Genomic DNA, 72,089 nt, shown 5'->3' with positions numbered 1-72,089 from the left:
TTTCTGTAGCCTCCCACATTTTTCTTTGTTGGCCTTCACCCCTGTTGCGTCCTCAGCCTTTACCTTTTGATGTCTCGGGATCCAAATCTAACAACTGCATCTCTTACAGGAGGGTGGTTCTGGTTCTACTGTCTGAAAAAGTCTTCACCTTTACTCTGATCCGTGTCTGATTCACTACCCTCTCCTGAAGGCAGAAGTATTTTGAACTTAGAGTCTGCAGAGTATTGTTTTTTAATGCATCAAATCTTCTTGTAAACGTGTATAATGCCGTTTTGATAATCTTGTTCGTTCCTTATATATTTCCTCTGTTTTCTCAGTTCTATGTCAGATTCATGTTTTTCCAACCTCAATTCCATCTTTTTCCCAAGCTTTTCACCTTTTTCTTTTTCAGTACATTTTGAAATCTGTTCCTCAATTGTTTAATTGATTTAGTTAGTTCCTCTGCATTCATTTTGGCATATTTGATAATAATCAAAATCATATTTTTAGAATAGGCCATGTTATTTTCACTCCAGTCCATCAAAATGTGGGGCTTAATTTCCGGATGGTTAGGCATAGTAAGTATGTGGATCCCCCTTAGCACTCTGTCCATTGTGGTATGTTTCTCTAATGCAATTATTTCCCAACTCTTGGTGATTTCTTTGCAATACAATTTTTCTAACTGTGAAAACAAAGCATGTAAACTCTGAGTTTTTCTATCCATCCTAGTTATAGTATTTGCCCTCTCCAATGTCTCCCCTGACTGTTTAGCCGAAAATAATGTTTCTGCCCTTAGGGGACATTTGATTGCTCTTTTCCCCATTATAAAGGTCTGTTGAACACTTTCACAGAAAAGATCCACCATACATTTGCTCAAATTTCAAAGTATTAATTACTTTGCTGCTGAAGATTGACCCACTAATTAGTTCTCTTGAGTTATATTGATACATATAAAAATACTCTAAATACAGGCTCTCCCCGGGGGAGACTCGAGGCTCTACGGCGCCCTCCAACCCCTTATGTCTCCCATATGCTTCTACATTTAGTGAATTCAGACTTCAGTCTCAGGATTGTTTCAGGATCCGGTGTACTTTCTCATACCGGTAAATCAGACTATGGCCCTCATTCTGACCCTGGCGGTCGGCGGAGAGGCGGCGGTCGGACCGCGAACAGACCGGCGGTATTAAAAATGGCATTCTGACCCTGGCGGGAACCGCCAACACAGCCCGCCAACTTAACACTCCGACCGCCACAGCGGTACAAACAAACAGCGCGGCGGTTCCCGCCAACAGCCCGGCGGCAGACAAAGTACCGCCCACCCTATTACGACCCACCAATCTGCCACCTTTTCCGGGGCGGGAGCACCGCCGATAAGAACACGGCGGAAACAGACTACGAACGGGAAAACGCTCACCTCTACGCACTCCACGGGAGATTCCGGCAGTATGGAGCCAGAGTTGCAGGTCATCCCCGCACTCCTATTCCTCCTCATATACCAGGAGCACGCCCGGCGGCGCGGAAGACATCGGTGAGTACTGCACCTACGACACAGGGGAGGGAAAAGATTACCGGCACACACCCACCCACCCACACCCACTACAACACACACATCAATGCATTCCCACAGATCACTGTCACAACCCACAAACCACCCCCCTCCGAAATAATGCAAAGACCAAAAGAAGAGATCAGAAACGGGCAGATATATTGAAATAAACTATGTACAAAATATATACAGCTACTAAATGTAGTCCAACCACTGTCCGTGGATCACAGGGGTCCTGTGCAAAGGGGCAAGGCCCAGTCCCACGACAAGAACTCCACGGAGAGAACACTGCAGGGGCATCAGAAAGAAAATAGGACAGGCACCTCAGGGGGAAGGGAAGGGGGGGCACCTCAGCCACTTGAGTACACGACGCCAGATCCACGAGGGGACTCCATGACCACTGGGCCATCCTGGGGAGAGCAAAGCCACAGTCCATACAGTCCATACAGTGGGTGGCCTGCCCACTGGGCCATCCTGTGGAGAGCAAAGCCACAGTCCAAACAGTCCATACAGTGGGTGGCCTGCCCACTGGGCCATCCTGGGGAGAGCAAAGCCACAGTCCATACAGTCCATACAGTGGGTGGCCTGCCCACTGGGCCATCCTGGGGAGAGCAAAGCCACAGTCCAAACAGTCCATACAGTGGGTGGCCTGCCCACTGGGCCATCCTGGGGAGAGCAAAGCCACAGTCCAAACAGTCCATACAGTGGGTGGCCTGCCCACTGGGCCATCCTGGGGAGAGCAAAGCCACAGTCCATACAGTCCATACAGTGGGTGGCCTGCCCACTGGGCCATCCTGGGGAGAGCAAAGCCACAGTCCAAACAGTCCATACAGTGGGTGGCCTGCCCACTGGGCCATCCTGGGGAGAGCAAAGCCACAGTCCATACAGTCCATACAGTGGGTGGCCTGCCCACTGGGCCATCCTGGGGAGAGCAAAGCCACAGTCCAAACAGTCCATACAGTGGGTGGCCTGCCCACTGGGCCATCCTGGGGAGAGCAAAGCCACAGTCCAAACAGTCCATACAGTGGGTGGCCTGCCCACTGGGCCATCCTGGGGAGAGCAAAGCCACAGTCCATACAGTCCATACAGTGGGTGGCCTGCCCACTGGGCCATCCTGGGGAGAGCAAAGCCACAGTCCAAACAGTCCATACAGTGGGTGGCCTGCCCACTGGGCCATCCTGGGGAGAGCAAAGCCACAGTCCATACAGTCCATACAGTGGGTGGCCTGCCCACTGGGCCATCCTGGGGAGAGCAAAGCCACAGTCCAAACAGTCCATAACAGACCCCACTGCCACTGGAGGAGGCAAGTTGGCCAGAGGACATCCTGCAGCCCTGCGCAAGATAGATCCTGCCCTGCCACGTCTGCCAAAGGGCCAGCGGTTCTTGCCTTGAAGGGCCCAGTCCAGCGGTTCTTGAGACGGCGGGGCCCAGTTCAGCGGTTCTTGCCTTGAAGGGCCCAGTTCAGCGGTTCTTGAGACGGCGGGGCCCAGTTCAGCGGTTCTTGCCTTGAAGGGCCCAGTTCAGCGGTTCTTGCCTTGAAGGGCCCAGGTCAGCGGTTCTTGAGACGGCGGGGCCCAGTTCAGCGGTTCTTGCCTTGAAGGGCCCAGTTCAGCGGTTCTTGAGACGGCGGGGCCCAGTTCAGCGGTTCTTGCCTTGAAGGGCCCAGTTCAGCGGTTCTTGCCTTGAAGGGCCCAGGTCAGCGGTTCTTGCCTTGAAGGGCCCAGGTCAGCGGTTCTTGAGACGGCGGGGCCCAGTTCAGCGGTTCTTGCCTTGAAGGGCCCAGTTCAGCGGTTCTTGAGACGGCGGGGCCCAGTTCAGCGGTTCTTGCCTTGAAGGGCCCAGTTCAGCGGTTCTTGCCTTGAAGGGCCCAGGTCAGCGGTTCTTGAGACGGCGGGGCCCAGTTCAGCGGTTCTTGCCTTGAAGGGCCCAGTTCAGCGGTTCTTGAGACGGCGGGGCCCAGTTCAGCGGTTCTTGCCTTGAAGGGCCCAGTTCAGCGGTTCTTGAGACGGCGGGGCCCAGTTCAGCGGTTCTTGCCTTGAAGGGCCCAGTTCAGCGGTTCTTGCCTTGAAGGGCCCAGGTCAGCGGTTCTTGCCTTGAAGGGCCCAGGTCAGCGGTTCTTGAGACGGCGGGGCCCAGTTCAGCGGTTCTTGCCTTGAAGGGCCCAGTCCAGCGGTTCTTGAGACGGCGGGGCCCAGTTCAGCGGTTCTTGCCTTGAAGGGCCCAGTTCAGCGGTTCTTGAGACGGCGGGGCCCAGTTCAGCGGTTCTTGCCTTCAAGGGCCCAGTTCAGCGGTTCTTGCCTTGAAGGGCCCAGGTCAGCGGTTCTTGAGACGGCGGGGCCCAGTTCAGCGGTTCTTGCCTTGAAGGGCCCAGTTCAGCGGTTCTTGAGACGGCGGGGCCCAGTTCAGCGGTTCTTGCCTTGAAGGGCCCAGTTCAGCGGTTCTTGCCTTGAAGGGCCCAGGTCAGCGGTTCTTGCCTTGAAGGGCCCAGGTCAGCGGTTCTTGAGACGGCGGGGCCCAGTTCAGCGGTTCTTGCCTTGAAGGGCCCAGGTCAGCGGTTCTTGAGACGGCGGGGCCCAGTTCAGCGGTTCTTGCCTTGAAGGGCCCAGTTCAGCGGTTCTTGCCTTGAAGGGCCCAGGTCAGCGGTTCTTGAGACAGCGGGGCCCAGTTCAGCGGTTCTTGAGACGGCGGACGGTCTATGGCCAACTGCTAATTGCATGGTGGTGCCCTCCTGGGCAGCGGGGATGGTGCTCCTTCACTGCCCACCTGGGCTGTGGGTGGTGGGGCCCTCCTGGCCAGCTGGGCTGGGTCCTCCCTGGGCAGCGGCTATGGGGGTGGTGGGCTCTCCCGGGGCAGCGGCTATGGGGGTTGTGGGCTCCTCCTGGGCAGCAGGCCTGCTGCCTGACCTCTCCAACTTGCTGCCCTTGCCCTCCTTAGTCGTCGGCCTGTGGCCCTTGCCTCCCTTTGGAGCTGTGGCTGGTGACTGTCTCTGGGTGGTGTCCGGGGGGGATGTAGAAGGCGGGCTCCTGCGGCGCCCCTTCCGCCTTCTGCTCCTCTTCCCAGGGGGTGGGCTGGCTGTCCCCTTGCTGCTGGGTGAAGATCCAGACATGCGGGCTGGCGGGCTCCAATACCCCTGCACCCTTGTCAAGGGGGCTGCAGGGCTGGTGGTGGCTGAGGTGCTCTTCTTACCCCGACGAGAAGGAGGGGGGGGCTCAGGGTCAGGAAAGAAGTTAGTAGTGGCGAGGAAGAGCTTCTTGGGACAATGGAGAGTGGTAGGTACAGTGGGAATGGGAGTGGAGGGAGAGGATGTGGTTGTAGGTGAGTCACGTTTGCTGTCTTTGGGTGCAGGTGCAGGAGGGATAGGCTGTCGTGAGGTGGATGGCTGTTGGGTGGGTGGGTGGCTGCGTTTGTGTGGTGTGGAAGAGGGGGTGACAGACACAGTGGGAGAGGACACAGGGGACGTGTAAATGGCAGTGGGGGTGGTGACTGCACGTGTGCGGACTGGAGTGGAGGGTGTGCTGGTGATGGAAACACTGGCTGATGGTGAGGTGTATGGAGGTGTGAGTGTAGACGTCACAGGGAGGGAGGAGGGAGACGAGGAGGTGGGGGTCACAGAGGTGGTAGTGACTGTTGGCATGTCTGCATCGGAATGTTGCGTGTGTGAATGTCTGGGTGATCTGTGGTGCTTATGTTTGGATGAGCTTCTCTTGGGTGTTGAGGTGTGTGCAGGCTGGTCTGATGGTGTGGGTGGGACAGGCAGAGGAACAGGAGACTGGGAGGAGGGAGTTAGTAGAGGCAGGCAGGAGACAGGGACAATGGCTGCCGTCAGTGCTGAGGCCAGAGCCTGGAACGATCGCTGATGGGCAGCCTGACCCGAATGAATGCCCTCCAGGTACGCATTGCTGCGATGAACCTCCCTCTCCACCCCCTGGATGGCATTCAAAAGGGTAGTCTGCCCAACAATGAGCGTTCGGAGGAGGTCAATGACCTCCTCACTGAGGGCAGCGGGGGTAACAGGGGCAGGGCCTGAGGTGCCTGGGGCGAAGGAGATGCCCGGCTTCCTGGCAGAGCGGGCACGGGGCGAACGCGGAGGGGCTGCTGGGAGGGCGGAGATGGTGCGCTGGGTGGCGGCTGTACCTGTAATGGCGGGGGGCACGGATGGTGCCACCCCCGCAAGGGAGCCCCCTTCCGAGGACGTGTCCGTGTCGCTGCAGGCTCCAGTCGTCCCCGTCGTGGAGCTCCCCTCGCCCTCCGTCTCACTGGTCCAGTCTGACTCTGTGGCATGGCCCTCCTGGGCCATGTGAGATGCAGCTCCCTCCTGCCCCGATGCCACTTCTCCTCCGCCTGATGATGCTGATGCACACAAGCACAGAAAGACAAACAAAAAGGGGGGGGGAGAGAGAAATAAAGGGATATTGAGTACATGGATCTCCGGTACAGTTAGCGGACATGACAGACACAGATGCCCCCTGCACTAAGTTGCGCACTTGTGGTCCGCTACGCATTCCGTGGAACATGCCCTACACGCCTAGAGTTGTCAACTGCACCCATGGATGACACGGCCCAGGGATGGCTGTACTGACACACTACTGAGGGTGGTGGCTGGGGACACAGGGGCTTACGGGGGTGCCCAGCCTACAGATATCGCCCTGGCCTAGGGGGACCCACAGCCCTCCTCCCCCACCCAGACACCTCCACTGCACGACAACAGAGTAGATGATGCTTGTACTCACCCCCTTGTGTCTGCTGTGCTGCCCTCACGCGCCCATCCAAATCAGGGTAGGCCACCGCCAGGATCCGGAACATCAGGGGGCTCAGTTGACGGCAGGCACCCCGCCTACGTTGGGAGGCCATCCCCAGCAGAGACTCGGCGGTCTTCTTTGTCCCGCGGCGGATGTCCTCCCACCTCTTGCGGCAGTGGGTGCCCCGTCGATGGTGGACCCCCAGGCCCCGGACTTCATTGGCGATGGCACGCCAAATCCCAATCTTCTCATGGGCGCGGACCTATGTGACACGTACAGGGAGGGAGAAATACCACGTTCAAGTTACTCAGCATTTTCCTTTCCAGTGGCCCAACGCCCCCCATCCCCGCCAGGCCCCCCGCCAGGCCCAACATGCACCCCATCCCCGCCAGGCCCCCCGCCATGCCCAACATGCCCCCCATCCCCGCCAGGCCCCCCGCCAGGCCCCCCGCCATGCCCAACATGCCCCCCATCCCCGCCAGGCCCCCGCCAGGCCCCCCGCCATGCCCAACATGCCCCCCATCCCCGCCAGGCCCCCCGCCAGGCCCCCCGCCATGCCCAACATGCCCCCCATCCCCGCCAGGCCCCCCGCCAGCCCCAACATGCCCCCCATCCCCGCCAGGCCCCCCGCCATGCCCAACTTGCACCCCATCCCCGCCAGGCCCCCCGCCAGGCCCCCCGCCATGCCCAACATGCCCCCCATCCCCGCCAGGCCCCCCGCCAGGCCCCCCGCCATGCCCAACATGCACCCCATCCCCGCCAGGCCCCCCGCCATGCCCAACATGCCCCCCATCCCCGCCAGGCCCCCCGCCATGCCCAACATGCCCCCCATCCCCGCCAGGCCCCCCGCCAGGCCCCCCGCCATGCCCAACATGCCCCCCATCCCCGCCAGGCCCCCGCCAGGCCCCCCGCCATGCCCAACATGCCCCCCATCCCCGCCAGGCCCCCCGCCAGGCCCCCCGCCATGCCCAACATGCCCCCCATCCCCGCCAGGCCCCCCGCCAGCCCCAACATGCCCCCCATCCCCGCCAGGCCCCCCGCCATGCCCAACTTGCACCCCATCCCCGCCAGGCCCCCGCCAGGCCCAACATGCACCCCATCCCCGCCAGGCCCCCAAGCCAGCCAGTGGCCCCAAATCCAGATAGAATTACACTCACTTGTTGGTCTGGAGGACCGTAGAGTAGCGCATACTGGGGGAGGACCCCATCCACAAGTTTCTCCAACTCCTCGCCAGTGAAGGCAGGGGCCCTTTCCCCAGTCGCAGCAGCCATTGTCCCTTCCAGACCGAGGTCACAGCAACACTTGCAGTATAGGTCCTCTCCTGTGAAAGTTCAAGTCGCAAGTGGATAAGTAGATAGAAAATGGCGGTCACGTCCGCGGCGGTGCGTACCGCGGCGGTGCGTCCCGCCACCGCCGGCGCCCTTCGCCATTGGCTCCTGAAACCCATAGGCTTCAATGTTAACCAATGCGGCTTCGCGCCGCGGTCTTGGCCCGCCGCCCGCCGCGGTGTGCCACGCCAGCGCATTGACCTCACATCCCATTGTCACACTTCACAGGTCAGGCAGCCGCCATTTCCAGGGCCCACATGGCTCAATTTCAACTGCGTCACACAGGCCTAGGCCTTGCATAGCCACTCATACACGCCATTCACTGCATAGAGAATCGTATACTGTGCTAGCTGTGAGTACGTACCTGTGGGTTGCCTGACTGTGTGCTCCATGTTGTCCTTCCTAGGCACCGTCCGCTGGGTTGGGCGAGGAGACGGATGAATCCTCCCGTGTACCGACCGCTGGTGGACCTGTCGACAATGGAAGAACGCCACATTATCCTGACCTACCGTCTTAACCGTGCCACTATCCATGAACTGTGTGCCCGGCTGGAGCCCGACCTGATGTCCCCCATCCGCCAACCCACAGGGATTCCCCCTCTGGTGCAGGTCATGTCAGTACTCCATTTCTTGGCAAGTGGGTCATTTCAGACAACAGTGGGAATTGCTTCTGGGATGTCTCAGCCCATGTTTTCAAAGGTGTTATCCAGAGTGTTGTCTGCCCTGATGAAATCCGTGAGGAACTACATCATTTTCCCTGAGGTGGGCGAACTGGCTACAGTGAAGGGTGATTTCTACGCCCTTGGACATATTCCCAACGTAATTGGTGCCATTGATGGGACCCATGTGGCTTTGGTTCCCCCAAGAGACAGGGAGCAGGTGTACAGGAACAGAAAAAGTTACCATTCAATGAACATCCAGGTGGTGTGTTTGGCTGACCAGTACATCTCGCATGTAAATGCCAAATTCCCAGGGTCAGTGCATGACGCCTACATCATGCGGAATAGCAGCATCCCTTACGTGATGGAACAGCTACAGAGACACCGTGTATGGCTAGTGGGGGACTCTGGGTACCCCAACCTGTCGTGGCTACTGACCCCAGTAAGGAATCCCCGGACCAGGGCAGAGGAACGGTACAATGAGGCCCATGGGCGTACTAGGAGGGTGATCGAACGCACCTTTGGCCTCCTAAAGGCCAGGTTTCGCTGCCTGCATATGACCGGGGGATCCCTAATGTACTCACCTAAGAAGGTGTGTCACATCATCGTGGCCTGCTGCATGCTTCACAACCTGGCTTTGCGCCGCCAGGTGCCTTTCCTGCAGGAGGATGGTCGAGACGGTGGTGTTGTGGCAGCGGTGGAACCTGAGGAGAGTGACGAGGAGGAAGACGACGGGGCTGAAACAGACAACAGGGACAGAATCATTGAACAGTACTTCCAATAGGACACAGGTAACATTTCAAAGATAATTTAGTAAAAGTTAACTACTCTGCAGCATCTCTGCTGCCTGTCTATTTGCCCCAGTGTATGATGACTGAGTTTTGGCTTTTCCCTCCCTATTTCAGATCTGGGGTCCCCACTACGAGTCCTGTGCTTCGTTTCCCCATGGACTACAGCTTTGTGGCAGCTGTTTGTTGACTTCACCATGTACAAGGACATATTTGCACTGTCATGTCAATTACAATCTATTGAAATCACAGCCAGACTCCTGATATTTTGGTGCAAAATAGGTGTTTATTGAAGTGCTCAAAATGGGATGGGTGGTTTCAAGTGGGTGGGGGCTATGGTGAAGGAATGTCCATGGCAGAGTCCAGAGTAACAGTCACACAGGTGCATTGTCCAGAGGCCTGTGGAGAGATGGAGCATGGGCAGTTCGAGGATGGACAGGGTGACAATGTGGGACAGTGGGATGACATCAGGTGGTATCCATTGCTGGCGGGGGTCTTGACATCCTACTCTGTCTTGCGAGATCTCAGGGCCCTCTTGCGGGGTGGTTCTTCTCCTGCAGGAGGTGGGGGTCTGGTGGGCTGCTGCTGTGCGGGGGCCTCCTGTCCACTAGCGCCGGCGGAGGTGGATGGCTGTTCTTGGTCCCGGCTAGTGGCAGGGGCCCTTGGGTGTTGTTCAGTGTCCGCCCTGCTGTTTACGAGGTCCTGCAGCAGCCCTACCATGGTAACCAGGGTGGTGTTGATGGCTCGGATGTCCTCCCTGTACCCCCGATAGTGTTCCTCCTGCAGCACCTGGATCTCCTGGAACCGGGCCAGTACCGTCGCCATCGTCTCCTGGGAGCGGTTGTATGCTCCCATGATGGTGGTGAGGACCTCGTGGAGAGTGGGTTCCCTGGGCCTCTCCTCCCCCCCCTGTCGCACAGCTGCCCGCCGAGTTGGCCTGTTTCCCTGGGCCTCTGCCCCCTGGCCGGTGTGCCCACTACCACTGCCCCCAGGTCCCTGTTGTTGTTGGGGTGGTGGGTTATCCTGGGTGCCCTGTAGTGGTAGACACACCGCAGATTGACGCGCCCTGGAGACAGAGGCATGGGCCCGCTGGGTGGGAGCTGTGCTGGTGTTCCCAGAGGGGTTAGGGTCTATAGTGGCCTGTGCCTGTGTGAGGGGAACCGACTGTCCAGAGGTCCCCGATGGTCCGGGCTGGTCATCGGTGTCCAGATCGACAGAGCTGCTGTCATCGCTGACGGCCTCTTGGGTGGGGGGTGTGGATAATTCTGGCCCCTCCGCCGCGGTGTGTTGAAGGTCGGGTCCTGCAGGGGTATAGAGGTATGGTTATAGTTTCAATGTGTGGCATATGGGTGTATCTGTGGGTTCCTGTGTCCCCAAGTGCTGGCATTCGTGTGTGGGGGCTTTGGTGAGGGTGGCTTGTGGGGGGGATGTGTATATGCATTGGGCATGCTTTGGTGATGGGTGTCCATGCTTAGTGGACGCATGCAGGCCTAGGTTTTGGGATGTGTGGGTTGTGATGGTGAGACATTGGCGGGGAATAGGTGTGCTGGGGGTGGGGGTGAGGATGGTGGTGGGGGTGAGGATGGTGGTGGGGGTGAGGGTGGGGGTGAGGATGGGGGTGGGGGTGAGGGTGGGGTTCGAGGATGGGGGTGAGGGTTGGGGTCTGATTTGGCATGCAGGTGGGGGGGAAGCAGTATTGAACCTTCAACTTACCAGTATCCATTCCTCCGCCGACTCCTGCGAGGCCGTCAGGATGCAGGATGTTCAAGACTTCCTCCTCCCATGATGTGAATTGTGGGGGTTGAGGTGGGGGTCCTCCGCCAGTCTTCTGCACGGCGATGTTGTGCCTGGATACCATGGAACGCACCTTCCCCCGTAGGTCGTTCCATCGCTTCCTGATGTCTTCCCGATTTCTGGGGTGCTGTCCCACTGCGTTCACCCTGTCGACAATCCTCTGCCATAGCTCCGTCCTCCGGGCAATGCTGGTGTATTGGACCTGTGTGCCGAACAGCTGGGGCTCTACACGAACGATTTCCTCCACCATAACCCTGAGTTCTTCGTCTGTGAAGCGGGGTTGTCTTTGGGGTGCCATGGGGTGGTGTGTATGATGTGTGGGGTGGAGTATGTGTATTTAAGTGAGTTGAGTGTGGTGGTGTGTGTTGTTTTGTGTGTGGATAGTGTGTGGGTGATGGTGTTGAGTGGCTGTGGCTGTTATGTTTTGGATCCTGGTGTCTCTCTCTTGCCTTCTTTACGATTTTGTAAGCGTAGGGGTTTGTGGGTGATGTGGGTGGGTGTTTTATATTGTATTGTGTGTGTGGGAGTGGTGTGTGTATGTGTATCAGGTGTGTGGGATTCAAATCGTCCAATGTGGGTGAGTTTTGTTCGTTGGTGGGTATTCTGACCGCGCCGGTGTGTCCCGCCAATGGAATACCGCGTTTGAATGACCGCCGCGTGGATTCGTGGGTCGTAATGGGATGGGCGTATTTCTGTTGGCGTGGCGGTGGAGGTTTGGTCACCTCCACCTTTCCGCCGACCGCTGGTCTGGCGGTCTGTTGTGGCGGTCGGATTTTCGGAGGTTTGCCTTCTGCGGGTCAGAATGACCGTGGCGGGTTTCCGCGACCGCGGCGGGATTATGGAGGATTTCTGACCGGCGGTAGGCGCCTTTTACCGCCGAGGTCAGAATGACCACCTATGTCTTGGGCTCATTTGTGTATGCAAGGTTAATATGAACCGCAGGTATAGACAAGATGAGTTAGCTCCAATCTTGTCAATATGACATTATCGAGGTTATAATTTTGCGCTTGTTCATTTTAGGCAGTGCCGAAGTTCCAGAGCCTATGGCCGCCATTTCTTGCCACCTTCCTCAGTAAAGCATTTCTTTATCCCGCTGAAACAAACTACATTGCGGAAATATCACAGTACTGCAGAATTTGTCTTGCGTTCTTCTTGGTCATTGCAAATGAATCAAAGTGTCATGCAATCATTTATTATTTGCAAATAATGGTGTTCTATAAGCAGATTTTGATTGCGTGCTCAAGTAGACATCACTGATAAGTTTCAAGATTTAATTTCTGTCCTTGTTTCATCTTGTCAAACCAAACAAGCAACTTCAAATGTTCCGGGTATGCAGAGTGCATTCTTCATCCCACCATTCTGCTATAATTCATCCGTAGGTTTGCTTGTAAGTTTCCTCGAGAAAACAAGAATACAAGCCCATTCAATGATCCATTGCCATCTTTCACCAAAATAAGGAGATTCCTTGTGGGCTTCCAGCATTTGTTGTCAATCGTAGTGCAACCGTGTATCAAATTCTTGAATGCAAAGTAGTCTTCACGGTATTTTAGCAGCGCACTCAACTATTGATGCACGTAGAGGGGAAAGATCGATATCCCCAATATATTGCTTTCAAGGTAGACAAACGAAACGTCACAGCAGCACTCCATGGATAATGAAGGTTGGAGTGAGGCTGTGATGTTTGTCTACCTTGAAAGCAATATATATATATATATATAGATATATATATATAACCTACTGGCGCTTGCCAGTAGGTAGTTATAGTTTGGACCTTGTATCCATAGATAAAGCATTTTTTGATTTGCCTATGTCTTTGGCACCATTTGACGGATCCACACAAATCCCAGTCATTCTTGTTGCACACTGAAAGTATGATCCGTCATGTGGGGCCTGAGAAAAAGGGATAGTCAAAAAAGTTGTGTTTCTAAAGTTAATTCCAATAGGACTGTTAGACTTGACTGCAGCCTAAACTACTGGACTGAATTTGGCAGAAAGCTAGCCTTCGGTATGTAAATTAGGCTTTTGCTTATTTGGTGAAAATCCATCCAGTACTTTAGGAGATATTAAAAGGAAAACAAATTTGTATATCTGTGTTTGTGACGATTTCGCGATGATCACGGCGTATTTGCAAATGCAAGCGACAACAGAGGTCCTGTGATTAGCTGGCTTGAGCTCTCTAGAAAGTTGCAGCTGCCATCTTAGACAATGAGTTACGGTCCCCGGGGCTGAAATTTGAGATGAAAAGTGGTATAAGGGCTTAGGGGGGAGTGACCCTGAACTCAGGGCTGTTATATAAGATACTATGGTGGTCTAATTATGACCTTCAAATAATTGTTTTGTCAGGTTTTGTGATAATTGTGAATCTATTGTTACGCTCAGCATGGCCACTGTGTAACATCGCGATGCCTTCATAAATATTAGTAACAGAAAAAAAATACAGTCATCCATTCAGACAGTGATGCACCCACTCACAGACCCACTGAGACTCTTATGCACCCACTCACAGACCCACTCAGACACTGACACAGCCAGTCACAGACCCACTCAACCACTGATGCACCCACTCACAAATCCACTCAGACCCTCACGCACCCACTCACAGACCCACTCAGAAACTCATGCATCTAATCATAGACACACCCACTAAGACACTGATGCACCCATACACACACCCTGTGGGAGCTGGCACTGCTCCCACAAGCAGGGGGTTGCTTTTATACCAATTTGGATTTTCATGAATTTTTCTAAACTACAGAATGGATTTGCACCAAATAACAAAAAGGTGTATTTCAGGACCAAGAGCTACCGTTCTGCCGAATTTAGTGTAATTCCATCCAGTGGTTTTGGTGCTATCGCTGTTCAAAATCCCTGTGGAAAAATAAATGGGGAAAACACATTTTGGGATCCCCTGTTTTTCTTGACCGCTGCTTGACAGATCACCACAAAACTTTCCAGACAGCAGCTGAAGTGACCACCATTGTTTTTTGGAAAAGTTTGTGAAGATTCTTCAAACTGTGCCAAAGGTATTAGCAAAGCTGTGCCCTGCTAATTTCCCCATATAATACATCACTCATGACATCTTCTGTGACATAATTGATAATATCACTGTAAGATTTGCAGTAAAATTATTGATGAGAAAACTGTGCAAGGGATGGTATGAGTTTTAGTTACCTTAGACCATGAGTTATAGTAACTTGAAATAACTATAACAGCTGAATTTCCATGGTTTTGTGTGTGTAAATTTCTAGGTTTTTGTAATGTTAAGTAAGATGCCCATCACAATGCACAGTGGTGGGGTTGGACCCAGGGACTGGTCTGGCACTGTGCTGCCCTCACCCAAGCTTGCTGCTCCAGCCTCCTTCCTCCTTGCCCTCCATTGTCCAAGTCCATATCCCTGCTCCCTCATTGCAGCCCTGTGTGGCTGTTGTTGTGCCACTGCCACTCCTGCCTACCCTGAACAGTTAGCTTGCTGCCATACTCACCTCCTTCCTACCCTCTGTTGTCTGAGTCCATGTACAAGCCCCCCTTCTACCATGCATGGTTCAATTTGCTGCCACTGCCCTCCATTTAGCTTGATGTCCCTGCCCAGTACTCCTGCCCTCTGTTCCCCATTTCTATGCTTTATCAATGCCCTCCTGCTTAGCCTCTGTGCTCAGTTTTCTGCCCCTACCATCCTTCTATCTGACCTCCAATGTCTGTCTGCCTGTCCATGCTCCCTCCTTTTGGTCCTTCATGTTCCATGGACCTGCCACTGCCCTTTCTATCTACTCTGAGTGTTCTTTTGAAATGCCACTTCCCCTTCGACCTGCCCAGCATGGTCCAATTGCTTCTGCCTGTTCCTGCCTCCTCTTGTTGTGCATGTAAAGTTTTGTGGTGATCCGTCAAGCAGGGGCTTTGGGAAAAATGGGGGTAAAAAAAGTGCCTTTCCTATGTTAATTTTCTTAGTGATTTTAGACATGACTAGAGCCCAAACTGCTGGACTGAATTATACTAAATTTGGCAGAAACTTAACTCTTGGCCCAGAAAGCTCCCTTTTTCTTATCTGATGTAAATCCATTCAGTAGTTTTTGAGATATTAATGGAAAATCAAATTTGTTTAGCTAGAGGCACAAAAGCTTCACGAATTCTCCGGATCTCATGCAGAGATCTGACCGGCTGCCAATAGTTCAACCAGGAAGTGTTGGCAGCCATTTTGAGACTCAGCTTCAGGCGATTCTCGAAAACAAACAAAAACAAATAAAGAAAGAGGGGCAGGGAACATTTACCCTAAGCCCCTAACCTTGGTCCAGGGGTCCCCAAGGGACCCCCCAGGGCTTAAATGCATATTTGTGAATTTCGCCATGAAATTAAACAAATAAACAAGCGTGGTCTCCCTCGCTTGCTTTTAATATTTCCCCTGCGTGGGACAGGTCCTGGGGGAGCATATCGTGGACCTTCTCTTGGAATCGTAGATGACCCTGAGGGCGGCCACCCCCAGGCCAGCTCCCAGAACCTCCTGAGGTGCCCACCTTAAGGATATAGCTGTTTGCTTTCAACAAGAAAGAAAGCTGACAGCTCCCACCAAGCAAAACCAAACATAACTCTGCTTTCACCAAACAGCTCGAATTTGCTGAAATTGGAGGTTTCATCTCTTTCCCTGCATTCAAACAAATGTGCAGGTGAAGAGATAATAACATTGCTCCCATTTGCAGGGAGCTGCTATTTAAAGCAATGTTGTCTCCCTCAGGAGACAGGAGTAGGTTTGGACCGCAGGAGCCTTGAGGCTTCCCCTGCGGTCCCGAGATAAAAAAATACAAAGCAATTGCAGATCTGCAGTTCCACCCTAAAAAGTTATATAATGAAGACGCTCAAGGAATGATAACATTGGCAAAGTTACAGACACACAAAGTCACTGGAGAGATTACCACAGCATTCTTTAAGCAGCTGTAGCATACGAGATGCACTATACATATACCCAACGAGGTAGCACTTACTAATTACCCAGTAGAAAGTAAACCAGTTGGCTAGACCTTATGCACAAAATTGTGGCATCTTCTTGGATAAATATGCAGGGCAGGATTCATTCTGGCATGATGCTAATTTGATAAAAATCTAACCTCAACGGGAAGCACTTACAGATAAAAGCAAAGCAGGTGCGCAAGTTCAAGGTCCACTTCTGTAAAGTACTAATCAGCTTAATTACTTCCACATGGTAAAGGCAAAGCAAGTGTCTTTTCTTTGCATTTTCACCTTGAAAAGTTACCTGTAAACTTTGATGGAGATGTTTGCATACTTGCTTTTTTTGAGTGAAATATCTTGAGTAGCTGCTGAGAGCTAAGCCACGTCACACGTACGCAACCTGGGGTTAGGTAGTTATAAGGGGTTGGCAGCAGGTCAAAGGCAGTGATTGGATTAACATACAGGCCCTCATTCCTACTCTGGCGGGCGGTGGTCGCCGTCCGCCAGGCGGGAACCGCCATATGGCCGCTCCGCGTTCGAAAGACCGCTGGGGCCATTCCGACCTTCCCGCTGGGCCGGCGGGCGCTAACATTGTTAGCGCCCGCCGGCCCAGCGGGAAGGCGGCCTGCAACACTGAAGCCGGCTCCGAATGGAGCCGGCGGTGTTGCAGGTGTGCGACGGGTGCAGTTGCACCCGTCGCGCTTTTCACTGTCTGCTAAGCAGACAGTGAAAAGCATGCTGGGGCCCTGTTAGGGGGCCCCTGCACTGCCCATGCCAGTGGCATGGGCAGTGCAGGGCCCCCCGGGGGCCCCAGGACATCCGTTCCCGCCATCCTCTTCCTGGCGGTGAAAACCGCCAGAAACAGGCTGCAGCGCCGCCATGGAGGATTAGCCCAGCCGGGGGAAATCCGGCGGGAAACCGCCGGACCCGGTTTTCCGACCACGGCTTTACCGCCGCAGTCGGAATGGGCTTTGAAGCACCGCCAGCCTGTTGGCGGTGATTCAGTCATCCGCGACCCTGGCGGTCATAGAGCGCCAGGGTCAGAATGACCCCCATAGTAATTAAATTTCCCTTATGTTAAAAAAAATGAAATTCACTGAAAAAACAAAGGTTACAGGGACATTATAGTTAGGACACAGAATTAAAAACAAAAACAGAAATTCACTTAAAATAAACAAAAGTTACCAGGACATTATAGTTAGGCTCACATTTTAAACGTACAAAACCATAAAAATTCAGCAGTTATAGTTAGTGCCAAGGGGGAGTGATTTCTTCTATGGTAGCCTCATAACATTGAAATGGTTTTACACCATGAAAAAACCTTGTCAAAGAACCTCTACTGTTTGCACTTATTTGGGTTATAACAAATTCCCAATATATTTCTTTTAACCTAGATTTCGCAATTAGATACATCTCTTCAAAAGAAACTCAAAGATTCACCAGCCCCAATTTCCCCTGTAGCAAACGTACAGAGTTCAGCCATAGGATTTTGCGTACACATACATGGGAAATAAGATCTCTAAGGCCCACAAAATATGAGTTTAACTCTAGACCACAATCAATTGCAATAACAAAAGCATTTACAATCAGCTTTGTGGGCAATATGTGTTTCAACCAAATCTAGATATAGTGAAATCATCTGAGTACTTGCAGGTAGTCCTAAAAGGGATCTAATAAACTTATCTTCTACTTTGGTTAACATTTGAGTACCTGGAAATACCCATATTTCACAGCCATGCAGAGCTGCATCTAAGGCCTTTGTTTTATAGCTTTCTAGGGCTGGTGCTACACTGCTGGAAATTGTACGTCTATGGTTTTTGGCTATACAAACTGTGTGCTGAATTAGAACTGAATACGATTTCTGAAGTTGCAAGCCTCAGTTTAGGTTTGGCATGAGCCTTACACCAAGATAATCAAATTAGGGCATCTGATAAATTGTATTGCTACCCACCATCATTTGCCTCTTGAAACACTTTTGTCTGCCAAACTGACAACCATAAGTTTTGTTTTTGAACTATTTAATTCCAAACTCTGAGGAAATTTTGAGAACAGCAGGACGTCATCCACAAAGAGTAAGGCTGGCATCCTCTGGCTGCCACCTTTTGGGGAATCACAGCCTTCCTTATTCAGATACTTCACCACAGAGGTAATGGACAATAAAAAAAGTGCAGGGGCCAGAACACAGTCCTGTCTGACTCCACATTTTATTCTAAAGGGCTCTGCCACTTGCCCGTGTTCACCCCACCTCACTTGTGCATACTTTTCTGTGTGGAGCCGTACTAGTATATTCAATAGGTTTGCATGGATACCCATTTCATCGAAGACCTTTCAAAGCTTGCCTCTAGGGACCAAGTCAAAACCAGCTTGGAAATCAACAAAGGCATCATAGAGTTTGCCACTGCCGATTACCACTGTACTCCAATAGATACATAGGTACATAAATATTTAAAGTGGTTAAAGTTAGGTCTGCTTTTCCATAGACGTAGGTGGTTATAGGGCTTGATTTAGATATTGACAGATGGGTCACTCCGTCACAATGGTGACTGATATCCCGTCCACCGAAATCTATATCCTATAGAAAATAATGCAATTTAGATTTTGTTGGAAGGTATATCCATCACTATTCTGACGGAGTAACGTGTCAACCAATATCTAAATCAGGCCCATAGTTAGGTCTGCTTTTCCATAGATGGAGGGTTTTTTGGTTTGCTAATCACTTTGGCCTCGTATGACGAATCTTCAAGAAACTTTCCCAAAAAAAATGTATCCACCTCAGCTCCTACCTAGAAGGTTTATATGCTTTTCACTCTGGAGAGAAGTTTCAGCACAGAGTTCTGTTTTTGTGTACACCATACTACACATTCCTGTCTCCCATAAGGAGATGTCTGAGAGAGAGGTAAGTGCAACCTTACATTCAAATGTGCACGCTGGTTGTCCAATAAACAGTTGTCAACAGAGAGGATAGTCCATGTTACTTTCTACTAATGGCATTCATTCATTATCATGAAGTAAGTTATGAGCAGAGACAGCAGACTCTCCCACAGTATATTTGGCATATCTGTTACTCTGGGGAAGATCTTTCATCTGAGAGTGCAGCGTGTTTTCATATCTTATTCTCTGTAGTTGCTATACCAGGATATACCTATGAGCATAAAGGTAATTTCAGCTCCATAATTTACATGTACTTCTTTCATAATGGGGAGAGGTGTGATCACAAAGGTAAGCCATTTTTCACACCACAATTTACTATCATGTCTCTGGAAACAGGGAAGTTTCTCCCCTCAGCCTATAAAGCATACCTGTCAGCATGAGAAGAATTATGAGTAGAACGATACATTTCTCTCACACCCTACTAGAGACACCTCTTTCCCTGTTAAGATATGTTAGCAGAGAGAGGATTTCCTTCCCAGACAGCACTACATATCACTGTTGTTCTAAGGAGAGGTATGAGGACAGATGCAAGTGGTTCACTACTGTTAGAAATGGGGTTTTTGGTTGGCAGTCAGGTTACCCCCTGTCCAAGCAAGAACCCTCACTCTAGTCAGGGTAAGTCACACACAATCCAAATTATCCTGTGCCCACCCTCTGGTAGCTTGGCACTGAGCAGTCAGGCTTAACTTAGAAGGCAATGTGTAAAGCGTTTGTACAATAAATCATACAATAACACAATATAGCACCACAAAAATACACCACACAGTGTTTAGAAAAATATATAATATTTATCTGGGTATTTGCAGTTCAAAATGATCAAAGATGCAATATGAATTTATAAAGATATAACTAAAAAGTGATATAAAGGGGGTGATTCTGACTTTGGCGGGCGGCAGAGGCCGCCCGCCAAAGTCCCCCCGCCAGAACACCGCTGCGTGGTCAAAAGACCGCCGCGGTAATTCTGAGATTCCCGCTGGGCGGGCGGGCGACCGCCAGAAGGCCGCCCGCCCAGTGGGAAACCCCCTTCCACAAGGATGCCGGCTCCGAATGGAGCCGGCGGAGTGGAAAGGGTGCGACGGGTGCAGTTGCACCCGTCGCGATTTTCAGTGTCTGCTATGCAGACACTGAAAATCTTTGTGGGGCCCTGTTAGGGGGCCCCACGACACCCGTTCCCGCCAGCCAGGTTCTGGCGGTCAAAACCGCCAGAACCAGGCCTGCGGAAGGGGGTCGGAATCCCCATGGCGGCGCTGCTTGCAGCGCCGCCATGGAGGATTCTTCAGGCCAGGGGAAAACCGGCGGGAAACCGCCGGTTTCCCTTTTCTGACCGCGGCTTTACCGCCGCGGTCAGAATTGGCCTGGATGCACCGCCAGCCTGTTGGCAGTGCATACGCGGTCCCCGGCCCTGGCGGTCTCTGACCGCCAGGGTCGGAATGACCCCCAAAGTATCTTAAGTCTTTAAAAAGCAAACAAAGGGCCTGATTCTAACTTTGGAGGACGGTGTTAAACCGTCCCAAAAGTGGCGGATATACCACCTACCGTGTTACGAGTTCCATAGGATATAATGGACTCGTAATACGGTAGGTGGTATATCCGCCACTTTTGGGACGGTTTAACACCGTCCTCCAAAGTTAGAATCAGGCCCAAAGTCTCTTTCAAGCACAAAGTACCTGGTTTGGAGTGGAAAATCTCCGCAGAGGGCCGCAGAAGAGGAGATGCGTGGAAAAATGGTGTGTACGTCGGTTACGCCCCTTCACACACGGACTTGCGTCGTTATTTTTCACGCGGGGAGACGTGCGTCGTTCTACGGGAGGAAAAAGGGTGTGTGCGTCGGTTTCGCCCCTTCACACACAGACTTGCGTCGTTATTTTTCACTCGGGGAAGACGTGCGTCGTTTTCCGACACGCGGACCGTCTCCTTCTATGGATCGCGGGATTACCAGATGTCCCAGGGTCTGTGCGTGGATTCCTCGGCTTGTTATCCGGCTGCGCGTCGTTCCGGGAGGCTGTGTGTGGAATTTTCTTTCTCACAGCAGGCGTCGCGTCGATTTCCTCTCTGGAAGTCGGGCGGCGTTGTCCATGCGAGGCCATGCGTCGAAGTTCCGGTCGCACCGCAGGCGTCGCGTCAAGCGGCGTCTTTCTGGATCGGCGTGCGGTGATTTTCTCACCGCGGAGCAAGCTGTGCGTCGAATTTTTCGGCACACGAGGAGTCCATATGAAAAAGAGAAGTCTTTTTGGTCCTGAGACTTCAGGGAACAGGAGGCAAGCTCTATCCGAGCCCTTGGAGAGCACTTTTGCAGCCAGACAAGAGTTCAGCAAGGCAGCAGGCCAACAGCAAGGCAGCAGTCCTTTGTAGAAAGCAGACAGGTGAGTCCTTTGAGCAGCCAGGCAGTTCTTCTTGGCAGGATGCAGGTCCTGGTTCAGGTTTCTTCTCCAGCAAGTGTCTCATGTGGTAGGGCAGAGGCCCTGTTTTATACTAAATTGTGCCTTTGAAGTGGGGGTGACTTCAAAGAGTGGCTAAGAAGTGCACCAGGTCCCCTTTCAGTTCAATCCTGTCTGCCAGGGTCCCAGTAGGGGGTGTGGCAGTCCTTTGTGTGAGGGCTGGCCCTCCACCCTCCCAGCCTAGGAAGACCCATTCAAAATGCAGATGTATGCAAGTGAGGCTGAGTCCCCTGTGTTTGGGGTGTGTCTGAGTGAATGCACAAGGAGGTGTCAACTAAACCTAGCCAGACGTGGATTGTAAGGTACATACAGAAAGATTTAAGTGCAAAGAAATGCTCACTTTCTAAAAGTGGCATTTCTAGAATAGTAATATAAAATCCGGCTTCACCAGTCAGCAGGATTTTGTATTACCATTCTGGCCATACTAAATGTGACCTTCCTGCTCCTTTCAGATCAGCAGCTGCCACTTCAACAATGTATGAGGGCCGCCCCAATGTTAGCCTATGAAGGGAGCAGGCCTCACAGTAGTGTAAAAACGAATTTAGGAGTTTTACACTACCAGGACATGTAAACTACACAGGTGAATGTCCCGCCTTTTACCCACACAGCACCCTGCTCTAGGGGTTACCTAGGGCACACATTAGGGGTGACTTATAAGTAGAAAGAGGGGAGTTTAAGGGCTTGGCAAGTACTTTTAAATGCCAAGTTGAGGTGACAGTGAAACTGCACACACAGGCCTTGCAATGGCAGGCCTGAGACAAGGTAAAGGGGCTACTTAAGTGGGTGGCACAACCAGTGCTGCAGGCCCACTAGTAGCATTTAATCTGCAGGCCCTAGGCACATATAGTGCACTCTACTAGGGTCTTACAAGTAAATCAAATAGCGAATCATGGATAAACCAATCAACAGTACAATTTACACAGAGAGCATATGCACTTTAGCACTGGTTAGCAGTGGTAAAGGGCCCAGAGTTCAAAAGCCAACAACAACAGGTCAGAAAAAATAGGAGGAAGGAGGAAAAAAGTTTAGGGATGACCCTGTCAAAAAGCCAGGTCCAACAACTACTGTACTGTATACCCAAGTTGTCCTGGAGATAGGTGTTAGTGCAGAAGACAATGTTTCCCTACATACTACAGCATATATCTGTCATGATGGGGAGAGCTGTGAGTCGACAGGGAAATCCATTCTCACACACTAATGAATATGGTTATTTCCCTGTGGAGTGGTGTCAGTGGGAAGGCTAGTACTGGTTATACTTAGTATGGCATAGTGAGTATTACATGTGAGGTGAGTACCATCTTCACCCTACTATGCATACTACTGAGCCCGAGAAAGTTGTGAATCGAGAGGCAGTGTATCTTTACACCCTACTCTACACACTGATTATGTTAATGCAAGGTTTTAGTAGAGATGCTAGTCTCTTCCCACAGTTTAGTTTGGGGGATTATAAGGTTTAACTATTGTAATAAAGGAAAATATTAAATTTTCATCTAAAGTATTTTTACAATCTCAGAAGAGTCCTGTGGGATCGCAGAAAAAAAAGTGGAGGGGTGGCGAAAATCTGGTGCATATAAATTATACTTATTTCAACAGGATATGTTCAGTGAAAATGCAAATGCGATTATAAATGTACGGTCTCACAAGACACTCGTGAATGCAAACACTGCCAACTCGCAGTGGACGCTGAATACTGTGCATCTGACTCTCGCAAGAGGCTTGCAAGAATCAATCATGCTATGTATCATTTTGAACAACTGCATTTCCTGGTTAACATTTTTAACTTTTTCTATTTTTTTAAAGGAGCTAGAACAAAAACAAGAAACTGGGATTAAATAAAAATAAAATCTCCTTCAAAACAAAGAGGAGAAAAATTTAGATAAAAAATAATTTTAAAAGACTGCTGCTGGTGAGCATTTATGATCCTGGACAAGCCTGTCTTCTGCAGCCTTGCTTGTCTCAGAGGAATAAATCTCCTTGCATAAATAGTAAAAAGGGCTGAGTTCAGATATGCAAGGTTGTTATCAACTTGAGCAGTGAGTAAGTACACAGGCACAGTGTCACCAGGTTGAACATTTTTTGATGCCCCTCATGATTGATCAAGCTCTGCAGCATAGCTAACTCAGCCTGAACAAGGCATTCAGGGTGTATAGCTCTCAAGTGTTGCCACATCCCAGTGGTACTCATGGAATATTGCTTGTTCGAGCTGCATCTAATGAACTCTTTTTGCATATTGCTAGTCTTAGCATCCTTGGTGTGGTCTCCCCTAACTTTTTGCCTCTGCTTCCCAGGTTGTTGATGTGTGCTAGACTCTGTTTCTGCTGTTTTTGTTACTCTGGGCACTTTACCACTGCTAACCAGTGCTAAAGTGCAAGTGCTACTATATAAAATGTATGTGTAATTGGCTTATCCATGATTGGCATATTTGATTTACTAATAAGTCCCTAATAAAGTGCACTAGAGGTGCTCAGGGCCTATAAATCAAATGCTACTAGTGGGCCTTCAGTACTGGTTGTGCTACCCACATGAGTAGCCCTGTAAACATGGCTCAGAACTGCCACTGCAGTATCTGTGTATGCAGTTTTAAACTGCTGATTCGACTTGGCAAGTGTACCTAATTGCCAGGCTTAAACGTTCCCTTTTTATACATGTGAGGTACCCCTAAGGTAGGCCCTAGGTAGCCCCCTGGGCAGGGTGCAATGTATGTTAAAGGTGGGATATGTACTAACAAATGACATACTGCTAAATTCAGTTTTCACTGTTGCAAGGCCTATCTCTCTCATAGGTTAACATGGGGGCTGCCTTTAAATATCATTAAAGTGAAGATTCCCTTTGAGAGGAGATAGAAACCTGGAGTTTGGGGTCTCTGAACTCACAATTTAAAAATGCATCTTGTAGTAAAGTTGGTTTGTAGATAGTTAGTTTGAAAATGCCACTTTTAGAAAGTAGGCATTTTCTTGCTCTTACCATTCTGTACCTGTTTGTGGATTCCCTGTATGGGTCAGTTTGACAGATGGGCTGTTTGTGAATCCCCTCTAGACAGTGAGACAAAGGAAACTGGGGTGTAGCCTGCATATCCTTATGAGCCATCTGTGCTAGAGTGGAGGGAGGAGTGTTTACTTACACCTGAATGGGCTGTGCCTGCCCTCTCACAATGCAGTCTCCAACCCCCTGGTGTGTGTCTGGGGCCTGGCCTGGGCAAGGCAGGATCTTGTGAACAACAGAGACTTTCCTTTGAAGTATGCCTACTTCAAAGGCAGAAAGGGGTATAAGTGTTGAACCCAAGACCCCTGAAAGTTAGATCATTTCTGGAACCAAGAGGAACCTCTGCCAAGGATAAGAGCTGAGAAGAAGTGCTGCCCCTGCCAGTGACTGTGCTTTGTTGGGCTATCCTGCGGTTGATGCTTCTGCATGTGAAAGGGGACAAAGAAAGGACTGTGTGGTATATTCCTGCTTATGAAGAATCTCCAAGGGCTTGAACTGAGTTTGCCTCCTGTTTTGAAGTCTCAGGGCCATCAAAGACTTGATCTGCCAGCACCTGGACTCTCTGCTGAGACTCCTGCCCTGCCAAGTCGTGCCCTATCCAGTCCCTGGGCCCTTGAAGGGTGAAGTTGGCAGAACAAGAGCTAAAAATCCAAGCACAGAACGCCATGCTGGGAAATTTTCGACACACCATCTGCAACACGGCTGATAAATGATGCGCCTCCAGCTTCGCTGCTAAAATCGACGCTCCACGCGCATCGTGGTTGGGAGATTGAAGCATCGCGGGTGGAAAAACAAACACCCGCTTGTGGCTGGTGATAATGGCGCAAACCCCACGCAGTGCGGTTTTTTAAAACTGTGGAACTGGATTTTCCACGCATCATCCCTGGTCGTCAAAGTCAGCCCAACTCTGCGTGGATCTGAGGCGCTCTCTAACCGATGCATCACCGACCTGACCGGAGAAGAAACAACGTAAGGCCTCCCTTGCGAGTAAGGAATAGATGCATTGTTGCCTTTTCCAGTGCATGCTCGCCCGTGCGGCTTTATTTTTGTCGCTAACCAGGTAGTTTGTGCAAAATTATCGTTTCTATTGTTTTCTATGGAGTAAGACTCTTATTCTTTTGAAAATTCATATTTTAACTTGTGTATGTTAGATTTTTGTCGTTTGGGTCTTGTTTGATTTAGATAAATATTGCCTATTTTTCTAAACTGGTGTGGTGTCCATTTTGTAGTGTTTTTACTGTATTACTGTGTGTGTTGGTACAAATACTTTACACATTGCTTCTGAGTTAAGCCTGCCTGCTCCTGCCAAGCTACCAAGTGGGTGGTGTTGGGTTAACCAGGTGTGTTTCTCCTTTGCCCTGACTAGAGGGAGTGTCCTTGCTTGGACAGAGGATAACCTGATTGCCAACCAAAGACCCCATTTCTAACATTGGTGATCAGCGGTGAGGATTGGACTTGTATTTGTACTTGACAGTGATTAAGGGTACACTACTGTTTTCAGTGCAGACTTTTAGTTGATTCTTGAACTTCTCATTGGGAATACTTTTTCTGCCTTAGAACTTTGCACTTTTAATTTGCCATCATGTCCCAATCTGGAGATGCACCAGCTGGAGCTGTTTTTGAGTTAGGGAAACTGGAAAGTTACACAGTTGCTTATTTGAAACAGTTCTGCAAGGATCTTGCCTGTCCGATTAATAGCTCCACCAGGAAGAAGGAGCTGGAAAAGGCACTGAGGGCCTGGGTGACAGTCAAGGAGGCTGGGGGGCACACAGAGGAGGAGGATGAGGAGGTGCAGAATATGCACAATGGTGTAGTGGATGGACCTGTTATGCCTGGGGGGAGGGTCTCCAGGTCTGGTAGCAGTGTGTCATCCAAGGGTCTGACTCCTGAGGAGTTACAGGACAGAAAGGCAGAGAGGAGTCACCAGATGGAATTGGAGAGGTTCAAAATGTAGATGGAGGGAAGGAAGCTGGCCATTGAAGAGAAAAAGTTACTGCTGGCTCACGAGCTCAGCTTGAGGGAGCTGGATCAGAGGAGTCAGTCCAGTAGGGATGGTGGCAGCAATACCTCATTGCAGCCTGAGAGAAGGGTACACATTACTAAAGACTTAGTGAAGGATGACATATACTTGCTGTGCAAGGGGGATGAGTCTGTTCTCCATATGAACCTGGTCCCTGAGGCACAGTGGGGGCGGTTCTGTGGAAGCACTTTAAGGTAGAGGGGAGGGACACTCTGACATCCTTAGGGGATCCTCAGGGACTCACCTACACCATAATGAAGGACGCCCTACTCTCAAGAGATGGTCTGACCCCTAAGCAATATAAGGACAAGTTTAAGACCTACAAAAAGAAAGAGTACCAAACTTGGTTGAAGTGTGTAGATTCCTTTTGGAGGTCACTGGATGGTTGGATGAAGGGCAGTAAGGTAACAACGGATGATGGGTTTTACAATTTAATTGCTTGTGAGCACTTGTACAGTCTTTGTTTTCCAAAAGTGCGCCTGCACCTGATTGACTGCAAGCTGACTGACCCCAGGAAGCTTGCATAGGAACCGGACAGTTGGGAGAGCACCAGGGTCCACAAGAGGTATGGGGAAGACCACGCCACAGGTGGGCAGGGTCCGTCTCAGAAGAAATGGGGGGGGTAAGGGTAAACAGGGGGAGTTCTCTAAAGGGCCCCAACCTAGTTCCCAGGGTAAGGATTCCCAGCCTCCCAGTGAGAAGAAGCCATAGTTCTCCAAAGGGAAACCTGCATGGGGGGGTCCCCGCAAGTGTATGTATGTGACCAGGTGGGTCATGTGAGAGGGGATTTTAAATGTCCCAAGAGGACACCAGCACCCACAGGTGCTCAGTCACAGGGTTTGTCCAGTGTAGCCCTTGGGGAGAAGATGGTTCCAGGTGGGTGGGAACCAGCTGAGATGACCATTGTCTCACTGGGTGACAGTGAGATGGTCCAGAGAACCCTGGTGCCTGAAAACTCTAAGAAGTAGAGGTAGTCGGTGACCATCAATGGACAGAGGGTGGAGGCTCTGAGAGACACAGGAGCCAGTGTGACTACAGTAGGGGAGTCACCTGGTCTCTGAAGAGCAGTTAGATCTTGTGTACTTCACCAAGTAGTTGCAGTGGACAACTCAGAATGCTTCTGCAGAGTGTCGCAGGTTCCCTTTGAATGGGGGGGTCTCAGGTTCCTTGAAAGTAGCTGTGAGTCCAACCATGCTTGTAGATTGTTTGCTTGGCAATGACCTGGAGGATTCCCCTTGGAAGGAAGTGGAACACAGGTCCCACTTGGAGATGTTAGGTCTGCCTCAGTGGGTGTGTGTGTCTACCTGGTCAATGGCAGCCCATCGGGGTGGTCAGAAGCCCCTGTAGCCTGAAATAGTTGCCCAGGGTTCTGCCAAAAGGAGTAAGGGCAAGAGGTGTGGGAAACCAGACCCAGAAGTTCCCACAGTCCGGGAGGAGGCTGAACCTGAGGGTGATGCCCCGAGCCTACAGGGGAACAGGTGGCTGAGCTGGGGGAAGTCCCTGAGCTGTCACAGTGGCAGCAGGAAGGGGGCCCACCAAGAAGGCATTCTGTGAGGCACAGAGAGTATGCCCTACTCTGGAGGGTTTGCGGCAGCAGGCTGAAGACCAGGCAGCTGGGAAGGAGCCAGGATCACACCTGATCTATTGGGACGACGGTCCCCTATATAGTGAGCCTAAGGTTGCTGAGCCTGGGTCAGCCCATGTGTTGGTGGTGCCCCAGTGCTCCAGAGCCTTCCTACTGGGTCTGGCTCATGATGTGCCTTCAGCTGGACATTTGGGGCAAGACAAGACCTTTGACAGGCTTGTCACCCACTTTTACCCACCCTTAATGCACAGGCGCTCAGATGCACACTGTAGGTCTTGCCAAACTTGTCAGGCAAGTGGCAAGAGTGGGGGGAAGTGCAAGGCTCCCCTCCACCCTTTTCCAGTGGTTAGTACCCCCTTTGAAAGGGTTAGTATTGGCATTATGGGGCCTCTGGATCCCAAGACAGCCATGTGTAACAGGTTTATCATGGTCTTGGTGGACCATGACAACCGGTACCCAGAAGCCATTCCTTTGAGGTCAATCACCTCCCCTGTGGTGGGATGTGCTTTGATGGGGAGTTTTACCCGCATGGGGTTCCCCAAAGAAGTGCTATCTGACAGGGGTACCAACTTCATATCTACTTATATGAAGTCTTTGTGGCAGGAGTGTGGGGTAACGTATACGTTCACCACTCCTTACCACCCCCAAATCAATGGGCTGGTTGAAAGGTTCAACTGCACTTTAAAAGGCATGATCATGGGCATAAGTGGGATGTCGTCTTGCCATGCCTTCTGTTTGCCTACAGGGAAGTGCCTCAAAAAGGGCTTGGATTTAGTCCTTTTGAGTTAATGTATGGCCACTCTGTCAGGGGACCTTTGAGTCTGGTAAAGGAGGGCTTGGAGAAAGCCCCCAGTAAACCCCCCCAGGATGTATTCAGTTACATGCAGGCTTTTAGAAGACAGACTGCCCACTTCAGAGCTCTTGCACAAGAGATCCTAGAAGCAAATCAGGAAGACATGAAACGCTGGTATGACCAGAATGCCACTATTGTCAGGTTTCATCCTGGCCAGAAAGTGTGGATGATGGCACCAATGGAGCCTAGGGTGCTCCAGGACAAGTGGACTGGGCCATTAGAGGTGGTGGAGCGCAAGAGCGAAGTCACCTACCTGGTGAACTTGCGGACTCATAGGAACCTCTTGAGGGTACTGCATGTGAACCGCCCCAAGCCACACTTTGAGCGAACTGAATTGTTATGCTCCTAGCAACAGATGATGGGGTGGAGGAAGAGAGTGAGCCTCTTCCTGACCTCCTGTCTGCTGGGGAGAACGATGGGTCTGTGGAGTGTGTGAACCTCTCCCACTTCCTGACCCCAGAACAACAGAGGGATTGTCGCCAAGTGTTGGGTCAGTTTGCCTCCCTGTTCTCCTTGATCCCAGGGGTCACACACTGGTGTACACATGATGTGGACACTGGGGACAGTCCACCTGTTAAGCAGAAGATTTACAGAGTGACTGATAAGGTCAGGGCTAGCATCTAAGTTGAGGTATCAAAGATGTTAACCCTAGGGATAATTGAGTTTTCCAGCCCAATGCTCTTGGTCCCAAAGGCTGCTTGCTGCTCCTGGTGTCACACCAGGACTCCGGTTACCGGGGTCTCAACGCAGTCACTAAGACTGACGCGCACTCCATCCCCGAGCTGATGAACTCATTGATCGGTTGGGAGCTGCCAAATACCTTAGCACCTTTGACAGATACTTTCTTCCCACCAAATTGCCAGACCAGGACTTTTTGGGTGGCTGACGTACAGGAACAGGAGTAGAATTCTCACCTGAATTAGATGACGACAATCTGATCACAGAAAATCAGATAAATCTGAGAGGTAGCCAAAAAGGGTTAATCACAGAAAAACCCAATAGGCAAACGGTGCAGGAAGGAAGGACTCTTTATTTGCTAAATAAAAACATCCATATGAACCAGTCACAATCCTTTCTTGGGATGTCTTTCCTCTACCAGGAGTCTCATTGGTGTCTCATGAGAGGCCCGTGGAATTGTAAAAAACAGAGAGCTTTCTTAATATCTTGAATGCAAAAATATATCAATTGTTTTTGTACATTTACACAACACTTCTCATTACGTACTTTCTTCCGAACTGCAAAATTACACTGTTCTGAACTTAATTCCAAATGTACAATCTAGCGAGCAGATCACAAGATCCGGACAGGAAGTACAGCCCCCTCATAGTCCATGCAGGGGATTGTGTGCTCAGCTCCCTTGATCAACCGAGAGCTGTCAGTTTGCAAATACAATAATTTAAAAATTAATACAATATACATACTGTACTGGCTTCATTATTTAAGATGAGCATTTTATGATAATTGACAAGATGAAAAAGCACTCTACAATAGATTAGAATGACATTTTTAACTCTACGGTCTTGCACAATTCCAGCAAGCCACCCATTAGCCTCCCATGAGAATGATCACACACCTTAATAGGATGTACATAGTGAAAACACCTAGCTTACAGTATAGGAAAAACTGATCAGTGTTTTTGAAATATAAATATGATGTTTGTGTAAAAATAGATACAAAGACTATAAAAAGTATGCTGGGAAAATTTCTGAATATGTTAGTTACAACTAAGAAGTTATATTCTCATCAAAACATTCGTGTAACTGAATTCTAGGGGGGGCACACACTGGGCCACAGATAGAAGTGGTGGGTTCACCGACTATCTATCTATCTTTCTATCAAAGGTTTTAATACACACATACATACCAAGTTATATTGTAACTTTTAAACAATCAACACTGTATTTCAATATAAGGTACTTTGACAAATAAAGGTGAGTGACAAGCTACAGTGTCTGTTTTTTTCTATATCACCTGCTGGCACATTAAGCAGCTGTAGTCATAGGACACAAGATGGGCCAGGGCAAATAGAGCTGAGTCATGGACCCCAGTTGGCCCCTTCCAGAGGAGTCACTCACTGAAATCCACCTAGGAGACAAGCCCCCGTAGGGTTAGGGGATATATTCAAATCAGGTCTACTTGTTGGTGTTTGATTGAGGTTGTCATTTTTTCTCTAATTTAGGACTACAGGGTGCACATTAGACCATACTCACTACGGGGTGTTGTGGGATCAAATTTCGCTCATTTTGAGCCTCATCTGAAATGCTCCTGCCCTGTGTTTTTAGCTGTCAGATACATACCTGACAGCTGCGTAATTTTTCACAGTACAACTAGAGACCACCCAGGACACAGCTCACTGACCCATGTTGTTGCTGTTTTTAAATCCCCTGAGTAGACAAGCATCGTTGTTGGCTTGTTTACAGTGGACGCAAAACACAATTGTGCCTCAATGCAATACAGTCTTTGTCACTGTTTTCAGGCCTTGGGCTGACCTGTTTAATATTCATATAATCTGTCAAATGCAAATCTCCTGTACCTGACCTTCATCCCACTCACTACTTGTGGACACTTTTGTTGACCTAGATCCTCCTAATTGTGGTTTGAGTCGTGTTGAGAGGCAGAGGGCTTTATCTGTCAACAGATCAGGACATCTTTTCACATGCCATTCAATGTAGTACAGTTTGATTCCCTTGATGCTTGTATCATATAATCTTATTTGCTCTTTACATCTGCACTGCATATGTCATTGTCAATTCAGCATGAGCCATGCAACTCCTAATTCTATGCAAAATCTACTTCTCATTTACATTATTTAAGTGCTCTGGGTACATGTTAGTGGATAGGATAATATTTTCTTGTGCACATTAACTACTTTGACATCCTAATCATTAGTGATTTTGGCCCTCATTACGACCCTGGCAGTCGGTGTTAAAGCGGCGTTAATACCGCCAGCAGTCTGGTGGGTAAAAAAAAATGGGATTTTGACCCTGGCGGTAACCGCCATCACAGACATCCACTTTAACACACCGACCGCCAGGGTGGTAACTGCTGCTGGGCTGGAGACTTCAGTCTGCAGCCCGGCGGCCGTCACAATTCCACCCTCGGGATTACGACCCAGCCTACCACCATGGTTTTCATTCCAATCTTAACACCACGAAAACCATGACAGTAGGCACTATCAGTGCCAGGGAATCCCTTCCCTGGCACTGATGGGGGTCTCCCCCACCCCCCCTCCCCTTCCCATGAGCTCTTTCCCACCCTCCCCCTCCCTCTCCCACCTCTGCACATGTACAAACCCACACGTGCACCCATATGCACACATGCATACCCACATCCACCCACGCATGCCCACATACATACCCACACACCGTAACACACAACATACTTTGTCACACACACGCATTCACAACACACAACATACACTCACATTCAGTCATTCACCCACTCATTCAACGTGACTCACACCCGCATGCACGCATACCAAAACATACACCCCTTAACCCCACACACACACACACCCACATACACACAAAACCCCCCACCCCCCTCTCCTGTCGGAGAACCCGACTTACCTATTTGCAGGGAGTCCTCCGGCTCGAGACGGGCCGGGGCGCCACTGTCAGTAGTAGCGTCCACCAGCAAAACACTGCCAGGCCAAATCATTGGTCATGATACAGTCGGCTGTGTTTTGCTGGCATGGCCGTGCTGCTGTCAGCAGCGCTGCCTTACCGCTGTCCGCTGCCATGACCATCTGCGGTATTCTGCCAGCCTTCTGGCGGAACACCTTCGACGGTCATAATACGCATAGACAGCTGGTAGCCACGGCGGTGGCATGTTGGTGGCCTTCGCCGTGGCGGTAGGCGGCAGAAACCACCAAAGTTATAATGAGGGCCTTTGTGTAATGCACATGTAGTTTCTTTATCTGTGTGTACTTTGCCTTTGTGCTGTGTGTCTTTACCTTCCAGCACCCCCAAGAGCAGCAAGGGCTGCTTTTACAGTCATTGCAGCGGGGGGAGAAGGAGTGGCCTCTCATTTTACTGAAATAATGTTTGTGGGCTGAGATTTCACAATTATGATTTTTGCTATATCCTTAGTTTGGCTTAAATTCTACTGTGTATCCATGGCACACCTTCCACTCTAAAAAGGGTGGGAGGTCAGCCACAATTTCCACTCAACAACCACTTACAGCCAATGGAAAAGTTAAGTATTGTCAGAAATAGCAGAGACTCCAAGGTGTGAGATCCCCCATGAAAGAATGCTGTAAGTGTTTCAGACAGCCTGCCAGAATAACGAATGGAGCATATATTGATATTTGGTAGAACTAGGTGACAGCCTACCTTTCAATAACTCCTTAAATCTTGCCCTGTTCTTATACACCAGTTGATGATAGATAGTATGCATTTTTACATTAGAGCCACAGTCTGATATTGTGCATTCTTGCAAGCCTGCTTTTTTGAGTTCTGTCAAGTACTTTTCTTACCCCCATCTCGCACATTGAATGAGTCCAACAAGTATCACTATACATTTATCATCAGTAATCCTCATGTTTCACCTGGCTGCCCAGATCCCCACAATATCAGCATTGTCTGCTTCACATAATGATCTGGGAATTATTCCTAGATAGTTAAAAGCTCTAGATCCAAAATGAAAATCATCTCATGCTGCCCAGATGTTGTACATGAAAAGTTGCCATTGGTATGTGGACTGTGGAACTAGCTAGAAAGCAATGGCATGAGGCAGAGCAAGAAATAGAAGGTAAGGAGGATGGGAGAAACAATCAACAGAGCGTTACACCTGAAGAAGATGGATGTATGAATGACAGGCAAGCAAGCATTGGAGCACTGGGAGGGGGTGGGTACAATGGACAATGAAGCTGCAATAGAACGCTAGTGGGTGGAAGGGTAGGGTGCACACTGTATAGTATGTTGTTGGAAATGTGCCTCACGCCACTCATTTATCTATGCATGTATATAAATGATTAGTATTGCACTTTTAAAAGATAATGCTTCTGTAAAACTGTATGAGATAAAAATGTTGATCCCCCACCAATTGAATACATAAGGCAGTGTGTCCCCAAATACTGCAATTAGTTAACACTAAGGGCCGGATTTAAAGTTCGGCAAACAGATTATTCTGTCACAAACGTGACGGCCTTGTTACAAGTGCATTATATCAAATGACACTTGGAGGTCTGATGGTGGGTCAGTCATGTTTGTGATGAGGTACCCCGTCCGCCAAACTCAGTACCCTCCCCATGTATTTAAAGTGTGCCCATGTTCTTTAACCTGTTGCTTTAAAATACATTTTCTGTTTTTCATTTGCAGATTTTTGGACGTAAAAGAATGGAAACCAAGAACCAGACCACAGTAAAGTATTTTATTCTCGAAGGTCTATCAGACAATCCGGAGCAGCAGACGTCCCTCTTTGCTCTTTTCCTTACCTTGTACTTGGTTGGGTTAGTAAGTAACATTGCTGTGATGGCTGCTATTGCTGCTGACTCCCATCTTCACACACCCATGTATTTCTTCATCTGGAATCTGTCACTTGTGGACATCTGTATAACAACAACCATAGTGCCTCAGCTCCTCGTCAGCTGCATCTCCCACTGGAAGACCATCTCCTACTCATGCTGCATTGCACAGTTGTACTTCTTTGTTGGTATGGAGACCATTGACAGTCTCCTACTTGGGGCAATGGCCTATGACCGCTATGTAGCCATCTGCAGGCCCCTGCATTACTGTACGGCAATGGACAAGAAGGTCTGTAGCATGTTGATAGCTGGTTCCTGGGCAGTTGGTCTTCTGAATTCTTTGTTGCACAGCCTGATGATAGTCAGATTGTCATTTTGTGCATCCAACCTAATCCAGAGCTTTTTCTGTGATGTCCCAGCGCTGCTGAAGCTTTCATGCTCTAAAACCTCCAATAATGAGCTCCTAATTCTCACTGAAGGTATTTGCCTAGCCCTGCTGTCTATTGCCCCTATTGTGATCTCATATGCTCTCATCATTTCGACCTTATTGGGTATACGCTCAAGCGAGAGGAGGATTAAGGCCTTCAGCACTTGCTCTTCACACCTCATTGTCGTCAGCTTGTATTATGGTACTGTTCTATTCATCTACTTCCGGCCTACCTCCAGCTACTCATTAAGGAAGGAAAAAGCAGTGACTGTGATGTACACCATTGTCACCCCCATGCTGAACCCTTTTATCTACAGCCTGAGAAATGACAAGATGAAAGTGGCTATAAAAAAAGTGATGTGTTGATGCCTCTGTGTTCACAGGTTCAAAAAACTATGGCCCGTATTTCTACTTTTTTTGCGTCGCATTTGCGTCGTTTTTTGACGCAAAAACGGCGCAAACTTGCAAAATACCATTGTATTTTGTAGGTTTGCGCCGTTTTGCGTCAAAAAGCGGCGCAAATCAGGCGCTAAAAAAAGTATAAATACAGGCCTATATTTTTATTCCTCATTTTTGAAGCAGAACCTATGATATATATTTTCTGTCTGCAAATCTGTTCATAAAAATACTATACCTGTTGATTGTAAAGAATATGCCACAGATTCTAAGAAAAATCAAAGTATTTTCTCACTTGAAAAGCTTGTCTTGACTTACAGTTAGTGGAACTGTGGGAAGCATCCTGGGGGTCTCTGCCACCTATCCCCCTTACCAGAGTGTCCCCGTATGGTAGAGATGAAGATGAGCAAAAATGGATGAGAGGGGAGAGAAGTTGCCCTTGGGCCGAGGAGAGTCAGAGAGACTGAATGAAGACCTATTGTGAGGGCAGACAGAGTATGCACTCCTGAAAGCACTACTCATATTTTGGAGCCAGCGCTAAAAATCTGTGAGTGAGCCACTAGAGAGTTTGTGGGGGCCTCAGGAAGCAGGCTGAAGGTTCATGATATTGTTGGAAATGGCCCTTTTTGCAGGTCACCCCCAACATTTTGCCTTCCTCCTCCCATTTTTGCTAAATTTGATTTTGTTGACCTTAGGACGCTACACACTTTACCACTGATAACCAGTGCTAAACAGCTTGTGTTCTCTTCCTTAAAACATGATTAGATAGTCTTATACCCAATTGGCATATTTAATTTACTTTTAAGTCCCTATGAAAGTGGCACTACCTGTGCCCATGGCCTGTAAATTCTATTAATGGATCTGTAGTACTGATTGTGCCACCCCCTTAAATAGCCGTTTCAACATGTCTCAGGCTGCCAATGCAGAGCCTATATGTGCAGTTTTAACTGCCATGTTGACCTAGAAAAATAAACCTTTTGCCAAGCCCAAACCTTCCTTTTTAATTCATATGTGACCCCTAGGGTAGGTACTAGACAGCGCAAGGGCAAGGTCCAGTGTATTTAAAAAGTTGGATATGTACGTTTTACATGTCCTGCTAGTGAAACACCCTTACTTTTTTTTCATTGCTGCAAGCCCTATCTCTCCCTAAGGGTATCATTTTAGTTGCCTTTTTACATTTTATAAGTGTAATTTTCAAATAGGAAGAGATATTTGGTTCAAGTTTGGTGTCTCTGTATTCACAAAGTAAAATCCTAGCTTGTGGTGAAGTTGGAGTTTAAATAGCAATTCTGAAAATACCACTTTTAGAAAGTTGGCATTTTCTTGCCTTAGCCATTTGGTGCCTGCAACCTGTCTCCGGTCACATGACTGGGTGTAGTTGGCAGTTGGGCTTTGTGTATTCCTCCTAGACAGCCACACACAATGGGAGCTTAGGTATGACTTGATGGGCCTTTACTGGTAGGATGGGAAGGAAAGATAGGCCCAGCCTCACCTACACCTGAATAGGCTGTGTCCTGACTCCACAGAAAGGGCTGCATATACCCTGTAGTTAGTCTGGAGCCAGGGCTGAGAAAGCAGGACATCTGTGCTTTTTAAATGCATACAAAAAAACTAAATGAATGCACAGTTCCAAAGGAAATGTGGCCCCTCACTACCAAATAGGGGAGGAGTCAGCCAGTCCCTGCAAGCATTATATACTAGGAACAAGAGCCCTCAATCACCATCCAGTGACATGCTTCATCATCGGGCCATTCTCCTCGTCAGGCTGGCACTGCAATGCCTGGCAGGCCCCTCAAGGGGGGCTCTTCGCCGGAGATCTTTTCTAAATTATTGCCGGTAATGTGTGCAAGAGTGTGGGATTGGTAACAAAAGAACTGTTAAAATTGGCTAGGTGGATCCAAAGGACCGACCTTTATTATAAGGATGGAACCACTGCCCTAATCCCTATTGTTAGACCTGACAGCCTTAGGGTGGTCACCCCTAACTTTTTGCCTGCCTCCCTCCACTTTTTGGACACTGTTTTTGCTGGTTTTTAGACTCTGCACACTTTACCACTGCTAACCAGTGCTAAAGTGCATATGCTCTCTCCCTTTAAACATGGTAACCTTGGATCACACCAAATTGGACTATTTAATTTACTTATAAGTCCCTAGTAGAGTGCACTATATGTGCCCAGGGTCTGTAGATTAAATGCTACTAGTGTGTGCAGTTTCACTGTCACTTCGACTTGGCATTTAAAAGTACTTGCCAAGCCTAAAACTCCCCTTTTTCTACATATAGGTCACCCCTAAGGTGTGCCCTAGGTAACCCCTAGATCAGGGTGCTGCGTGGGTAAAAGGCAGGACATGTACCTGGGTAGTTTACATGTCCTGGTAGTGTAAAACTCCTAAATTTGTTTTTACACTACTGTGAGGCCTGCTCCCTTCATAGGCTAACATTGGGGCTGCCCTCATACATTGTTGAAGTGGGAGCTGCTGATCTGAAAGGAGTAGGAAGGTCATATTTAGTATGGCCAGAATGGTAATACAAAATCCTGCTGACTGGTGAAGTTGGATTTAATATTACTATTTTAGAAATGCCACTTTTAGAAAGTGAGCATTTCCCTGCACTTAAATCTTTCTGTGCCTTACAATCCACGTCTGGCTGGGTTTAGTTGACAGCTCCTTGTGCATTCACTCAGACACACCCCAAACACAGGGTACTCAGCCTCACTTGCATACATCTGCATTTTGAATGGGTCTTCCTGGGCTGGGAGGGTGGAGGGCATGCCCTCACACAAAGGACTGCCACACCCCCTACTGGGACCCTGGCAGACAGGATTGAACTGAAAGGGGACCTGGTGCACTTCTTAGCCACTCTTTGAAGTCACCCCCACTTCAAAGGCACAATTTAGTATAAAACAGGGCCTCTGCCCTACCACATGAGACACTTGCTGGAGAAGAAACCTGAACCAGAACCTGCATCCTGCCAAGAAGAACTGCCGGGCTGCCTTAAGGACTCACCTACCTGCTTTCTACAGAGGACTGCTGCCTTGCTGTTGCCTTGCTGTCTTGCTGCTCTCTTGCTTTGCTGCAGAAGTGCTCTCCAAGGGCTTGGATAGAGCTTGCCTCCTGTTCCCTGAAGTCTCAGGACCAAAAAGACTTCTCTCTTGCAGCTGGACTCCTTGTGTGGTGACAATTCGACGCACAGCTTGCTAAAAACGACGCATAGCCTGTTCCGCGGTGAAAAATTCACTGCATGCCGAACCGGGACGACGCTGCTCGACTTTGCAAGAAAAAGATCGACGCAGCGCCTACAGTGCGACCGCAACTTCGACGCACGGCCCACCGGATCGACGCACAGCCGACCTGGGACAACGACTCCCAACTTCCAGAGGGGAAATCGATGCAGTGCCTGCCGTGGGGGAGAAATTTCCCTACATCGCCAACCGGAACGACGCAGAGCTGGTCAGCAAGCCCAGGATTCCACGCACAGACCCCGGGGCATCTGAAAACCCTGCGAACCGAAGAGGAGACCCGTCTGCACGCCGGAAATCGACGCAACGTCTTCCCCGCAAGGAAAATAACGACGCAAGTCTGTGTGGAAAGGGGCGAAACCAACGCACACTCCCCGTTTTCCACGCTTCTTCTCTGCGGCCCTTTGCAGAGATTTTTCACTCAAACCAGGTACTTTGTGCTTGAAAGAGACTTTGTTTGCTTTTAAAAGACTTAAGACACTTTATATCACTTTCCAGTGATATCTTTATATTTGCTTATTGCATCTTTTATTGTTTTGACCTGCAAATATCCAGATAAATATTATATATTTTACTAAACACTGTGTTGTGTATTTTTGTGGTGCTATATTGTGTTATTGTATGATTTATTGCACAAATACTTTAGACATTGCCTTCTAAGTTAAGCCTGACTGCTCAGTGCCAAGCTACCAGAGGGTGGGCACAGCATAATTTGGATTGTGTGTGACTTACCCTGACTAGAGTGAGGGTCCTTGCTTGGACAGGGGGTAACCTGACTGCCAACCAAAGACCCCATTTCTAACATTGGTGGCAGTGGTGGGATAGGACTTGTATTTGTGCAGTGACATACAGTAGCTAAGTATTTCACTACCTACCCACAGTTGAAGGTCAACTTGATTTTTATCTCTTTTTGCAAATTCGTTTTTCCTGACAATTTTCTTAACCTAAATCCTCACTCAACATGTCTCAGGTTGGGTCTCAAGCAGGGGATTTTGACCTAGCCCTGTTGGAGACATATACTGTCAAACAGCTAAAAGGGTTCTGCAAGGAGATGAGTGTACCCACCCAATGGGCCTCCAGAAAGGAAGACTTTCAAGTGGCGCTGAGGGCCTGGGCAGAAGCCCATTTAGAGGAGGACGCTAAGGAGGAGGCAGAAGATGGCCCCCCAGAGGATTTTTTGCCATCAGTGGGTGATGTTACCACTGCAATTGTGCCCCCTTCCAGACCAGGGAGCAGTATCTCTGATCAAGGCCTGACCGCAGAGGAAAGGAGAGAGGGGAGGGAGTTCCAATTGCAAATGGCACTACTGAAAATTGAGGCTCAACAGGAGGAAAGAAGGGCAGAGAGAGAAGCACAAGCAGCTGAAAGAGCCTTGGCTGAAAATAAACTTTTGTTGGCTCATGAACTCAGTCTCAAGGAGCTGGATCTTAAGGCAAAACAGCCTGAATCCAGCAGTAATGGTGACAGCATACAGACAGGACCTGCTGGAGAAAAGAAGGTTTGTATACCCAAAAATGTGGTGCCCAGTTTTGTGGTGGGAGATGACATAGATAAATGGCTAGCTGCTTATGAAATTGCACTAAGGGCTCATTAGGTTCCTGAAGGGCAATGGGGTACAGCTATGTGGACTTATGTGCCATCATTGGGGAGGGACACACTTCTCACATTGGACACAAAGGATAAAAAAAAATACAAACTTCAGAAAGCCATTTTACATGCCAAGTTTGGGCTGACCCCTGAGAAATACCGTCAGAGGTTCAGGGACAGTACCAAACTGTCCACACAAACATCGGTAGATTTCTTTGACTTTTCCAGTAAGGCACTGAATGGATGGGTGCGGGGCTGCAAAGTAGATGATTACACAGGATTGTATAATTTGATTCTGAGAGAGCATATGCTCAGTATTTGTTTCACAGAGTTGCGCCAGCACCTAGTAGACAGTAAGCTGACTCATCCCAGAAAGCTTGCTGAGGAGGCGGACCTCTAGGCTAGTACCAGAGTGTCCAGAAAGGTATCTGAGGGGGACACCAACAAAGGTGGTTAGGGTTCCCATTGGAAGAAAGAGGGGTGAGAAAAACTTAAAAACAAGGAGTTCTCAAAAGGCCCCCAAAATAGTTCCCAAGGGAGTAGTGGTAACCAGTCCCGGTCTGATTCCAAAAGGAGAGGTTTTACTGACTATAAAACAGGGAGGTTTGTACCCCAATGTGCAGAGTGCAATAAGTATGGGCACTCTGAGGGCGACTCCAAGTTTCCCAAGAGGGCACAGCCCCCCAAAGGAGAGCAGACACCTGGGTTGGCTAGCGTAGAGCTCGGGAGGAGATGGTCCCAGTCAGTTTTGGGGAGCAGACAGAGGTAACCCTAGTGTCCCTGGGGGATGCAGAGATGGTGCCAAAAACCTACATGCCTGCCAATACTTCCAAGTATAGGCAGTGGGTCACCATCAATGGGCAAAGGGTGGAGGCTCTGCGTGACACAGGAGCCAGCATGACTACTGCCAAGGGTCAACTGGTGTCAGCAGAGCAGGTCATCCCAAATACATTCCACAAAGTCATAGTCACCCACAATCGTGAGAGCCACCTACCGGTAGCTCTGGTTCCCTTTGAGTGGGGGGGTCTCTGGTACTCTAAAAGTAGCTGTGAGTCCTGCCATGCCTGTAGATTGTCTGTTAGGCAACGACCTTGAGCTCACTACCTGGAAGGAGGTAGAGCTAAGGTCTCACTTGGAGATGTTAGTATTGCCTGAGTGGGTCTGCATGACCACACGGTCCATGGCTGCCCGAGAGGGAAGTCAAGGGCGTCTGGAGCCTGGAACAATGGCCCAGACAACTGCCTAGAGGAGGGGCAAGGGGTGCGGGAAACCGGTCCCAGACGTTCCCGCAGTGGTTGAGGGGGTTTCTGAGGAGGAGGCCCCCGAGCCAACTGGGGAAGACATTGCCGCCCTAGGTGACCTACCTGAGCTTGCTGGCTGGCAAGTTGAGGGTGGGCCCACCAGGGAGGAATTCTGCAAGGCGCAGAAAGAATGTCCCACTCTAGAGGGCATGAGGAAGCAAGCCTCAGCCCAGGCAGCAGGTGAAGCCTCTGGCGATCACCACACATATTGGGAGAATGATCTCCTCTACAGTGAGCCTAAGGTTCCGACTATTGGGGCAGCGCGTGCGCTGGTGGTCCCCCAGTGTTAACGGACCTTCCTACTGGGGCTGACTCACGACATTCCCCTGGCAGGACATTTGAGGCAAGACAAGACCTTTGCCAGGCTTGTCACCCACTTCTATTGGCCCAGAATGAGGACAAACTCAGATACGTTCTGTAGGTCCTGTCCTACCTGCCAGTCCAGTGGTAAAACAGGAAAAAGGGTTAAGGCCCCCTGATTCCATTTCCTGTCGTTGGCACCCCCTTTGAAAGGGTGGGCATCGACATTGTTGATCCATTGAACCCCAAAACTGCCCTAGGCAACAGGTTCATCCTGGTTTTGGTGGACCATGCCACCCATTACCCAGAGGCAATCCCTCTGAGGACCGTAACTGCACCGGTGGTGTCCAGAACTCTGATGGGGATATTTACCCGTGTGGGATTGCCAAAGGAGATAGTGTCTGACAGAAGCACTAACTTCATGTCTGCATACATGAAGTCTATGTGGGATGCATGTGGTGTAAGCTACAAGTTCACCACACCCTATCACCCCCAATCTAATGGTCTTGTGGAGAGATTCAACAAGACCTTGAAAGGCATGATCACAGGCCTCCCTGAGGCCCTGAGGCGTAAGTGGGACATCCTCTCACCATGCCTTCTCTTTGCTTACAGAGAGGTACCCCAGAAGGGGGTAGGGTTCAGTCCCTTTGAGCTCCTCTATGGGTACCCTGTCAGGGGACCCTTAAGCATTGTCAAGGAGGTGTTGGAGAAAGCTCCAAAGGCACCCCCTCAGGATGTCGTCAGCTACATGCTGGCCCTCTGCAACCAGATGCACCGTTTCTGGAAAGTGGCCAAAAGTAACCTTGAGGCCAGTCAAGAGGTAATGAAACGCTGGTATGACCAGAAGGCCACCCTGGCAGAGTTTCAACCCGGAGACAAAGTGTGGGTAATGGAGCCAGTAGAGCCTAGAGCTCTCCAGGACCGCTGGTCTGGCCCATTTGAAGTGAAGGAGCAGAAAGGGGAGGCCACTTACTTAGTGGACCTCCAATCCCTTAGGAACCGCCTAAGGGTGCTCCATGTCAACCAACTGAAGCCTCATTTTGAGAGGTCTGAAGTCAACATGCTTCTGGTGACAGATGAGGGGGCGGAGGAGGAGAGTGAACCTCTCCCCGACCTCCTCGCTGCCAAGGAAGGTGATGGGTCAGTGGAGGGTGTCAGTCTCTCTGACTCCCTGACCCTAGACCAGAGAGGGGGCTGCTACCAGTTACTGGAACAGTACTCCTCCCTGTTTTATCTCACGCCTGGACGCACACACTTGTGTGTCCATGATCTTGACACAGGAGACATTCCCCCTGTAAAGAACAAAATTTACAGGCTGTCAGACAAGGTGAAGGCCAGCATCAAAGAGGAAGTCTCCAAGATGTTGGCTCTAGGGGTTATGGAGAAGTCTAGCAGTCCCTGGGCCAGCCCTGTGGTGCTGGTACCCAAGGCTGCTGCCCCCAGTGCCAAGCCAGAACCTAGGTTCTGTGTGGACTACCGGGGTCTCAATTCAGTCACACGGACTGACGCTCACCCCATCCCCCGAGCTGATGAGCTCATAGACAGGCTAGGCGCTGCCAAATTCCTCAGTACTTTTGATCTCACATCAGGGTACTGGCAGATCTCCTTGACTGAGGGGGCTAAAGAGAGATCAGCATTTTCCACACTTGAGGGCAATTACCAATTCCGGGTGATGCCCTTTGGGTTGAAAAATGCCCACGCTACCTTCCAACGGTTGGTTAACGGGATCCTAGCTGGCAAGGATGCCTTCTGCGCAGCCTACCTGGATGACATTGCCGTCTACAGTGACAGCTGGGAGGAACATCTGCTCCACCTCAAGGAGGTGCTTCAGCGCCTGCAACAGGCAGGCCTGATCATCAAGGCCAGTAAGTGCCAGATTGGGCAGGGTTCCATGGTGTACTTGGGACACCTAGTAGGTGGTGACAAGGTGCAACCACTCCAGGCCAAGATTGAAACTATCAAGGCCTGGCAACCCCCTAGAACCCAAACAGAGGTGAGAGCCTTCTTAGGCCTCACTGGGTACTACCGAAGATTTGTCAAGGGCTATGGAACCATGGTGACACCCTTGATAGAACTCACATCCAAAAAGCAACCTAGGTTGGTGATTTGGACAGAGGCTTGTCAGAGAGCCTTTGACTCCCTGAAGGAAGCCATGTGCACAGCCCCCGTGCTCAAGGCCCTTGACTACTCCAAGGAATTTATCGTGCAGACAGACGTTTCAGAGCATGGCATAGGGGCGGTCCTAGCACAGCTAAATGAGGAGGGCCTAGATCAGCCAGTAGTCTTTATTAGCAGAAGACTATTACCACGGGAACAGAGGTGGAGTGCTATTGAAAGAGAAGCCTTTGCGGTGGTCTGGGCACTGACGAAGCTGAGACCATACCTGTTTGGGACTCACTTCCTGGTTCAGACAGACCACAGGCCCCTCAGATGGCTCATGCAGATGAGGGGTGAGAATCCCAAACTCTTGAGGTGGTCCATTTCCCTACAGGGGATGGACTTTGCGGTGGAACATCGCCCCGGGGTTGACCACGCCAATAGTGATGGTCTCTCCAGATACTTCCGCCTTAACGATGAGAGCTCCCAGGAGGTCGGGAAGCTCTCCCCACTTTCAGCTGGGGGGGACACATGTTAGACCTGACAGCCTTAGGGTGGTCACTCCTAACTTTTTGCCTGCCTCCCTCCACTTTTTGGACACTGTTTTTTCTGGTTTTTAGACTCTGCGCACTTTACTACTGCTAACCAGTGATAAAGTGCATATGCTCTCTCCCTTTAAGCATGGTTACCTTGGATCACACCAAATTGGACTATTTAATGTACTTATAAGTCCCTAGTAGAGTGCACTATATGTGTCCAGAGCCTGTAAATTAAATGCTACTAGTGGGCCTGCAGCACTGTTTGTGCCACCCACTTAAGTAGCCCCTCAACCTTGTCTCAGGCCTGCCATTGCAAGGCCTGTGTGTGCTGTTTCACTGTCACTTCGACTTGGCATTTAAAAGTACTTGCCAAGCCTAAAACTCCCCTTTTTCTACATATAAGTCACCCCTAAGGTGTGCCCTAGGTAACCCCTAGAGCACGGTGCTGTGTGGGTAAAAGGTAGTACATGTACCTAGGTAGTTTACATGTCCTGGTAGTGTAAAACTCCTAAATTCCTTTTTTTTACACTACTGTGAGGCCTGCTCCCTTCATAGGTTAGCATCGGGGCTTCCCTCATACATTGTTGAAGTGGTAGCTGCTGATCTGAAAGGAGTAGGAAGGTCATATTTAGTATGGCCAGAATGGTAATACAAAATCCTGCTGACTGGTGAAGTTGGATTTAATATTACTATTTTAGAAATGCCACTTTTAGAAAGTGAGCATTTCTTTGCACTTAAATCTTTCTGTGCCTTACAATCCACGTCTGGCTGGGTTTAGTTGACAGCTCCTTGTGCATTCACTCAGACACACCCCAAACACTGGGTACTCAGCCTCACTTGCATACATCTGCATTTTGAATGGGTCTTCCTGGGCTGGGAGGGTGGAGGGCCTGCTCTCCCACAAAGGACCAGAACCTGCACCCTGACAAGAAGAACTGCCTGGCTGCCTAAAGGACTCACCTGACTGCTTTCTACAGAGGACTGCTGCCTTGCTGTTGCCTTGCTGTCTTGCTGCTCTCTTGCTTTGCTGCAGAAGTGCTCTCCAAGGGCTTGGATAGAGCTTGCCTCCTGTTCCCTGAAGTCTTAGGACCAAAAAGACTTCTATCTTGCAGCTGGACTCCTTGTGTGGTGAAAATTTGACGCACAGCTTGCTAAAAACGACACACAGCCTGTTCTGCAGTAAAAAATTCACTGCACGCCAAACCGGGACGACGCCGCTCGACTTCGCAAGGAAAAGATCGACGCGACACCTGCAGTGCAACCGGAACTTTGATGCATGGCCCACCAGATCGATGCACAGCCGACCTGGGACGACACGGCCTGACTTCCAGAGGGGAAATCGACGCAGCGCCTGCCGTGAGGGAGAAATTTCCCCGCATTGCCCACCGGAACGATGCAGAGCTGGTCAACAAGCCCAGGATTCCACGCACAGACCCCAGGGCGTCTGAAAACCCCGCAACCCGAAGAGGAGACCCGTCTGCACAGCGGAAATCGACGCAACGTCTTCCCCGCGTAGAAAATAACGACGCAAGTCCATGTGCAATGGGGTGAAACTGACGCACACTCCCCGTTTTACACGCTTTTCCTCCTCTGTGGCCCTTTGCGGAGATTTTTCACTCAAACCAGGTACTTTGTGCTTGAAAGAGACTTTGTTTGCTTTTAAAAGACTTCAGACACTTTGAGGGTCATTCTGACCCTGGCGCCCAGCGGGAAAGGCCCTGCAACAAGGAAGCCTGCTCCGAATGGAGCCGGCGGAGTTGCAGGGGTGCGACGGGTGCAGTTGCACCCGTCGCGATTTTCACTGTCTGCAATGCAAACAGTGAAAATCTTTATGGGGCCCTGTTAGGGGGCCCCTGCACTGCCCATGAATATGGCATGGGCAGTGCAGGGGCCCCCAGGGGTCCCACGACATCTGTTCCCGCCATCCTGTTCCTGGCGGTAAAAACCGCCAGAAACAGGATGGCGGGAAGGGGGTCGGAATCTCCATGGAGATTCAGCCCATGCAGGGGAAATCCGGCGGGAAATCGCCGGATTCCCTTTTCTGACCGCGGCTTTACCGCCGCGGTCAGAATGGGCTTGGAAGCACCACCAGCTTGTTGTACAAAAAAAAAAATCACTTGTTTAATGACATCAAAATATTTTTTTTTTATTTTCTTGCCATTCAAATTCAACTTTGCTCTTTAACAATTGTCAAATGTGGAATGTTCTCTCGGCAAACCCCTAAAGTCCAAGGAAGAATCCTATCTCATCCTTGTTTGTACATGCTAGAGCATTCACAATAGCTTTAACGCATTCAGGTGTAGTCTTAACTCCCATCCACATATATTAGGTGACACAGAAGATTCTGCAAATTTAAATTTGGAGAATTCTACTATCAGGCCTTTCTTCTTTTTGTTAGCTTTTATCATTTCCCCCCTTATCCCTCCCAAATACTAATATATAATTGTGGAAGCAATTAACCTCCTTCATCTTCACAAAGAACTGAAGCAATATCTTTTGATATATGGTTGCCACAGGTGCTAAGTTAAAAGGGATATGTTTAAACCGGAAGTATCCCACCAGAGTAATAAATGCTGTGTAATTCATATATTGTTGTGGTAAAGAAATCTAAGATGTGGAGAAAATCTGCTCCCCTCGCCAAAGCCAACATCTCACAAAATGTTGTGAGCAGAAATGTATCTACTTTCATACTGTTATTCGAATGTCGCAGGCCAATGGACAACCTAACCGTAGAATTGATGCTCCATGCTTCAATAAAAGGAAAATTCCATCTGGAGAACTCAATAGGTTCAATATTACCAGAATCAACCAACTTCTCAAGTTTAAAGAAGCACAGCACTTTTCTGGAGTGTCACTTGATTTAAAGATAGAGAACTTTTTCAAAAAGTCTTTCACCTTAAGTAGGTGCAGCAAGTGCCATATCTCTGGATACGTGTTTCTGTCTTTCGGCTGTCATCAGCAGAGAGAAATTATATCTGAAGGGAATGCTTGAAATGCCGCTGAACGTCTTCACAGGTTTTTGTACCACTCAGTAGGCGAACAGGTGCATCACCAGAGCTCGTCAGCTCATAGGCTCATGGGAGCTTTCAATTAGACACACAAAAAAGGGAGCACACTGCCTCACACTCCAGCATAAAATAGCCCCAATGCATCATGGTAAATGCAGTCATTTGATTTAAAGAGTTCACTTTTCTGGAGTGTGCATGTTTAGACATACATCATACTTTAAAGTTAGTTTATGTTCAAACCTAGATATTCTTTCCAGTGGTACTGAAGAATGCATTTTCAACAATTTCACAAACATCCTTTTACTAGTAGCCTCACCTTTATCAACAGCTAAAACTGGTTCCAAACTATTTGGCTCAATAACAATATGAAGTTTTCCTTGATCAAACCATCCTGAAACTGTTGGGCCTTTTTTTGCAATATCAAGATTTTCAACTGTGCATCAGCTTTTATACTTGAAAACCAATGTTCTTAACTCTATATTGGTATCTTCTCCCCAGTGTCCCCCCTGGGTTGTATATAGGAAGGACACAATGGATTACCAATTGGGTGCACAAAATCATTTCTCTACACATTCTTATTGATGATGGTAAATGGCAAACCTGAATCCTAACCCCACCAATAATCAACATGAATGTAGGATTTATTCTTACTGCACCAGAACCCACATTCAACACGTATTTGTCCTCAATGAAAGATTCACTGTTAAATGGCACTCTTTCTTCCTTACTAAATTTCCTCTTATCAATACATTTATCTCTATTCCTCCTTTTCTTACAGACTTTAGAGAAATGTCTTACCAACCAATGAACTACATTTTTGTTTCAGTGCAGGACAAGACCTCCTAAGTGCAAGATGACTCTTGTTCTCACAGAAATAACATCTAATACCCTCTATGTTCCTGTTGTTTAATGCTGTATACTTTTTTGAAGTTTCAGAACATTTAATACTGTCCTTGCCCTTAACTTTACCAACAAATTCACAACCATCCCTTTTTGACTCAATCTTAGCAGGCGCACCTTTCATAAATCCATACCTTTCCTATTGTTGGTAAAATTTACTTTAATTTCTAATACCCATTGACCCATAATCTCTACTGAATAGCAGGGTCACTTACATGCATGACTACTAGCCCATGATAAGCTCTTCCTGCACACCAATCTTACAATCAAGAGAAAAGTTACTGTGTGCTTAGACATATTCATCCATATTATTATTTACCTCTTTTTTTCCTCTGAAAGAACCTAAATCTCATAGGCACCAATGCATATATTCATGCAAAATAGTTTTCAAAGTCTTCAATAGCCTGATCAAAAACATCATCATTACCAGAGCCTCCTTTTTCTATCATTATTTTAACAATGTTCAACCTTTCCGTGCCCAAGGAATGTTGAACTATTGTATTTTTTCTGTTCAGTTGACACAACACCAGTATGTTCAACAACAGATAAATATTTTGAAAAGTACTATTTACATTCAGGTAGTTTTATGCAAGCATCTCTACATGCCAGCCAGAATGCCTGAGAAGGGCTAATGGAGAGATTTTAGGAAGTCATAATGAATTGGTAAAGGATGGCAAGTGGAATAGTTCAATGTTTCTGCTCTGCCACTAACTTGACAATTACACGTCCCTCTCTTCACCACTTGCAGTACCAAATAAGCAGAACATATCCAGTAAGGACATAGGAGAAAAATGATGCCACAGAAATCATTGAAATAACTAAGGCAACCAGGAAATAGTTTTTCCAACTTGAACTGGTATCCAGTAATTCAATGGATCCTCCTTGATAGCCTCATAGTCAGAACACAGATGGAGTCAAAGCTTAAAATTCAAAATGTAAGTTGGCATGAAATTGAACATACCGAATTAAGAATGCCAGAAGGGGCACTGAGCATCAAACAAATGTACACCACGACTCACAATGTGCTTGAAAAGGGATCTGCATGCCATGATGATTAATGATTGTTCCAATGAGGTTAATGTACAACCCAACACAACCAACAAAGATGACCATTCATGAGGTCATGCAGTGTGAATGCATATCACAAATGCAATGCGACTACTTGCCTCAACCGATCTGTAACTGCAGTGATGCACCCCACTCCCAAGGCTTAACAGTCGAAGCATGAGCACTGCACTTGCGACATCGTTCTTATGATGCTCCTTACCAAAATCCAAACATCAACAAGGGCATTGGGCACATGAATAAACCCCAAAAATAATTCTGCTAGAATGTTTAACCCCTTCCCCGCCACGGACGTAATGGTTACGTCCATGGCAGCGCCCGTGTGGCGCCATGGACGTAACCATTACGTCCTGAATGCTTCCCTCGGGAGAAGCGCTAGCGCTCCTCCCGAGGGCGGCCCCCCCAACCCCCTAGGTCAGGGCTGACCGGGGAATCCCTTCCCCTTCCAACCCCGACCCCCCCCACCCCCCCCTGTGACGTCAGCGCGCGAGCGCGCGCTGATTTGTCACAGGGGCCTCCCTAGTCGCGCTGGAAGCTCTGCTTCCAGCGCGATTGAAAAAGAAATGCAAAAGCATTTCTTTTTCAATCACTTGGGAGGCCCGGAGGGGCTTCATAGGGAAGGAAAAGTATTTCCTTCCCTTTGAAGTCCCTCCGAGGGTTTCAAAAGCCGGATTGCTTGCAATCCGGCTTTTGAAACCCCACTAGACACCAGGGGGGCATTTTTTTTAAAAGGCCTTTTCTGCCCCCCCCTGGGGGCAGATCGGCCTTACTAGGCCGATCTGCCCCCAGGGGGGGCAGAAACCTCTAGGCACCAGGGACCATTTTTTTTTTTTCTTTTTTTTTTTTGTTTCATTTTTTTTTATTGAGGTGGGGAGCGACCCCTTAGGCAAGGGTCGCTCCCCTTGGGGGAAAATTATATTTTGGCCATTTCTGCCCCCCTTGGGGGCAGATTGGCCTATTTTGATGAGGCCAATCTGCCCCCAAGGGGGGTAGAAACCACTAGACACCAGGGTTTTTTTATTTTTTATTATTGTTATTGACAAAAGGGAGCGACCCCTTGGGCAAGGGTCGCTCCCAGGGGGGGCATATTTTTGGGAAGGCCTTTTCTGCCCCCCCTGGGGGCAGATCGGCCTACTATTAGGCCGATCTGCCCCCAGGGGGGGCAGAAACCTCTAGGCACCAGGGACCATTTTTTTTTTTTTGTTTCATTTTTTTTTTTTTTTTTTGGGTGGGGAGCGACCCCTTAGGCAAGGGTCGCTCCCCTTGGGGGAAAATTATATTTTGGCCATTTCTGCCTCCCTTGGGGGCAGATTGGCCTATTTTGATGAGGCCAATCTGCCCCCAAGGGGGGTAGAAACCACTAGACACCAGGGAGTTTTTTCTTTGCGTGAATTTCACGCAAAGGGAGCGACCCCTTAGGCAAGGGTCGCTCCCTGGGGGGGAGGGCAATTTATTTTAGGCCATTTCTGCCCCCCCTGGGGGCAGATCGGCCTATTATTAGGCCGATCTGCTCCCAGGGGGGGAAGAAACCTCTAGGCGCCAGGGCAAATTTTTTTTTTGTGTTTTTTTTTTTTGTTCTTTCTTTTTTTTAGAGATGGGGAGCGACCCATCAGGCAAGGGTCGCTCCCCTGGGGGGGCAAATTGTATTTAGACCATTTCTGCCCCCCTGGGGGCAGATTGGCCAATTTTAGGTCAATCTGCCCCCAAGGGGGCAGAAACCACTAGGCACCGGGGATTTGTTTTTTGGCGCCAATGTCACGCAGGGGGAGCGACCCCGTAGGCAAGGGTCGCTCCGGGGGGGGGGTGGGGGTTGGGGTGGCAAATTTATTTTAGGCCATTTCTGCCCCCCGGGGGGGGGGGCAGAACACTCTAGGCGCCAGGGCAATTTTTTTTTTGTGTTTTTTTTTTGTTTTGTTTCTTTTTTTAGAGATGGGGAGCGACCCATCAGGCAAGGGTCGCTCCCCTGGGGGGGCAAATTGTATTTAGACCATTTCTGCCCCCCTGGGGGCAGATTGGCCAATTTTAGGTCAATCTGCCCCCAAGGGGGCAGAAACCACTAGGCACAGGGGATTTGTTTTTTGGCACCAATGTCACGCAGGGGGAGGGACCCCGTAGGCAAGGGTCGCTCCCGGGGGGGGGTGGGTGTTGGGGGGGCAAATTTATTTTAGGCCATTTCTGCCCCCCCGGGGGGGGGGGGCAGAACACTCTAGGCGCCAGGGCAATTTTTTTTTTGTGTTTTTTTTTTTTTTTGTTTCTTTTTTTAGAGATGGGGAGCGACCCATCAGGCAAGGGTCGCTCCCCTGGGGGGGCAAATTGTATTTAGACCATTTCTGCCCCCCTGGGGGCAGATTGGCCAATTTTAGGTCAATCTGCCCCCAAGGGGGCAGAAACCACTAGGCACCGGGGATTTGTTTTTTGGCACCAATGTCACGCAGGGGGAGGGACCCCGTAGGCAAGGGTCGCTCCCGGGGGGGGGTGGGTGTTGGGGGGGCAAATTTATTTTAGGCCATTTCTGCCCCCCCGGGGGGCAGATCGGCCTATTATTAGGCCGATCTGCCCCCAGGGGGGGGGGGCAGAAACCTCTAGGCGCCAGGGGAATTTTTCTTTTTTTTCTTTTTTTTTTCTTTGTTTTTTTTTTTTAGAGATGGGGAGCGACCCATCAGGCAAAAGTCGCTCCCCTGGGGGACAAATTGTATTAAGGCCATTTCTGCCCCCCTTGGGGGCAGATTGGCTGAGTTTAGGTCAACCTGCCCCCAAGGGGGCAGAAACCACTAGGCACCGGGGATTTGTTTTTTGGTGCCAATGTCACGCAGGGGGAGCGACCCCGTAGGCAAGGGTCGCTCCCGGCGGGGGAGGGTGGGGGTTGGGGGGGCAAATTTATTTTAGGGCATTTCTGCCCCCCCCCCCCCGGGGCCGGCTGAGCTACAGGCCAAACACCACAGGTAGGCACCTTGCAAAAAACACCTCTGTTTTCTGTGAAAAAATATGTTGTGTCCACGTTGTGTTTTGGGCCATTTCCTTTTGTGGGCGCTAGGCCTACCCACAGAAGTGATGTACCATTTTTATCGAGAGACTTAGGGGAACGCTGGGTGGAAGGAAATTTGTGGCTCCTCTCAGATTCCAAAACTTTCTGTCACCGAAATGAGAGGAAAAAGTGTTTTTTGGGCCAAATTTTGATGTTTGCAAAGGATTCTGGGTAACATAACCTGGTCAGAGCCCCGCAAGTCACCCCATCTTGGATTCCCCTGGGTTTCTAGTTTTCAAAAATGCACTGGTTTGCTAGGTTTCCTCAGGTGTCGGCTGAGCTACAGGCCAAAATCCACAGGTAGGCACTGCTTTTTATAAAAAAATGTGATGTGTCCAGGTTGTGTTTTGGGCCCTTTCCTTTCGTGGGCGCTAGTCCTACCCACACAAGTGATGTATCATTTTTATCGGGAGACTTGGGGGAACGCTGGGTAGAAGGAAATTTGTGGCTCCTCTCAGATTCCAGAACTTTCTGCCACAGAAATGTAGGTAGGCACTTCGCAAAAAACACCTCTGTTTTTTTACAAAATTTAGGATGTGTCCACGTTGCGCTTTGGGGTGTTTCCTGTCGCCGGCGCTAGGTCTACCCACGCAAGTGAGGTATCATTTTTATCGGGAGACTTGGGGGAACGCTGGGTGGAAGGAAATTTGTAGCTCCTCTCAGATTCCAGAACTTTCTGCCACAGAAATGTGAGGGACATGTGTTTTTTTAGCCACATTTTGAGGTTTGCAAAAGATTCTGGGTAACAGAACCTGGTCCGAGCCCCGCAAGTCACCCCTCCTTGGATTCCCCTAGGTCTCTAGTTTTCAGAAATGCACAGGTTTGGTAGGTTTCCCTAGGTGCCGGCTGAGCTAGAGGCCAAAATCTACAGGTAGGCACTTCGCAAAAAACACCTCTGTTTTTTTCCAAAATTTAGGATGTGTCCACGTTGCGCTTTGGGGTGTTTCCTGTCGCCGGCGCTAGGCCTACCCACGCAAGTGAGGTATCATTTTTATCGGGAGACTTGGGGGAACGCTGGGTGGAAGGAAATTTGTAGCTCCTCTCAGATTCCAGAACTTTCTGCCACAGAAATGTGAGGGACATGTGTTTTTTTAGCCAAATTTTGAGGTTTGCAAAGGATTCTGGGTAACAGAACCTGGTCCGAGCCCCGCAAGTCACCCCTCCTTGGATTCCCCTAGGTCTCTAGTTTTCAGAAATGCACAGGTTTGGTAGGTTTCCCTAGGTGGTGGCTGAGCTAGAGGCCAAAATCTACAGGTAGTCACTTTGCTAAAAACAGCTCTGTTTTCTGTGATATGTCCACGTTGTGTTTTGGGGCATATCCTGTCGCGGGCGCTAGGCCTACCCACACAAGTGAGGTATCATTTTTATCGGGAGACGTGGGGGAACGCTGGGTGGAAGGAAATTTGTGGCTCCTCTCAGATTCCAGAACTTTCTGCCACAGAAATGTGAGGAACATGTGTTTTTTTAGCCAAATTTTGAGGTTTGCAAAGGATTCTGGGTAACAGAACCTGGTCCGAGCCACACAAGTCACCCCTCCTTGGATTCCCCTAGGTCTCTAGTTTTCAGAAATGCATAGGTTTGGTAGGTTTCCCTAGGTGGCGGCTGAGCTAGAGGCCAAAATCTACAGGTAGTCACTTTGCTAAAAACAGCTCTGTTTTCTGTGATATGTCCACGTTGTGTTTTGGGGCATATCCTGTCGCGGGCGCTAGGCCTACCCACACAAGTGAGGTATCATTTTTATCGGGAGACGTGGGGGAACGCTGGGTGGAAGGAAATTTGTGGCTCCTCTCAGATTCCAGAACTTTCTGCCACAGAAATGTGAGGAACATGTGTTTTTTTAGCCAAATTTTGAGGTTTGCAAAGGATTCTGGGTAACCGAACCTGGTCCGAGCCACACAAGTCACCCCTCCTTGGATTCCCCTAGGTCTCTAGTTTTCAGAAATGCACAGGTTTGGTAGGTTTCCCTAGGTGGCGGCTGAGCTACAGGCCGAAATCTACAGGTAGTCACTTTGCTAAAAACAGCTCTGTTTTCTGTGATGTGTCCAGGTTGTGTTTTGGGGCATATCCTGTCGCGGGCGCTAGGCCTACCCACACAAGTGAGGTATCATTTTTATCGGGAGACGTGGGGGAACGCTAGGTGGAAGGAAATTTGTGGCTCCTCTCAGATTCCAGAACTTTCTGCCACAGAAATGTGAGGAACATGTGTTTTTTTAGCCAAATTTTGAGGTTTGCAAAGGATTCTGGGTAACCAAACCTGGTCCGAGCCACACAAGTCACCCCTCCTTGGATTCCCCTAGGTCTCTAGTTTTCAGAAATGCACAGGTTTGGTAGGTTTCCCTAGGTGGCGGCTGAGCTACAGGCCAAAATCTACAGGTAGTCACTTTGCTAAAAACAGCTCTGTTTTCTGTGATGTGTCCAGGTTGTGTTTTGGGGCATATCCTGTCGCGGGCGCTAGGCCTACCCACACAAGTGAGGTATCATTTTTATCGGGAGACGTGGGGGAATGCTGGGTGGAAGGAAATTTGTCGCTCCTCTCAGATTCCAGAACTTTCTGCCACAGAAATGTGAGGAACATGTGTTTTTTTAGCCAAATTTTGAGGTTTGCAAAGGATTCTGGGTAACAGAACCTGGTCCGAGCCACACAAGTCACCCCTCCTTGGATTCCCCTAGGTCTCTAGTTTTCAGAAATGCACAAGTTTGGTAGGTTTCCCTAGGTGGCGGCTGAGCTAGAGGCCAAAATCTACAGGTAGTCACTTTGCTAAAAACAGCTCTGTTTTCTGTGATGTGTCCACGTTGTGTTTTGGGGCATATCCTGTCGCGGGCGCTAGGCCTACCCAAACAAGTGAGGTATCATTTTTATCGGGAGACTTGGGGGAACATAGAATAGCAAAACAAGTGTTATTGCCCCTTGTCTTTCTCTACATTTATTCCTTCCAAATATAGGGGTGTGTGTAAAAAAGACATCTATTTGAGAAATTCCATGTAATTCACGTGCTACTATGGTCACCCCGGAATTCAGAGATGTGCAAATAACCACTGCTCCTCAACACCTTATCTTGTGCCCTTTTTGGAAATGCAAAGGTTTTCTTGATAGCTATTTTTTACTCCTTATATTTCAGCAAATGAATTACTGTATACCCGGTATAGAATGAAAATGCACTGCAGGGTGCAGCTCATTTATTGGCTCTGGGTTCCTCGGGTTCTTGATGAACCTACAAACCCTATATATCCCCGCAACCAGAGGAGTCCAGCAGATGTAACGGTATATTGCTTTCGATAATCTGACATTGCAGGGAAAAGTTACAGAGTAAAAAGTAGAGAAAAATTGATGTTTTTTTCACCTCAATTTCAATATTTTTCTTTTTCAGCTGTTATTTTCTGTAGGAACCCCTTGTAGGATCTACACAAATGACCCCTTGCTGAATTCAGAATTTTGTCTACTTTTCAGAAATGTTTAGGTTTCTGGGATCCAGCATTGGTTTCATGACCATTCCTGTTACTGACTGGAAGGAGGCTGAAAGCACAAAAAATTGCACAAATGGGGTATGCCCCAGTAAAATGCCAAAATTGTGTTGAAAAATTGGGTTTTCGGATTCAAGTCTGCCTGTTCCTGAAAGCTGGGAAGCTGCTGAGTTTAGCACCGCAAACTCTTTGTTGATGCCATTTTCAGGGGAAAAACCACAAGCCTTCTTCTGCAGCCACTTTTTCCAATTTTTTTGAAAAAAACAAAATTTTCCCTGTATTTTGGCCAATTTCTTGGCCTCTTTCAGGGGAACCCACAAAGTCTGGGTACCTCCAGAATCCCTAGGATGTTGGAAAAAAAGGACGCAAATTTGGCTTGGTTAGCTTATGTGGACAAAAAGTTATGCGGGCCTAAGCGCGAACTGCCCCAAATAGGCAAAAAAAGGCCTGGCACAGGAGGGGGAAAAGGCCTGGCAGCGAAGTGGTTAAAAGAAGTGTGGGCTTGTTTGGTGTCCAAGTCAATCCATTGCCACATTGTTGTGTAATTTAAATAAAGACTCCATAAAGTGTGAAGTATTATCTTCATATAGGCCAAGTCACGAGGAGTGATACAGAACACTTATCACTGCCTCACTCTCCAAACTGGCAGCTGTCTTACAATCCCAATACCAACTTAAAAACACTTAGGGCCTGATTTAAGAAACATGGTGCTGCACCCACTGCAGCGGCACTTTTGTTGCTCCCCTTAGTGCCCCCTTAATGCCACCATGTGTGCGCCCTATCTAGGATACGGTGCACCATGACGGTAGTTAGGAGAACTAGCTTCAAACATTTTGATGCTAGTTCAGAGCTTTGCAGGATTAGTGTCAAAGATGTTGATTTTAATCCTGCAAAGCCCATTGAGGCCCATTGTAAACAATGGTGTGCCTCCTTTTAATGCCTGCTCTGAGCAGGTGTTAAAAGTGCCAAAATAAAGCATAAAAAATTACACTAATGTGGCGCAAGGAGGCGTTAGAGGCTTATATCTGCCCCTTAAATTTCTGAATGTAGAACATCTGACACCTGCCAAATGAGCTCAATATAATACATTCTCTCTCCAAATTATGTTTTTAATCTTGTTGATGGTAAATATGAATAAATAATATCAGGATCAATCCTTTCATTTTTTTAAGGAGCAAATGAGTTGCATTTGACAAGATGGGGGATAACACATTGTCTATAAGAATAATTTACAACATCTAGAATGTGTGTTGAACCAGCCTGAATAGATGGCAACACAGCACTCCAGGAGGCGGGTAAAAATGAGATAAATGAGGTTAGTTAACATGTTCATTGTCTCTCTGTCTTCCAGTGTTTTATGAAAACGTAGAAACTGAGGATAATATCTCCATGGTGGTATGAAGTGGTGCCACCTGCATGTTCAGTGCTTCTAAATATTATGTAAATTTCATTTTGCTACGACAAAATACGTGGAATAGTTGCTGTCGTTTTAATGCATCCATAGAGAACCTCATCACCCTTGATCCTGTACCGTTTCTGGTTTTTAGGAAGGATTTTATTGTGAAAAAACCTTAGACCTTTGTGTAGTTAAGGGGTTGGAATATTCTTATATTTCCTACGTTCACAGCTTGTCAACCCAGAATTTGCTTTGCGTCTTTGCTTTGAAATACAATTCCTGTTCACCCGCAGATATTTGGAGGTAAAAGAATGGATATCAGGAACAAGACCAACATGAAGTACTTTATTCTCCAGGGTCTGTCAGACAATCCAAAGCATCAGACTGCACTCTTTGCACTATTCCTTACAATTTACTTTGTTGGGATAGTAAGCAATAGTGACGTAATGGCTGCCATTGTTACTGACTTAAAGCTTCACTCCCCCATTTATTCTTTCATCTGGAACCTGTCACTCATGGACATCTGTGTACTTACAACCATAGTGCCCCAACTTTTCATCATCACCATCTCAAAGACTAAGACCATCTCTTACACATGCTGCATTGCACAGTTGTATATCTTTGTTGGTATTGAGACAATTGACAGTCTCCTATTTGGGGTAATGGCATATGACCGATATGTTGCCATCTGTAGGCCCTTGCATTACCTTAAAGCAATGGACAGGAAGGTTTGCGTCCTGTTGGCGGCCTGTTCCTGGGTAGGTGGTCTCCTAAATTCTCTTCTGTACAGTACAATGATCATCAGACTGTCATTTTGTGCATCCAACCTGATCCAGAGCTTCTTCTGTGACATGCCTCCACTTCTGAAGCTCTCCTGCTCAGACACCTCCATAAATGAGCTCCTGATTCTCACTGAGGGCACCTGTGTAGCCCTTGTCTCCATTGTTACTATTGTGTTCTCATATATCTGCATTGTCTCAACTGTATTGAGTATCCGTTCAAGTGAGGGGAGGAGTAAGGCCTTTAGTAACTGCTCTTCCCACCTTGTTGTCATCACCTTGTACTATGGGACGATCCTATTCACTGACGTCCGGCCTAGCTCCAGCTACACACTTAAGAGGGATAAAGCAGTGACTGTGATCTACACCATTGTCACCCCCATGCTGAGCCCTTTTATCTACAGCCTCAGAAATGAACAGATGAAAAAGGCTTTAAAAAACATGATGGGTAGATGCATCATCTTTTAAAACTTGTCAAAAATTGTTTCTTTGTGCCTGAATTTGTAAATCAAGCATGTACACTTATTATTTAACTGCAAACCAAATTATATATCAGTCTCTTAATCCTAACCAACTTAAACTGGGTGATGTACATAAACACTGTGTTCCTGGTACACAATCATATTTTATTTCGAATCCAAACTTTGAATTGAATTTGACATGCAAGACTCAATTTCACACTCTGTACCCTGATATGATTGCTCTTTCTGAGCGTGTCACTGTTGTATATCAATTTAACAACAGCTTCACTTGCTATTAGTTTGTAGCTGTTGTAGTGTGTTTTATCAACTAAAATGCGTTTTAATAGCAGTGGCGGCTCACAGGAGGGAAAAGCGGTGGGGCGGCGCAGCAGGTGGCGAGGGGGCAGGAGAGGCACAACAAAAAAATAATAATAATAACAAATAAAACTTACCTTTTGTGCTGTGCCAAACCACACTGCTCCGATCCGTTCCTCGACTGGACTGAAAGCACAGGCTCCCAGCATGCCCTTCATCCAATCCTAATGCTGCGTTCATGCAGCTGGCAGCATAAAAGCAGCATTAGGACTGAACGGAGTGCCCAGCTAGGGCAAGAGTGGAGGTCTCTGTCTGCTGCCTTCAACCCAGCAATGCAGTGCCTGCCTTGCTGGGTTGGAGAGAGCCCAGTGCGCATGTGTGTTTGGCCGGCCCAAAACGGCCGGCCAAACATACATGTGCACTGAGGGGGAGTGCTGTCCTTGTCACAGCCTCATGCTCCCTTCCTTTTACTTTAAAACAGTAATAAACTTAGGGCCAGATGTATCTTGCATTTTTGCAATTCCAAACTGCCCAATGGGTCGTTTACTATCGGAAAAATGCATTTTTGTAAGTATGAATCCCAATTTGTGATTCAGTAGCTTGTTACCAAATCGCAAATTGGAATTGCAACTACATACCAATTCGGTATTAGGAAGGGGCATGTCAAGCATCTCCCTTCCTAATACCGAATCGCAGCGGTATGCAGGGATGTTTTGTGATCGAAATGCAGTCACAAAACATTTACATTTTACCACCTACTTCAAGTAGGTGTTAACCCATTCGCAAAAAGGAAGGGGTCCCCAAAGGACCCCTTTCCCTTTGTGAATGCATGCAGAAACATTTTGTATGAGTAGGCAGTGGTCCCACAGACCACTGCCTACTCTTAAAAAATTAAAAGAAAACTTTATATTTTTCTTTTTTAAACGCATCCCATTTTCCTTTAAGGAAAACGTGCTTCATTTTAAAAAAAAGATTGCTTTATTTAAAAGCAATTACAGGCATGGTGGTCTGCTGAGCCCAGCAGGCCATCATCCCTGTGATTGTATCAATTCACAATGGGTCGCAAATTGCAATCTACCTCATGAATATTAATGAGGTAGGTCGATTTGCGAACCATTGAGAATCGCTAAATGAGACTCCTGGAGTGTCAGACATTCAAATAGCGATTACCTAATTGCGATTCGCAGAAAATCACAATTACGTAATCGCTGTTAGGAAAATGATTCATCTGGCTCTTAGTTTATTATCGTTTAACAGTAAAAGATTTGAGCCTCAATTATTGTTGATAGTGCCTACACCTGTTGCACGAAATGCTCTTTTTTATTTCACTAGTAAGTGCTCCTCTCCATTTGCCTAAATACAGATGCTGCAATGATGTTTTTTTGCCTGCAGTCAACTACTCGTGGATCGAAAAACTGACCTATTATGTAGTGTGGAATCTTATAGCTCTTAGTAAGCTCAGACCATTGGAAAGCAAACACTCCTCACAGAGGCTCACCATCCACCTATCTTAGGCAGCTTCTTTTGTTTATTTTTTCAGCTCCCAAATTTTATTTTTTAGACAGTATAGTTTACATTTGACTTCAGTTCTCTAACATTGCCACTTACTGTATTCCTACCACGACCTGCAGGATAATGGCACAGGATACAGTTAAAACATGCTTCACTTTAAAGGTTTTATTTGTAATAAAGAAAGGTGTTTAATTACATATCTGTTTTAGGGACTACTAAATGAATTGATAACACAATTATTAACTATATGTCGCAAACTCAAATGTCCCCAACCAGCTGCACATCTGTACCTTCTTGACATGTTCCCCTTAGTCCTGAAGTTGCCCTTCATTTCCTGCATTTTGGAAACAATTTGAGAAAGTACTCATTCTGTAAGAGTGATGATCCTGAAGGTCACAGTTAGTGTCCCCTAAGATGTGGGATTTCGATTATCAGTCTCCACAATCCTTAGTCTTAAGGGGTAGTTTAGTAGATCTGTTTTGTACAGGTGTTACTCCATGGCTCATTGTAGTATTTTGCGGTGCTGTAGCCACCGTAGAGGAGACCCCTACGTATCTACCAGTCCATTTCCCTGGGTAAAGCTTTGCCAAGTGATCATGAATATCTCTGTCTACACAAATTGCAGTCGCAAGATGGTACTGCTGCCAAGGTAGAGCAGCATGCACAAATCACCCCACCTTTTCTTTGTCTCTTTTGTAGATGGAGCGCAGGACTTCACAGAAGTGGTGGCACCGTTTCTCCCATAGGAGGTATGATCTTTATTCCATGTTATGCGCTTGGGTAACAGCCATAGCCTGCTCCTTCCTGCTAGGGAGCCATCCTTCCTCCAACCTTCTTTAGTGACTGCTGACTGGTGTGACAAACCTGTCATGCAGCTACAGAAGTGTATAAGACTGATTTGAAGGAAAAGGGCAAGGTTAGTTGTTTGAGCTGGCTCTAACTGAGGTATGTGGCAAGGCACATTACTGGAGTAGCCACACCAGTGAAAACTGGGGAGAGGACAAGTGGTAACCTAACCTGAAGCCCCTCTCTGGAGGGACGCTGTGCCCAAACCTGATTGGTTGGAGGTTCAGACTTCAATTGATGCACCTGCCCCGACCGGCAGGTGGTTGCTGGCCAATCGTCCAAACATGACATATTAGCTGGAGCTCTATTCCAGCTTAAGGAAAGTCACATAGAATATGAACAGAACTGTCTGGACATTTTTATTATGATTCCAGAACATGTACATGAATGCTGAAGTCCGGGATTTCATTCATTGAACTAAAAAAAAGAAAAGGACGGACCCAAACCATGGTATACAGTTTCTATATTATTATCTTTGGCACTTCTAAGTTTATGTCTGCAATTTGATGTTAAGTATTTTAATTTCTGTTATGATTAATATTCCATTAAGTTCGTTTGATTTTGTTGTGAACATGCAATTTCCTTTTTTATTTTGAATTAGAATGGAGCGCTTAAAAAATCATCAATTTAAAAGAAATCCTTCTTTTCTTAATTTCTTTGTGTAAGCTGCAATTTATGTCGAAATCATGGCAAGTTGGGGTTTCTTGTTTCTTTTGGTGGTGCACAGCCACCTCGTCAGAGGTGGGATCTAACACTTACTGCCAGGATGTCAGGCAATAAATTCAGACAGGTGGGTCCTGCAAATTGTTCAGCATGGTTACATCTCCTGAGATCCTTGCGGTTAGCTATCAATGTACTTAGGTCATTCTTGATTCCTTTGCAGACACTCCCCATCATCTTAGCGATTATTCACAGTGCAGTTCACACCTATCCCCAGGCGAGGAGAGTCCAGAATATTTGAGATATTATCCAGATATTTCGCTGCTGAAACTGATGGCCTCTGCCATCCTGTTGGAAAAACACAGCAGATAATATATGGGGTCTTTGCTGTGTGACTTGGAGTCCCAGTGGGAACAGCACCAGTACAAACGATCTTCAGTGGTGACTGCGGGACCCTGACTGGGGCTGCAGCAGTACCCTCTTCTAACCCCACGCAGCGCTCACAGTGGTGACCAATCCCTTGTTTCCCAGAAGGGTGGAGGAGAGAGACTTCTGGTGTCTGGTAGAGGCCCAACTCTATATCAAATTTCTGCAGCTGAGGGCCATGCATTTTGCGTTGGAAGCCTTCCTGCCCTCCATCAAACGAAGGTGGTCCAGGTGCTTAAGTACAACACCACTGCCATGTTGTACTGAAACAAGCAGGATGGGGTGGGGACATAAAGCTTGTGCCAGGAGGCTTTACATTTCTAGACACGGGTGGACTGCCAAGAAATTGTTCTGGTGACACACCACCTGGTGGTTTTTCTGAGTACCAGAGTGGATGAACTAAGCTGGTGATGCCTTGCTGATAATGAATTGAAGCTGTATCGGGAGATGGCACTGGGTCTAGACTGAGAATAAGAGGAGCCCTGGCTCAATCATTTCTAAGCGTGGGTGATAAACTCCACTCCACAGGTGAAGTTAGCAGAGTTTCTGCCAAACTCCGCTGACCGTGGAATTTTTTTTCAAGCTGGGCTTACCAACAGTAAATTGGCAAGAATGTATCCTCTAGCCTGATTATTCACCACCAGGAGGACACCTGGTGAGACTTTCTCAACGTGGGCAGACACAACCATTAGTGTTGGGAAAACTAGTGGCAGTAAATCAACTCAAGCAGCAGCGCCCTCTGGTGAACCACGTGGTGCTGTTAATGCTGATTTTGGAACAAGCTCCTGGCACTAAAAATCAGCATGACATACCGATTTCTGCCCATTCACGGAATTTCACGGAATCTCATAGAGGTTTTATGTATGTATCTACGGAATTCCTCCCACCCTAGTCATTTCATCACAACTGAGAACGTGGAATTGCCAAATGAATTGCTAGTACAATTAATGTGTATACATTGTAAAGTCAAGATTCCCCAACCGTCAGCGTAACTATACGATTATGATGTTTCCCCTTTGTCGGTTTCCACACTTCTTAGTCTTAGGGGGCTAGCGCCATGCAATCGTATTTGCACAAACCCTAGTTCATCGCAGCATTATCGTGTTTTGCAGTGCAGCAGCTGCACCGAAAGGCCACACCTAGCTCTTCCCCAATCCATATTCCAGGAACAAATTCATGTCATTTTACCATAAATGTTGTTTTATCTCATAAATTGCAGTTGCAAGATGATAACTGCTGCCAATATACATCAGCACACACAGAACCCCCTACTTCTTCCTTTGTTTCCGTTATGGATGATGGGCCGGAGTTTACGGAAGAGTCTGGAGCCACTTGTAGAAGGTCTGGGCCAGAGGCACAAAGAGCTTTAGCATTCACAAACCCTCCAAATCAGAAGATCAAAGGCTTTGCCAATGTTTAAACTTGCTTGCTTATGTACTAAATGCATTTCGTGGAATGGAAGCATTTTCTGAATCGTTAAAGATGTTCATAAATGGATATCAATTTGGTATTTGGAAGGGCGTGTTGTGGTCATCCTTTCCAAATACCAAATCTGTATCATTTATACATTGTTTTGCAATCCAAATCGGGTTGCAAATCATTGATAGTTTACGGACCACCAGGTTGGGGTGGTAATCCATTTGCAAAAGGGAAAAGGGAAGGGGTCCCCTTGGGTCCTCTTCCTCCTTGTGAATGTACAAACAATGCTTAAGAGGAAGCCGTGGTCCATTAGTACTATTAGTACATAGGTTGGCTTGCAAAATACAGCACATGTCACAAATAACGACCGGTATTTTATGACCAGTGCTTTGTACATCTGGCCTAATATCCTTCATTTAATGTTATGCTCTTAGGTTTCAGCAACAATCGGCTTGCTCCAGTTCGAGAACCATCCTCCCTTCAACTATCAGGATATGGTTGTAACCCTAGAACTGAAGTTAGAATATATACCTTTAGACCTGATTTAGACTTAGTAGTATGGTTTGTACTTCATCACTTGAGGAAGTAAAATACTCCATCACCCTGACGGAGTATCGCCCTCCAAATTTAGAGTGTCCGCCAGCCTAGTGGCCAGCGCTAGTCAATGTAGTAGGTGTTTATATTGTCCCTTAATGCCACATTTTTCATGGCAGTGAAGGGAGAGTAAAAACTGCACATTCTACTACCCACTCGAAATTGTGCGGGCTGTCAAATAGACAAACCTCCGATAGCCCTTAATCCATCAGGCCGTCAGAAGAGTATATCAGCAACAGAGATAGAGTTGTCTCTGTCTCTGACATGCTTATGGTTCACTTTATTTAAACAAAGTTTATTGATGTTTCAACAATAAAAACAAAAAGAAAGCATGTCACCATGAATGGACATCCATCATACTAGTGTGGGCACATCTGACATCAAGAATGGAACCAGCATTTATGCACATCCACAAGCCACTCTCAACCTTGATCAGTAGTACCACTTAACCTATAACTGCACAGGAAACCATTCAACCTGTAATAAAACATTCCTTCCCCCAACTGAGTCCATCAATAGTCTAACATCTACTGCACCAATGTGTACAAAAGCTCATGCTCCGGATGGCGGGCAAGTCTGCCACGTAACACCTTGTGGATAGCGTCAGGACAGGGGAACGAAACTCACCACCCAGTACCCACTGCTTCAAACTAGCAGTCCCATGGCTATAAATCAAAACAGAAAGGAACCTGCATGTCCCAGTCCCAGTCGGGATACCGCATAGCTAACCTGTGATGTCATGTCCACCCCTTTAACCTCGTCCAGTAAACACTCCGATGCTCTCGCCACCTCTATGAAATCCCTACCTCTCTTGGCTTCACTCAACAGGGTACTTGTTAGAAATGGGTCTCTAGTTGGCAAAGGTGTACACCCTTGTCCAAGTAGGGACCACAATCCTAGTCAGGGTAAGTCACACACATTCCAAATTATCCTGTGCCCACCCTCTGGTAGCTTGGCACTGAGCAGTCAGGCTTAACTTAGAAGACAATGTGAAATGTATTTGTGTAATAAATCATGCAACAACACAGTGAAACACCACAGAAAGACATAGAGAATATTTATCTGAATAAAATAAGGTCAAAATGATGAAAATCCAATGTATATTAGTAAAGTTATGAATTTTTAAAGATTAAATTCAACTAAAGCGCCTAGAAAACACTATAGCTCCAACTGGGGCTATCTCAGCGTCATTGACAGAGTCGTTCCCAATAGTCCAACACCACTGGTGCCGATCACGGAGTCACACGGACCCCTAGGTACAATACCTTTGGAAAATGAAGGACGTCGCACTGGAGTTGGAGAGAGGCATCACTGGAGTCGGTGCGGCGTCAGTCTCTCACGGAGTCCGAAGAGTTGCTGCGTCGATCCTGCACTGCGAGGAGGAGATGAGGTGCTGCTTCCGTCCGGAGGCCGGGGGAGTTGATGCGTTGTCGTCAGCACGGCGTTGATCCTTTGTGACCCGGTGGGGTTGCTGGTCCGGTCCGTCAGGACGTGCAGTGTCGACTTTGCAGTGTTGCGATGACCCTCAGTGATGTCAGCGGAGTTGGGACAATGTTGGACTTGTGTTGCAGGCCAGAGTCATTGCAGGAATCGATGTCCACGGAGCAGGAGCAGGCTGTGGCGTCGCTGGCGTCGCTGAAGTTGTTCCAGCATCGCTGAAGTCGGAAACTAGCAAAAAGCTAGCTGGTGAAGTCTTTTAGGCCCTGAGACTTCAAGGAACAGGAGGCAAGCTCAATCCAAGCCCTTGGAGAGCACTACTCAACAGAGCCTGAGGCCAGCAAGGCAGCAGGGCCACAGAAAGGCAGCTGTCCTTCACAGAAAAGCAGTCCAGGTGAGTCCTTTGGGCAGCCAGGAAGTTCCTCTTGGCAGGTTGCAGGTTTTGGGCAGAGTGTCTGTCCCAAGAGGAGTCTTGAAGTGTCCAGAAGTGTCTAAATTGGTAGGGTCATGGACCCAGTTTATACACCCAAAAGTGCCTTAGAAGTGGGGGAGACTTCAAAGAGTGGTTTTTGAAGTGCACAAGCTCCCTTTTCAGTACAACCCTGTCCGCCAGGGTCCCAGTAGGGGCTTTGCCAGTCCATTGTGTGAGAGCAGGCCACTGTCCTTTGAAATGTAAGTGTCAGGGCCTCTGCCCTTCTAGCCCAGGAAGACCCATTCTGTATGCAGATGTGTGCAGGTGTGACTGAGCATTGTGTGTTTGTGGTTGTCTGGGTGAAATGCACAAGAAAGCTGTCAACCACCCCAGCCCATACTTGGAGTGGAGACAAGCTGTAAGGCACAGAAATATTTAAGTGCAGAGAAATGCTCACTTTCTAAAAGTGGCACTTCTAAAATAGTAATATAAAATCCAATCTCACCAGGAAGCAGGATTTTGTATCACCATTCTGGTCATACTAAATATGAGCTGTCTATCCCTTTCTGATCAGAATCTATCACTCAAACAGTATATGAGGGTAGCCTTAATGTTAGCCTATGAAAGGAGCAGGCCTCACAGCAGTGGAAAACGAATTTAGGAGTTTTCCACTACCAGGGCATATAAAACACACAGGTATATGTCCTTCCTTTTACCTACACAGCATTCTGCCCTATGGGTTACCTAGGGCCTACCTTAGGGGTGACATATGTAGGAAAAAGGGGAGTTTAAGGCTTGGCAAGTACTTTTAAATGCCAAGTCGAAGTGGCAGGCACACTGCACACCCAGACCTTGCAATGGCAGGCCTGAGACATGGTTAAGGGGCTACTTATGGTGGTGGCACAATCAGTGCTGCAGGCTCACTAGTACCATTTAATTTACAGGCCCTGGGCACATGCAGTGCACTTTACTAGGGTCTTACAAGTAAATTAAATATGCCAATTGGGTATGAGCCAATGTTACCATGTTTTAAGGGAGAGAGCATATGCACTTTAGCACTCGTTAGCAGTGGTAAAGTGTGCAGAGTCCTAAAACCAGCAAAAACAGTGTCAAAAAGTGGAGGAAGGCAGGCAAAAAGTTGGGGGTGATGACCCTAAGGCTGTGAGGTCTAACAGTACTGCTTTCATATCCAGCCCATTTAAAGAGATCAAGCTTCCATTGATCAATCCACCGTCCCACAGATTCTTTACACTTATGAGAGAGAAGGCATTTCGCTAAAATCAAAGCCAAACCTTAAGGTAACTTTATGCTTTGCTGGACGTGGGCCACTGCAGAAAGATGCGCCAATCAAATGCCTTCTCAATGTCCGCGGCATTAACTACCCTGCTGTCCTCTGTACAGGCCCCATCATGAAGTATGTGCAGCAGTCTATGGATATTCAGTGCCATGTTACAGGCAGGTTTAAAATCTGCCTGGTCTTGGTGGATAAATGTGGCCATATGTGGCAACAAGTGGGTCACAAGCACCTGACTCAGCATTTTATGGTCGACATTCAGCATTGACAGCAGGAAATAAGCCGCCATGTCATAGAGGGGGCTCCCATGCTAGAGCATCAGAACCACCAACGCCTCCCTCATGGACTGCCGCAAAGAACTACACTCTTTAGCCACACTAAATATCTCCACTGCAATCCTTTAAGAAGCAGTGGCTGAGCCACTAGTGCCTGGACTGGAAACAGGCTGGTCTTCTGCCAATCAATATGAAGCCCCAGTATCTCCCTAAAGGTATCCAGTAAGTGCATTGGCTTTGCCAAGTCCACTGGAGCATCTTTTAAAAAGAGCAACACATCATCCACTCATAACGCAATATGATGCCACATCCCACAGCACAACATGCTGTAGAAATTTTGTCCCATTCGTGCCTTAAGAGCTATGGGCTGCACCACCCATGCAAATAGCAATGGTGATAGTGAACACCCCTGCTGGGCCCCTGACCCACTGCATATGCATCAGAGAATATGTCCCTTGTTTTAACCTGTGCAGTGGGATAAGAGTGCAACGGTTTAGTCCACGCCAGTGCTTAATATGAGCTGGTGATTGCCGTTGGGGGGCTCCAGCACTTATTTTTGGGGGCCGGCACTGAATTGTCTATAACATTCATTTCCTGAGGCCAACAGAGGGAAAACCAAACAGAACGTAAAGATGGAGAAAAAGAAATAAAGAAAATCCATCACCGAAGGAGAAAGCAGAAACTTGAAAGGTGAGATAATGAGCAGGGAGTGCCTGGCAGTCAATGAAAGAGGCCTGCGGTGGAATCAAGACTGCGCAATCTTGCAATTAGTGCTCAGAATTTTTTTTATGCCAGCCACGGGTGTCTAAGCAGTATTTTCGGCACCAGTACTTTTTACTTTACCAATAAAGCACGTGTCCAAGTCACAAAGTCTCTCCCTAGATTCATTGTCCCCATTATTGCATAAAGTTACGCCCAATACAGGCTATCCAATGCCTTCTCAATGTCCACTGCCATAACTACCCTGTCACCTTCTGTACAGGCCCCATCTTGCAGTATTTGCAGCAGTCTACGGATATTGAGTACAGTGTTACAGGCAGGTTTAAAGCCTGCTGGGTTCCAGTGGATCAGTTTGGTCATAAGTGGAAACAAGCGGATCACAAGCACCTGACTCAGTATATTATAGTCAGCCAGTCACCATTGACAGTGGGCAATATGCCTTCATGTCAATGCCCAAGCTTAAGCAACAGAAGCATCAATGTCTCCCTTGTGGACTGTGACAAAGAGCTACACTCTTTAGCTGCATTACACATCTACACCAATCTAGGTGCAAGTTGTTCAGCATACACAGCATAAAATTCCACAGGCAGCCAATCAGAGCCTGGGAACTTCTCCCTGGCCATCTCATTTATCGCTGCTCTAATTTCCTGTACAGTAATCACAGAACCCAAGGCCTCTGCTTCCTCCAAGGTCAGGGAGTGCTGCTGCAAAGCATTGAGAAAGCCCATCACAACCTACTGCCTACCTCCAGAGCCCTCAGCTTATAACTCAGTATAGTATAGAAGAAACTGCTCCTTATTGTCACCTTGTTTATACACTTGTCCCCCAACTCCACTTCAAGTTTCAGTATGAGAGATCATTTCTTCATGGGATTAGCTAGGCAAACCAAAAATGTACCTGACATATCTCACTCAGCATGTGGCCTGGTTATATACTTCCGATAATCAAAACATCAGAGTCTCTCTGTGCTCAGCTAATCACTCTTTGGAATCAAGCAGGGATTGATGGAGTGCAGGCTCTCAGATCACTGCTTCTCATTTTCCCTAAGGACCTGCCGTCACCACCAAGCACTAACCCCTGGTCACTGTTTTAAAGGCATCCAGTTCCAGTAGCGGTGAGGATGCAGTGTGTTAATTTTCTGTGAAAAGTGCCTAATCCTGTCCTCAATTGTCTGTTGCAAGGCCTGGTCATCGAGCAACTCTATCTTCAATCTCCAGGTGGGTATACCGATATGTGTGGTGAGCCATGCCATGAACAACACCAGGAGATTGTGATCTGACTCTGTGCTGGAAACATTCATAATTCTTAACCGATACATGTACATCTGGAGTGCACAAGAAGGCATCAAGATGGCCATGTAGCCCATGGAGGCCAGAATAAAATGAATAATCTCTGTCATGGGGGTGTGCAACCCTCCTGGTGTCCAAGAGTCTCAGTGCTCCTGCCACTCTTTAAACTTCCATGCAACCCGAGCACTGGAGAATTGTGCAATGGCGGATGACATCTAACGAGCATGAGGTCCGCCACTCAGTTAAAAATCTCCCCCTATCAACACAGCGTGGGTCATAGAAGGTGCAGGAGCATTTGTAATATCATTAAAAAAACACCCTGATCCAAATTAGGAGCATAGATGTTAACAAAAGTGATATCCCTCTCCTCCTACTGACTGTTAATCACCACATATCGTCCAGCCTTATACGTCTACTCACCCAGGACCTGGAAGGGAACCCCTGACTGCACTCAAAGAAGAACTCACCTTGCAAATGCCGATAAGTAGTACAAGATACCTGACCCATCCAGCACTTACACACTGCTATACCCTCAAAAGCAGTCAAGTGGGTTTCTGGAAGTAGAGCAATGTGTATTCCCCTTCATTTAAGAGAAGACTGGACCTTATAGCGTTTCAACATTTTATTCATGCCCCTGACATTCCAGGTTATTATCTCATAATGCCCACTTCCCGCATCCTGTAGGCATTTTCAACACAACAGGCTGAAGACATCAATGGAGACTCCCAACACTACCCCCAAAGACTATGACAAGAGCTGTGTAACTTGAAGCAACCCTATGGACTGTGAAAAACACCCCAGACGCCCTCACCCCGGGACAGTACAGCAAAGACTCCCCATCCAAACTTTAAAATGAAGCAAGAAACCCTTGTAAGCAACTACAGAGAGGAGTGAGCTCTACCGAACTCCAACCCCCCTGGTGGCACCCCAAACCACCCGAAAACTTACAAGTGATATGCCCCCGCCACGACTTCCCTTTCCACAATACAAGCAGCAAGAGACAAAAGCACAAACTGTAGTCCTTGAGGCCATTGTGACCCCGACCTCCTGCCAAACACAGCAGCTGCAGCCAACAACGGTCAGATAATGACATCCGTGAGTCTATAGTGGAACTCAAGACACGGTCTGAATCTGTATCCTGGGGATCCGGGTCTGTAGAACTGGAAGAGGGTCGTGCCCCCATGATAGAGTAGCTGCTGCTACCATCACATTCCAATGATCCCGCACCATCCAATGCCATGAGGCCTACTCCTCAAGCAGAGATGCCCACCACTCCCCATCAGTTGGACCTCCACCAGGGAGCTCTCATACTGCAGCTGCTTATCAATCCAGTCCCACACTTCCTGAGGAGGTATGAAAAATTTGACTCCCCCTTCCATTGAAAGGTGAAGCATTGCAGGGAACAACATAACATTCTGGAGACCCAATTGAAAGAGGCGTTTCTTTGCCTGAAAAAATGACGCCCATTGATTCTGTATGTCTCTAGTAAATTCAGGAAACACCATTATTTTGTAATTGTCCAACAACAGTTCTTCACAGGCCTGGTGTATTATGTGGTCCCTATAATGAAGTTGCTTGGCCACTAGAAAGCTTGATACCGCCTCAGATGGGAGGAGTCTCGCCAGACCCATTCCAAGGTTAAGAATAGGGGGGAGACCCTCAGGGACTACTTTGTCCTTTAACCATGTCTCCAGAAATGGCACCTTATTACTAGGCTTGGGTGGTAAACTCCACTCTGCTGGCAGAGTTCACGGAGTTTGGCCTACTCCAGTTCTAGTTCAGCAAAAACTCTGCCTACAACTTGTGGAGGAGTTCTCTGGCGCCAGTTCCACCATCTACTTATTTCATAGATAACTCATCTTTCTTTCCTTTTCTGGGGGCCTACGTTCAGTCCCCTTTCTAGTTCCATTCATCTCCTCTGCCCTGCGTGCTGTTGAGCAGGGGCTTCCTCCTCCCCTTTGCGCTGCATTGTGGGGCCCCAAGAGCTCTCGGAGAAAGGCAAGATGGACATGGGCTTCTTCCACATAAATCTACAGGCTGATGAGAGTGTGCACGCTGGAGCTACATTGATGGTTGGACGAACTTGACGGGGCATCCACAGTCTTGCACCCAACAGCTTATTTGTCCCCTCCCTGCTGCGAGAAAGAGAGAACTAGCTTGGGGGCCTGGAGTGGGCCCTGCATGTATGCATGGAGGGGGATCAGCCTGTGTGCATAGCCTGGTCTGCTGCTGGGCACATGGACTCTTCAGGGTGAAGACTTCACTGGGAGGTGTGGTCCTCAGTGAAATGCTTAAAGCCATTGCCAGTTACTGAGGTAGGTATTGCACACAAAGCTGGCAGTTTATAACTTTGATGGTCAGAACATCTACTCAGATGTTAACTTCCACCTCTAGTTGTTTCTACCCACACACCCCACACTGCACATTAGCATTCTCCTAAAGGCTTGAATTGAAACAGGAGATAACGTCTCCAAGACTTCATGCAAACTTCTTGCCATGCTGGGAGAAGTATGATCAGATTGGCAGGAAAGCTGTGAGGGGGAACTGTACAGTCGGGCAAAAGGAAATATGACCACCAATCAGACCTGGCCTCAAACTGCTGGGGTAAGACATTGCACTGATTCATTCTTTATCTGGTGAAGGTACGGAGACTTTGCTACAAGCCACCTAATACCAATTCCAGTAGATGAGTTACATATAGTTTCTCCTGGATACCATCTGATTCCTGCATGCGTATTTTGAACATATATTTAAAACTATGGGGGAAGTTCTGGTTGATTCCAGTTGCTTATTGAAAATGTTTTTTTTATGTATTATTGCATCTATTGAGTATGATTGTATACGTATTTAAAAATAATGCACATTTT

At 48.2% G+C, this 72,089-nt stretch overlaps 2 protein-coding genes across 2 annotated transcripts; both read left to right on the top strand.

Moving 5' to 3' along the window:
- The first annotated feature begins 33,917 nt into the window (after positions 1 to 33,917).
- On the top strand, positions 33,918 to 34,838 carry LOC138262319 (olfactory receptor 1f45-like). The gene has a single exon (XM_069212217.1). The coding sequence runs from the start codon at positions 33,918 to 33,920 to the stop codon at positions 34,836 to 34,838; it is 921 nt and encodes a 306-aa protein (XP_069068318.1).
- A 22,256-nt stretch (positions 34,839 to 57,094) lies between these two features.
- On the top strand, positions 57,095 to 58,030 carry LOC138262318 (olfactory receptor 5V1-like). The gene has a single exon (XM_069212216.1). It carries the CDS (start codon positions 57,095 to 57,097, stop codon positions 58,028 to 58,030), a length of 936 nt encoding a protein of 311 aa, XP_069068317.1.
- The last annotated feature ends 14,059 nt before the right edge of the window (positions 58,031 to 72,089 follow it).

This window comes from Pleurodeles waltl, chromosome 10 (genome assembly GCF_031143425.1).
Source record: "Pleurodeles waltl isolate 20211129_DDA chromosome 10, aPleWal1.hap1.20221129, whole genome shotgun sequence".
Lineage (NCBI taxonomy): Eukaryota > Metazoa > Chordata > Amphibia > Caudata > Salamandridae > Pleurodeles > Pleurodeles waltl.
The sequence above is the reverse complement of the archived record's forward strand: the minus strand, read 5'-3'. Positions and strand labels throughout refer to the sequence as shown.

Bases quoted from the DNA above. Each gene is read 5' to 3' on its own strand.
- LOC138262319 (XM_069212217.1), top strand. From the start codon at position 33,918: ATGGAAACCAAGAACCAGACCACAGTAAAGTATTTTATTCTCGAAGGT.
- LOC138262318 (XM_069212216.1), top strand. From the start codon at position 57,095: ATGGATATCAGGAACAAGACCAACATGAAGTACTTTATTCTCCAGGGT.